This window comes from Lupinus angustifolius, chromosome LG01 (assembly GCF_001865875.1).
Source record: "Lupinus angustifolius cultivar Tanjil chromosome LG01, LupAngTanjil_v1.0, whole genome shotgun sequence".
NCBI classification, from domain to species: Eukaryota; Viridiplantae; Streptophyta; class Magnoliopsida; order Fabales; family Fabaceae; genus Lupinus; species Lupinus angustifolius.
Window position 1 is genome coordinate 23,643,902 of NC_032009.1, and position 51,271 is coordinate 23,695,172.

General features: G+C 32.3%; 4 protein-coding genes across 5 annotated transcripts; 3 read left to right on the forward strand and 1 right to left on the reverse strand.

The window, feature by feature from the left end:
* On the forward strand, positions 10,854-12,456 carry LOC109357214. Its single transcript, XM_019601010.1, has 3 exons — positions 10,854-11,053; positions 11,130-11,196; positions 11,378-12,456. The coding sequence occupies exons 1-3, from the start codon at positions 10,976-10,978 to the stop codon at positions 12,199-12,201; spliced, it is 969 nt and encodes a 322-aa protein (XP_019456555.1). The 5' UTR covers positions 10,854-10,975; the 3' UTR covers positions 12,202-12,456.
* LOC109357223 (two-component response regulator ARR5-like) lies at positions 15,631-18,018 on the reverse strand. Of its 2 annotated transcripts, none has more exons than XM_019601023.1 (5): positions 17,624-18,018; positions 17,455-17,531; positions 17,301-17,378; positions 16,995-17,068; positions 15,631-16,202 (listed from the first exon to the last, which is right to left on the reverse strand). In XM_019601023.1, the coding sequence occupies exons 1-5, from the start codon at positions 17,775-17,777 to the stop codon at positions 15,935-15,937; spliced, it is 651 nt and encodes a 216-aa protein (XP_019456568.1). In that variant the 5' UTR covers positions 17,778-18,018; the 3' UTR covers positions 15,631-15,934. The 2 variants fall into 2 exon arrangements, with proteins under 2 accessions (XP_019456568.1, XP_019456576.1); XM_019601031.1 differs by having other exon boundaries at positions 16,995-17,065; positions 17,624-17,777.
* LOC109362497 (E2F transcription factor-like E2FE) lies at positions 26,328-27,719 on the forward strand. The gene is made up of 4 exons (XM_019608366.1): positions 26,328-26,331; positions 26,890-27,096; positions 27,166-27,201; positions 27,443-27,719. Exons 1-4 carry the CDS (start codon positions 26,328-26,330, stop codon positions 27,493-27,495), a joined length of 300 nt encoding a protein of 99 aa, XP_019463911.1. The 3' UTR covers positions 27,496-27,719.
* Positions 45,958-47,409, forward strand: LOC109357233 (uncharacterized WD repeat-containing protein all2124-like). The gene has a single exon (XM_019601044.1). The coding sequence runs from the start codon at positions 46,074-46,076 to the stop codon at positions 47,268-47,270; it is 1,197 nt and encodes a 398-aa protein (XP_019456589.1). The 5' UTR covers positions 45,958-46,073; the 3' UTR covers positions 47,271-47,409.

Below are 51,271 nucleotides of genomic sequence, written 5' to 3' on the forward strand. Positions count from 1 at the left end.
AGAAAAGGAGAGTGTCAAGGGTGATTATTGGTACCTTGACACTGGTTGCTCAAATCACATGACTGGACACAAAGAATGGTTTGTAAAGCTTGATGAATCTGCTAAAAGTAAAGTGAAATTTGCAGACCACAGTGCCATTGATGCTGAAGGGATTGGTGATATCTCCATACAAAGGAAGGATGGCAAGTCTTCTTGTATCAGCAGTGTGTTGTATGTGCCCAAGATGAAGAGTAATTTGCTTAGCCTTGGTCAATTACTTGAAAAAGGGTACACAATGATAATGGAGAATAAGGTGCTAAGAGTGTTTGATGGCACAAAGAGACTGCTTTTGAAGGCTCCTTTATCCAACAACAGAACCTTCAAAATTGGCATTCAGATCAACAATCACAATTGCCTTCTATCCAGTCATATGCAAGAAAATTGGGTGTGGCATCAAAGGTATGGTCATCTGAACTTCAAAGGGCTTGAACTTCTGAGCAGAGTTGGTATTGTTTCAGGTCTGCCTTCTATTACTATCCCTGGTGAACTATGTGATGAGTGTCTCACAAGCAAGCAGACAAGAAACACTTTTGGTGCACACATACCTACTAGATCCTCTAGGCCTTTGTCACTGGTTTACTCAGATGTGTGTGGACCATTTGAGGAAGAATCATTGGGGGAGAACAAGTACTTTGTGACATTCATAGATGACTTCACAAGGAAGGTATGGATACATCTCATTAGAGCTAAGTGTGATGTATTTCCTACTTTTCTCAAGTTTAAGGCTCAAGCAGAAAAACAGAAGGAGTTGAAGCTGCAAATTCTGAGAACTGATGGTGGTGGAGAATACACCTCAACTGAATGGAGAGACTTCTGTGACAAGGAAGGGTTAATTCATGAAGTCATAGCCCCCTATACTCCACAGCACAATGGAACTGCAGAAAGGATGAATAGGACAGTCCTAAACATGGCTAGGAGTATGATGAAAACAAAGAAGATGCCAAAGAAATTTTGGGGAGAAGCAGTCTCAACCTCTGCATACATCTTGAATAGATGTCCATCTAGTAGACTTGAGAATATCACCCCTGAGGAAGCTTGGACAGGCAAGAAACCAAGTATAAGTCATCTCAGGATTTTTGGTTCTATATGTTACAAACATATACCTGATGTGCAGAGAAGAAAACTTGATGACAAGGGTGAGAAATTGATTATGCTTGGCTATCACAACACAGGTGCTTACAGGTTGTTTAATCCCTTGAATCAGAAGATTGTTGTGAGCAGAGATGTGAAGTTTGATGAGACACAATGTTGGGATTGGACTAAACAGAATACTGCTCAAGAAAGAGGTGCTACAATGCATATAGATGATGAAGTCCAACAACAACCAGTTTTAGCAGATGTAGGTGCTCAACCAGAAAGAAGATCCCATAGATCAAGACAACCACCAACAAGGTTGAGTGATTATGAGGTCTTCTCTGACTCAGGCATCACTGCAGAAGGGGAATTGGTGCACATGGCTCTTCTAGCTGAAATGGAACCAGTAAGTTTTCATGAGGCAGTGAAATCAAGCCAGTGGATGCAAGCTATGAGAGAAGAACTCAGCTCAATTGAAAGGAATCACACCTGGTATCTAACTAATCTACCAGAAAATAAGAAAGCTATTGATGTTAGATGGGTATACAAGATCAAGGTGAATCCAAAGGGTGAAGTTGTGAAGCACAAGGCAAGATTAGTTGCAAAGGGGTTTCTGCAAAAGGAAGGACTTGACTATAGTGAAGTCTTTGCACCTGTTGCAAGATTGGAGACAATTAGATTGGTAGTTTCCTTGGCAAGCTACCATAATTGGCACATACACCAAATGGATGTTAAGTCTGCATTCTTAAATGGACCATTAGATGAGGTGGTTTTTGTCAAACAACCACCTGGTTTTGAGGTAATTGGCAAAGAGCATCAAGTGTACAAGTTGCACAAAGCTCTTTATGGTCTCAAGCAGGCTCCAAGGGCTTGGAACAAGAGAATAGATGGCTTCCTATTGAAGCTTGGCTTTCTGAAATGCAGATCAGAGTATGGTGTATATGCAAGAGGCTCAACTATCCAGAATCTTCTAGTAATTTGCCTCTATGTGGATGACTTATTAGTAACTGGAACCAAGCTTGAGGAGATTTGTGAGTTCAAAGCAGAAATGAAGGCTGAGTTTGAAATGAGTGACTTGGGAGAGTTATCCTACTTCCTTGGGATAGAATTCTCAAGAGTCAAAGAGGGAATCCTAATGCATCAACAGAAGTACATCAAAGATGTTTTAAAGAGGTTCAATATGGAAGAATGCAGTGCAGTCCCTACACCTATTGAAGCTGACATTGATTGTGAAAAACCAGAAGGAAATCCTGCAATTGATAACACCCTCTATAGGCAAATAGTTGGCTGCCTAAGATACATATGCAACACAAGGCCTGATATTACATATGGTGTAGGTGTTATAAGTAGACACATGGAGTCACCAAAGAAATCCAACTTAATGCAGGCTAAACGAATACTCAGATATGTGAAGGGGACATTGGAGTTTGGCTTGATACTTCCTATCAAAAACAGAGATAGAAATCACAGAATGCTTGGTTTTAGTGATGCAGACTGGTGTGGAGATAAATGTGACAGGAAAAGCACAAGTGGCTACATGTTCTTTCTTGGTGAGGCACCAATCTCTTGGTCTTCAAAGAAACAAGATGTCGTGGCACTCTCTTCTTGTGAAGAAGAGTACATCTCTGCTTGTACTGCTGCTCAACAAGCCTCCTGGTTAGGGAAACTTCTCAGTGAGTTGAAACTGAAAAAAGAAGGGGAAGGCATGCTCTTAATGGTTGATAACAAGTCAGCCATAAACCTAGCTAAGAATCCTATTGCACATGGGAGAAGCAAGCATATAGAGACAAGGTTTCACTTTCTTAGAGACCAAGTTAGCAAGGAACAACTCAAACTTGAATTCTGCAAATCAGAAGAACAAATTGCAGATGTGTTTACAAAAGCTTTGAAGAGGAAAAGATTTGAAGAACTTAGATATAAGCTTGGTCTAAGATGTTTAAAACCAAATCTGAATTAAGGGGAAGTGTTAGAAATAGTAATTCAGCTTTTTAGTTAGTTTCCAGTTTTAAAAACTTCATTTAGTTTAGTTAGTTGACTGGTTTTTCTGTTTTACTATTTTTAGCAATGTGTGTATAAATGCTTTTGTAATTCCTTGAGTAATAACAAGTTGTTCATTCATTGAATCCTTTCTTCTTCTCCACTTTCACACTTCTATTTCTTTTCTCCTTACAACAAATATCTTCTTTCTCTTCTCCTCTGTAAACACAGAACCGTGTGTTCTGATTCTTCTTCTTTTCTTCTTCTGGTTGTAACAAATATAAGCTTTAGATTATGATATCTTCTACATTAAATCAGCTGTTCATATTTTAAAATGAAATTTGATTTAATATTTTTATTAAATAAAAAATATGAAAACAGGAACAAAAGAGACAACAGAAAACGAAAACCTCATCTTGCTCTATTAGGACGCTGCTGCCTCTTTTCATATCACTGCACTTTCCCATCTTCACCCTTTTCTTCAATGCTTAGATAAGTCACTTTCATCATATTTATAAATTAACAAGTAGGGTTATATGTTCTATCTCTTTGAGAAAATACCTAAAAGTGTGTAATGTGTGGTGTCTTTGAGAAAATGCCTACTAGTAATCTCACAATTGGAATCTTCTTGAGAAAATATGACACACCCACTAAACAATGTTAATCTTTTTACGCATACACAACTTTCAGGCAATAATTATTTAATTAATTTACTTTTTTTGCTTTATCAAGATACATAAAAACAACAAAAAGAAGAAGCAACGAAAATGGGCTAGAATACTTGTTGATCCTAGTGACTAGAGAGGATCTAGCCATTGAGGTATCAAAAAAATTGGTTTATGTGTTCAATAAAATACATAAAAGTGTGTAATAACAAATATGTGCACACAAATATGAGCAAAAATAAAAATAGCAATAAAAATCAGAGTAAATTACACTGACACCTCATGAGTTTTAGTGAAATTACACAAATCACCACTCATTTTTCTACACCTACACAAACCTCTCCTAGTTTTTATACCTTCATTACACTGACCAAAAAATGTGATAAATGCAATTAAGTTAAACAAAACATGATATATTGTATAGACAAGTCTAAATAATATACAAATCAATGTATCTTTATTATTTTTTGTTACAAAATGCATAAACAATTCTAAAGAAATATTGTTTAAATCGCTCTTATAATATAGTGTAACGAACCAAAAATAATAAATAAATATTGACTTATATATTATTTGGACGTGTCTCCACAATATATCATGTTTTGTTTAACTTAATTGTGTTTATCACATTTTTTGTTTAAAATATTACACTTATTTCTTATGCACGAGTAATTAGTGTAATGAAAGTATAAAAATTAAGGGAGGTTTGTGTACGTGTAAAAAAATGAGAGGTAGTTTGTATAATTTCACTAAAACTCAGGGGTGTCAGTGTAATTACTCTAAAAATTATACAATCTTGATTTTCATCCACAATTTTTTTAAAATTGTAACATGCCATTAATAACTCAAAAGATACACTAAATACTTAAATTTTCTGTCAATCTAGATATAACTGGCCAATGTAGTCCCTCTTGTTTATTTGGTCATTAAGGGTTAGTTTATGAGTTAAACTTTGAAGGGAAATGAAAGGAAATTGAAGACTTAAGAATTATGTTATAATGTATTTCATGACTCCTAAATCTATTATTTTTTTTCATTCTCTATCAAAATTCAACTCTGAAATAAGTCTAACGGGTTAAATGGATCAAGTTGTCCCACCTAGGTAATAGATACAAATGAGTTTCTAAGTGGAGGCCGTAGAAAGTTGAAGCTGCAAATTCTGAGAACTGATGGTGGTGGAGAATACACCTCAACTGAATGGAGAGACTTCTGTGACAAGGAAGGGTTAATTCATGAAGTCATAGCCCCCTATACTCCACAGCACAATGGAACTGCAGAAAGGATGAATAGGACAGTCCTAAACATGGCTAGGAGTATGATGAAAACAAAGAAGATGCCAAAGAAATTTTGGGGAGAAGCAGTCTCAACCTCTGCATACATCTTGAATAGATGTCCATCTAGTAGACTTGAGAATATCACCCCTGAGGAAGCTTGGACAGGCAAGAAACCAAGTATAAGTCATCTCAGGATTTTTGGTTCTATATGTTACAAACATATACCTGATGTGCAGAGAAGAAAACTTGATGACAAGGGTGAGAAATTGATTATGCTTGGCTATCACAACACAGGTGCTTACAGGTTGTTTAATCCCTTGAATCAGAAGATTGTTGTGAGCAGAGATGTGAAGTTTGATGAGACACAATGCTGGGATTGGACTAAACAGAATACTGCTCAAGAAAGAAGTGCTACAATGCATATAGATGATGAAGTCCAACAACAACCAGTTTTAGCAGATGTAGGTGCTCAACCAGAAAGAAGATCCCATAGATCAAGACAACCACCAACAAGGTTGAGTGATTATGAGGTCTTCTCTGACTCAGGCATCACTGCAGAAGGGGAATTGGTGCATATGGCTCTTCTAGCTGAAATGGAACCAGTAAGTTTTCATGAGGCAGTGAAATCAAGCCAGTGGATGCAAGCTATGAGAGAAGAACTCAGCTCAATTGAAAGGAATCACACCTGGTATCTAACTAATCTACCAGAAAATAAGAAAGCTATTGATGTTAGATGGGTATACAAGATCAAGGTGAATCCAAAGGGTGAAGTTGTGAAGCACAAGGCAAGATTAGTTGCAAAGGGGTTTCTGCAAAAGGAAGGACTTGACTATAGTGAAGTCTTTGCACCTGTTGCAAGATTGGAGACAATTAGATTGGTAGTTTCCTTGGCAAGCTACCATAATTGGCACATACACCAAATGGATGTTAAGTCTGCATTCTTAAATGGACCATTAGATGAGGTGGTTTTTGTCAAACAACCACCTGGTTTTGAGGTAATTGGCAAAGAGCATCAAGTGTACAAGTTGCACAAAGCTCTTTATGGTCTCAAGCAGGCTCCAAGGGCTTGGAACAAGAGAATAGATGGCTTCCTATTGAAGCTTGGCTTTCTGAAATGTAGATCAGAGTATGGTGTATATGCAAGAGGCTCAACTATCCAGAATCTTCTAGTAATTTGCCTCTATGTGGATGACTTATTAGTAACTGGAACCAAGCTTGAGGAGATTTGTGAGTTCAAAGCAGAAATGAAGGCTGAGTTTGAAATGAGTGACTTGGGAGAGTTATCCTACTTCCTTGGGATAGAATTCTCAAGAGTCAAAGAGGGAATCCTAATGCATCAACAGAAGTACATCAAAGATGTTTTAAAGAGGTTCAATATGGAAGAATGCAGTGCAGTCCCTACACCTATTGAAGCTGACATTGATTGTGAAAAACCAGAAGGAAATCCTGCAATTGATAACACCCTCTATAGGCAAATAGTTGGCTGCCTAAGATACATATGCAACACAAGGCCTGATATTACATATGGTGTAGGTGTTATAAGTAGACACATGGAGTCACCAAAGAAATCCAACTTAATGCAGGCTAAACGAATACTCAGATATGTGAAGGGGACATTGGAGTTTGGCTTGATACTTCCTATCAAAAACAGAGATAGAAATCACAGAATGCTTGGTTTTAGTGATGCAGACTGGTGTGGAGATAAATGTGACAGGAAAAGCACAAGTGGCTACATGTTCTTTCTTGGTGAGGCACCAATCTCTTGGTCTTCAAAGAAACAAGATGTCGTGGCACTCTCTTCTTGTGAAGAAGAGTACATCTCTGCTTGTACTGCTGCTCAACAAGCCTCCTGGTTAGGGAAACTTCTCAGTGAGTTGAAACTGAAAAAAGAAGGGGAAGGCATGCTCTTAATGGTTGATAACAAGTCAGCCATAAACCTAGCTAAGAATCCTATTGCACATGGGAGAAGCAAGCATATAGAGACAAGGTTTCACTTTCTTAGAGACCAAGTTAGCAAGGAACAACTCAAACTTGAATTCTGCAAATCAGAAGAACAAATTGCAGATGTGTTTACAAAAGCTTTGAAGAGGAAAAGATTTGAAGAACTTAGATATAAGCTTGGTCTAAGATGTTTAAAACCAAATCTGAATTAAGGGGAAGTGTTAGAAATAGTAATTCAGCTTTTTAGTTAGTTTCCAGTTTTAAAAACTTCATTTAGTTTAGTTAGTTGACTGGTTTTTCTGTTTTACTATTTTTAGCAATGTGTGTATAAATGCTTTTGTAATTCCTTGAGTAATAACAAGTTGTTCATTCATTGAATCCTTTCTTCTTCTCCACTTTCACACTTCTATTTCTTTTCTCCTTACAACAAATATCTTCTTTCTCTTCTCCTCTGTAAACACAGAACCGTGTGTTCTGATTCTTCTTCTTTTCTTCTTCTGGTTGTAACAAATATAAGCTTTAGATTATGATATCTTCTACATTAAATCAGCTGTTCATATTTTAAAATGAAATTTGATTTAATATTTTTATTAAATAAAAAATATGAAAACAGGAACAAAAGAGACAACAGAAAACGAAAACCTCATCTTGCTCTATTAGGACGCTGCTGCCTCTTTTCATATCACTGCACTTTCCCATCTTCACCCTTTTCTTCAATGCTTAGATAAGTCACTTTCATCATATTTATAAATTAACAAGTAGGGTTATATGTTCTATCTCTTTGAGAAAATACCTAAAAGTGTGTAATGTGTGGTGTCTTTGAGAAAATGCCTACTAGTAATCTCACAATTGGAATCTTCTTGAGAAAATATGACACACCCACTAAACAATGTTAATCTTTTTACGCATACACAACTTTCAGGCAATAATTATTTAATTAATTTACTTTTTTTGCTTTATCAAGATACATAAAAACAACAAAAAGAAGAAGCAACGAAAATGGGCTAGAATACTTGTTGATCCTAGTGACTAGAGAGGATCTAGCCATTGAGGTATCAAAAAAATTGGTTTATGTGTTCAATAAAATACATAAAAGTGTGTAATAACAAATATGTGCACACAAATATGAGCAAAAATAAAAATAGCAATAAAAATCAGAGTAAATTACACTGACACCTCATGAGTTTTAGTGAAATTACACAAATCACCACTCATTTTTCTACACCTACACAAACCTCTCCTAGTTTTTATACCTTCATTACACTGACCAAAAAATGTGATAAATGCAATTAAGTTAAACAAAACATGATATATTGTATAGACAAGTCTAAATAATATACAAATCAATGTATCTTTATTATTTTTTGTTACAAAATGCATAAACAATTCTAAAGAAATATTGTTTAAATCGCTCTTATAATATAGTGTAACGAACCAAAAATAATAAATAAATATTGACTTATATATTATTTGGACGTGTCTCCACAATATATCATGTTTTGTTTAACTTAATTGTGTTTATCACATTTTTTGTTTAAAATATTACACTTATTTCTTATGCACGAGTAATTAGTGTAATGAAAGTATAAAAATTAAGGGAGGTTTGTGTACGTGTAAAAAAATGAGAGGTAGTTTGTATAATTTCACTAAAACTCAGGGGTGTCAGTGTAATTACTCTAAAAATTATACAATCTTGATTTTCATCCACAATTTTTTTAAAATTGTAACATGCCATTAATAACTCAAAAGATACACTAAATACTTAAATTTTCTGTCAATCTAGATATAACTGGCCAATGTAGTCCCTCTTGTTTATTTGGTCATTAAGGGTTAGTTTATGAGTTAAACTTTGAAGGGAAATGAAAGGAAATTGAAGACTTAAGAATTATGTTATAATGTATTTCATGACTCCTAAATCTATTATTTTTTTTCATTCTCTATCAAAATTCAACTCTGAAATAAGTCTAACGGGTTAAATGGATCAAGTTGTCCCACCTAGGTAATAGATACAAATGAGTTTCTAAGTGGAGGCCGTAGAAACTGTTAGAATCAGAGTGAAAAACAGAGAAGGTATGGCAGAGAAGAAGAAGAAAGAACAGAATGAAATTTAGGAGAGATTGAGAAGTAATTTCAATGAATAATAGTGCTGTATATTGATCAAAGAGAGGAGAAGAATTCTTAGTTTTTACAATGCAAGTGCCTTACTATTTATAGCAATGATTAACTAACTAACAACCTAAAAATAGTAAGTTCCATTAACCAACAAAACTGAATTACAAATTCACCAAGAATTAACAGAAACTAGAAACTAAGGGTTCACTATAATAGGCCATTTTCTAACATTCTGCCAAATGTTCACTTTCCCATTTAGGAATGAACAGACTTGCTAAAGGACTAGCCCATTTTAATCCAGGCCTAAATTTTCCTGTGACCTGTTTCAGTGTTGTGTGGAGTGTTTAGGTTTCCAAAGTGCTGATTTGAATAAGATTGTTGTTCTTTATAACATGGTAAATTACATTGATACCAAAGTTTTAATAATATTACATAAATTAATTTTTTATATTATTTACACATAAAATATGATGATAAATGTAATTAAGTTAAATAAAATATGATATATTACAGAAACAAGTTTAAATAGTATATGAGTCAATATCTTTTCATTATTTTTGGTACAAAATGCATCAATAATTGTAATGAGATATTGTTTAAATCACTATTTACTATATTATAACAGACAAAAAAATAGTGAAAATATATTGACTTGTATATTATTTAGATTTGTTTCAACAATATACCATATTTTATTTAACGTAATTATATTTATCAATTTTTTTCGTTTAAAATGTCACACTTATTTATCATTCAGAGGGTAGTGAGTAATATATGTATACAAATTAAAGGATTTCTCTAGGTGTAAGAAATGAAGGATAATTTATATAAGTTCACTAAAATTCAGGAGCGTAAGTTTAATTTACTCCAAACTTTTTTTATGAATTTAAGTTTTTTTAGTAATAAAGGGTAATTTATAAAAAACTATAGAACAATAAAAAAGAAGAAAATGTAAGATTATGATAAATACATCTCAATAATCTAAGTTCACTTGTTTTCAAAATCATGTTTAACATGTTCCTTTTTTTAGTAAAATACAATATTTTTATAGTCTTTTATGGCGCTGCTAACAAAAAATTACATTTGAAAATCATCCCTTATATTTAAATACCTTTTCTATGTTAATTTTCCTTTATAAGAGCTCTTAACCTTCCCCAATATCTTGACATGATTCTCTTATCTTCATTCAGAAACAAAAAAACAAATAGTACTATTCTTATCTTGATAGTCACAAAACTTAAATATAGTTATTGTTGTAATTAATTAAAGCAACAAATCTAATCACCTACAATAGCAATAACTTCATTTCTCCTTTTTGGAGTGAAATATCATATCTTATTTTATTTTGAGTGTAACCAAAAATAGACATTCACCTATATGATGAATAACTAATATGTGAGTCATTTCCCTTCACAATAAATATCATTTTCACATTGAATATTTGATATCTTTAATTTAGAATGGTACTTGTGAATAAAATGAAACTTTATATTGTTAAATCAATTTCTAGTTGATAGAAGTGGAATATCATATGTCCATATATATTAATAATTTAAGTAAGAATAAATATCATATAAAAATTGTGAAAAATTTATATTTATTTTTAAATAATTAAATCTTACATGCATTAGTCTATTTAAATAAGATTCCGCTCACGGGCTAAAATGTTCATTTCCACGTACCATGACATTGATTTCCTCTAAATTTTGAGAAAAAGGAGGGCGAATCAGTAATTATGGCAGGTATAAAATAAAATCTGGACCCTTCCCTCTTCTGTTGCATAAAAGGCGAAAGGATCGAAGATTTCTCTCTAAAATTTTATATCCTTCTTCTTCTCCTTCACAAATTAGGGTTTTTTCCTCATTCTTTGAATTCGAATCCAATATTTCAGACATGGATTCTGATTCAATCACCACCACTACTCCCATTTCTTCTGAAACAGGAGCTAAAAGTCCTTGTAAGAAGAAAAAGGTAACATTTTAATTTCAATTTCAATGCTTTCAATTGTGTTCCCATTTAGCTTAGTTCTAATCCTTGCTGATTTCAGCTCAGCAGGTCCGCCAAATTAAAGCAGAATAAGATTGATGCGCGTCGTGAGCAGTGGTTATCTCAAGGTATTAAATTGTAATATTAAATTAAAACAGAATAATATATGTTAATAATGTTATTTGTATTGTAATTATTCTTTTAACGTGGATATCCAACGTTTGAATTTATTTATTTATGCATTTTACTTTTTTTTGTTTTTTTGCTAAAAAAATTATCTATGTATTTTGGATTGGTGGGTTTGATCAGGTACGATGAAGAATAAGGGGTGCAAGGATGGAGTGGATGGTGATAGCCATGCGCCACCACTGCCGGCCGGGAAACACGGCAAACATTTATTGAAGCAATTGGAGACAGGGCGGGATAGAGATGGATCGATGATTTGTCAAGACAGCGATTTGGAATCACTATCCAACAGCCCCAATAGTGATGTTTCTGGGACGAATTTCACCGGAAGTAGTAGCAGTGGTAGCAGCAGAAGCAGTAGTTCTAGCAGTGCAGGGTGCTGCTCTGGGAATATCACAGAAGACGAGGACGAAGATGAATGCTTGGATGATTGGGAGGCTGTGGCAGATGCTTTAGTGGCCGATGAAAATCATCAGCATCAAAACCCTTGTTATGATTCACCCCCTCAACCTATTGTGCAAACGGTATTGCCTGATGGATTGAATTTAGGAGCTACAAAACTGGATTGTGCTGGATTGGTTCCTTTAGCATCTGGCAATAACCGAGCTTGGAGGGCTGATGATGCTTTTCGCCCTCAGACTTTGCCTAATTTGTCAAAACAGCTCAGTATGCCAAACCCGGATCTATATTGTGGAGGAGGGTCTCCCTGGTCTCGCCCTACAATGCCATCTTCATGTCCAATATGTTGTGAGGATCTTGATTTGACAGACTCAAGTTTTTTGCCTTGCCTGTGTGGGTTTCGGCTTTGTCTCTTTTGCCACAAGCGGATTCTTGAGGAGGATGGTCGCTGTCCTGGGTGTAGGAAGCCCTATGAGTGTGAACCTGCTGAGATGGAGACAGAAGTGGTTGGGGGCAGCCTCACTCTTCGCTTGATCGAGAGGTCTTGAGAGAGTCTCTGTTTACATGATGTTGCAGTCTCTCCTCTTGTCTTCCTGCATCGTCTGTATTTTAGATTTAAATATGTGATTTTTCATAGGTATAGTTGGTGTAGGATGATGATTGAATTTTGAGCAACATGGAATTTAGTTTTTTCTGGTGCATGTGTTGATACTCTTGTTGGTATGTGAATATGTAAGGTGGTATATAAATTCAAAATTCAATAAATGAAAATGGTTATATGTCGTTGTGGTTTGTTTACATTATGACTATACCTCCACTTCATTTTGTGTAAAATTTGTACTTCTATGTTGAACACCATTGTGTTTAATTGAACATACTCATATTTCTGATTGTACAGGTTTGATGTTCACTTCTGTTGCAGTGATGTTCATGGCTTCTCTCTATTACATTTGCGGCTACGCATCTTGGGAATACTTATGCTGTCTTGCTTCCTTATATCTCTTCTTCTTTTCTCTTCATTTCAGATATCTGTAGCCATGTATTATGTACTCAGAATACATGCTAATGATCATTAGCCAACATGTATAAGATTTTCCTCTGGCCATTAACTGTTATTAGATGGTCTTTTAAGCTAAGTACTTAAAGTTTTACTCTACCCTGATGGTTGGCTTCTTCTATTCTTTGGAAATAATATTATTAGGCAAATTATGCATCATTCCATTAAAATTGGTTACTAATTTATTTAAGAATTGTGTTGTCACTCGGCAGTGTTAGCAAAGCTCTTAAGACTTAATGTATACATGTGATTAAGATTCTTAGAATGTCAGTAAATCTTTAATCCTTCAATAAAAGAGGCTTGAGTTGTTTTTTACCATCAAGAGTGGTGCAAAAATACTCTGTCATGTTTCCTTTTAGCCATTCTTTATATCTGACTAAATTTCTGTAATGCAAAATCTGAGGTAGATTGATACAGACATCTTTCTATTGCTGGACCGCTTGCACAAATCAGCTACATGCCAGTGTCAAAGCCTGGCCTTTCTTTGCTCTATATCCTCTTAGTTAAAAAGGATTCCTGTGATATTTATATATTTCTTTCTGAATGAGTTGACAATATAAATGCATCTAGTTTTAATTATTTGACATACCCATGACATTTTGGACATTATTTTTTGTTCCCTGTTGGTTATATTCTAGGAACCAGGATACTTGTGGTAAGTATGAATTTGAAGGCTGGTCAATTGGGTTTTCAAGCTGTTCAAGGTATGGGAATATCTTTATGGCATTTACGCACATACATATACATATATTTATTGATATATCCTTCTTTTAATTTTGGTTTGGAGTCAGCCAATGAATAATTTGTCCTTGCCTCCTTGGGTTCTGATACATGGTGCTTTTCTAATCAGTAATCATTGATTTCAATCAACCACCTTCACATAATTGCCCTGAATCCTACCACATTAGTACCTTTTTAAAGTTTCCTATGCTTGATATTAGTTCCATGGCGGAACAGTCATTATGTAACCAATAAACTTTTGATGCTTTCTACATTAATATAATGGCTTTATCCCACCTTTTGAGACTCACAAAATAAGGACAATCATGATCTTGATGTATAATTATATAGTTAGGCAAACATTTATAGAAGTGGCATGTTGTCATATTTATCTCTACATGGGAAGAAACCCACTGTAAAGTTTTTTTTACTATATATTGCTACTATATATTACTGATATTATCGACTATCTACTTGTTTGGCTTATCTGGGTGGCCACAAGACCATTTGCAAACTGTTGTCTGAGACAGCTATTAATGCAATTTGTATTTGGAAAACTAGGTTCAGAAGGCTGTTATTGGATAAGAGGCTGGTCCTGCAAGTTAAGTAACTCTAAAGTGGCTTATCAAAAGTTGATTTTCTTGATGTTATCACACATTGCGTGAAAAGTGAGCCTTGTGATATTTAATGACTTTTGTTTCTCTTTTGATATATGGGGTGTATTTTTTAAGCCCCCTCTGATATATTAAGTTTCAAAGTTTACTGTTCTTGGTTATAGAGGGACAATCTTTACTATTTAATTATGTGTTTTCTGTGGGGGACTTTAAAAATTCTTCCTTTATTTCCTGGTTAATTATCTGTTGGGCTATTCCCCATTCTTCCTTTATCAAAAGAAAAGGAGAAAAAGGGAACGTATCACACTGCAATAACATTGTATAAATGCCTTGCAACATTCTACCTCGATATAATATTAGAATTTTAGTTGAGTAACTAACTATAAATGCCTTGCAACTTTATATACATTAATTAATTTTATTATAAAATAACATCATTAATTGAGGCACACATAACTTGGTTCAAAGTAGTGGATGAAGGGGGCTAATCAGATTAAGAGGATACCACTTGCAAAAGTCACTTTGAGCCTCAAGTTAGTGGATTACTTAGTGTATGTGTCATTACAAAAGTTGCATCAACCAAATTGATATGAATGTATAAAATCTAACTTCAGAAATTATCATCTGATTGGCTATAGGATGTTGCTTCTTGCATACTTTGACAGAAAATGTAAATTAAGTTTGGAAATCTGAGTGGCACCCAGTTTAATGGTGAAAGAGGATACTGCTTCTCCTTCTACATTCTTCTTTTCTAGCTTACTTTTAAGTTCCATGCAAACCTCATCTAACATGTCAACAAAATCTTTGACAATAACAGTTGAAAGGGGCTTAACATATTGTCTTTGGACCCTCCTGAAAGATAATACTTGTTGCTTTTTCTTAGCAAGCTATTTTGCTCCTATGGTGGTATCTAGCAAGAGCAAATTTTTGGAGGCAGTAAAAGAAAATTTCAGCAATAAGTAATACAACCCTTGCAACTGCATGATTAGGGGCTGACATTGAGGTGAGAAGATTCAACTGTTATTTTGGAGATATTCTGACCGACCATTACATCGCAGGTAAGAGATATACCAATAAACTAAGGACAACAGGTTGAAGGACTGTAGAGAAAGGACCAAGGAGAACAAAAACAGAACAAGAACAATGATATGGCAAGAAATGTCTTCTATAGTTCTATTTCAATGTGCCAAGCTACTAACATTTTCAATGAGATAGTTATATCAGTCAGCAGAAGAATAGATTGCCCTAAACTGTGACTTCCCAATTGATGCTCAATGGAGCAGAAAATTTAAGGATTGTGAATCATAATTGTCCCCTTTGTTGTCCTAAACGATGCTGTTTCTCCAGATTGTAATTTTGAAGGCCAAAATTATACTCCAGTTGCTGCATTGGATAAAATTGGCTGGCCTTTGAATCTTGGAGGGCATTGTCTTATTTTAAATTTGCATCAGAATATTAGACCTTTGGTTTTTGCCTTAAGCCTAGGAGAGAAATGGAAACTTGTTTGACTCTTGTCTTTAACTCTGCCTAATGCCTTGACTTATTCCTTTAATTCTTTGTATGATCCTGGCATAGGAGGCTTTTGATTATTCATAGTCACAAGATTGAGATCATATTTGGAAAAGGTACAATTAGGCCAAAGACTGAAGAATCATAAGTATGAGAGATTTACATAGTTGCAATAAAAAAATGTTGGTCAAAATATTGCCTGTTCATTTTTTATAAATGTCTTCTGTACAGATGCAAAATCAGCAAACATGGGGCCAAAAAACAGGAGTCTGAATTGTTAACTGTCAACAATATGTATATAGCATTGAACATGTGAACACACTATAGAGGTTTCAGTATAAGAACATTGGTATAGCAAAATTGGAGGCATGAAGGGCACTACTAAATCTCTGAACACAATCTAGACTTCTTGGAGGACAATGAGGATGGTGATAGTGGTGAAAGTCCTGACAATGATGGATCTCTTGGTTGAGAAACTGACGAGAACGTAGTTGATAGAGATGGACTGCAACCATCGGATAGCTTTCTTTTCTTTGATGTTTTAACTTCTTCCTTCACCTCACCTCTCGTGATGAAATCTGTTAAGCGTCTTACATCTGCCAACTTGACAGGCTTCAACAGAAACTCCTCTGCTCCTTCCTCCAAGCACCTGATAATTAGTAGGGAAGAACTATTAAGAAACAGGGCATAAATTTCATACATTGGTTTTCACTAATACTAGGCATAGAATATGATCTAATATTGTTCTGAACTGTAGTAAGATCAGTATTAGGCAAATAAGAATCTGGATTTCATCAAGCTTCAATCATTGTGGTCCGAATTGTAATGTTTCCCTATCCTTGAAGTCCAAGCATCTATAACTATGAGATATGTTTAATGCTTTTATATATTGTTTGTTCAAATGTCAAAAGGTGTTGCCAGCCTAGGCCCATGTGACAATCTACAATCATTGGGATCTTGCACGATCTTGTCTCGCTGATCCCGACTATCATTAATTATTATTGTGTTAATCATTGCCCATCAAATTGCCAGCCTGCACCTAAATGTCTATCACAGATCCACTGGGAAGTCTAATACTCTTGTTTTCTCCATATTATTATTAATCCTACATTTGGGATCCAGATAAGTAGTTATTTTCTGATCTGGATTATGTACAACTTTACAGGAGAACATTTTTTCCAGAACTAATTTGGAATTAAGAAACCATCAGTTAAAATTGAAGTTTAGATCAGATTCATTATTCATGTCAAAATTTGCATGTGTATCGAAGGAAAAAAAATCAGACTGCAGATGCAATACAAAGGCAATCCTCAAGTTTCTGGAGATATTTAACACTCTATCTTATCAAAGCAAAGGCACAATCAACAATTTCCAAAATTTAAATGTTTAACCACAAAATTAATTATTTCCATAGAGAGTTGAGCAAAAGCAATTCAATTACCTATCAATTCGAGTTATGATATTCTCCGAAGACATGATCACCACCGGTATCTCTCTAAAAACAGATGACTCCTGCTGGAATTTACATAAGGTAGTAAAAGGTTAAGATTCAACTTCCTCATATACCTAATCATATTACTCAACGATTTCTCCCAAAAAATCAGAGAAATAGAGTGTTCAATATTCAATTCAATAAGCACAACAACACATAACAACATCAATTATCTATGTTGATCCAAGCATCTCTTAAGAGAAATGAATCTCATAATAAAATTAAAAACTCTCGAAAAGAAGAAACAAAACCCACCTTGATTTTCTTGAGTAATTCATATCCTGTCATCCCAGGCATGGAATAATCGGTCATTATCATATTAACCTTCACACTCTGTAAATCAAACAACAACATAAGCACCAACTCCATAAAATGTAACAAGTATTAAAAAAAGTGAAAAATTGCTTACATCAAAACCAAATGAGTTTTTGTCTCCATCTAACCCTAAATATTGAAGAGCTCTGGTTCCACTTTCTACAACTGTTACTGCAAAACAGAACAACCCTAGATTCAGAATAATTCACAATCCAATCCAAACAAAAAACTACAAATACTCATTATTTGTTAGTTATTGTTACCTTTGCAAGATGAAACCTTAAGCAATCGTTCAATAACCTTGCGATCGACGAAGCTATCATCAACAGCAAGAACATGAAGCTCCCCTGCACCAGAAGGTGACTCCTCTAAATATTCCGGCAAATTCTGCCTGAAAACTTCGCCGGCGATAACCATAACTGATGTAAATGTCTTAAACTGAATTATGAAAAAAGTGAGTGTTTGTGAGAGAAGTGAGAGGAGAATAAATGGGTAGAGAATAGAGAAGAAGAAATGAAAAGATTGGGTTTTTATTGAAGAAGAGAAAGAGGAGAGAGAAAAAGAAATGAATAAAGGTGAAAGATTCGGAAGAGGATCCAAATCCTGAGGAGATTTGGAAATCAAGGAGATTATAGTGTCCCACCTTTACTTGTCGCTTCTTCTGTCACTTTCCGTATCTTTCATTTTATTTATCCGATCAGTGTAAAAATTTATACCTAATCAACAATTTATTTTTATTTTTAAATTAATAATAATTAAAAATAAATATTAATTAATATAATGACATTGTATTAAATTCATATACTCGAATTTATTGCATTTATTTTCATTTATTATATCTGGTAATATCAGACCCCAACATGGATAGATCCTGATTTTCTAACGTACAAAGAAATTTTCCTTCCGATTATTCTACTCTAATCAGGTACTTTGTATGTATTTTATAGGGGGGAATCAAATCTTCTCTATTTCATTATATTTGTATCAGTGAGAAACTTATATATGATTATGTAACTTATTTTCTTGATTTAGGATTTAATGATTTGATTGTTTCTGGTGATAGAAATGATAATATAAACTAATAAGCATAGAAGTATAAAAGATTTATTTTCCCACTTCTAGTAATTTTAAAACCCGTGTTATTTTTCTTTTATATAAATCATTTAATACTTCTATTGTGGGTTTGTGTACCTCACACTTTTTATATTTTAGCAATTGTGTCTCTCTTGTTCCTTTTATAAGTTGTGTCCTACTAGGAAATAAGAATCAAGAAAATAGCACTAAACCAACCAAAAAAATTTGGGTGATATTTCATCACATTTTGGATAAAGAATTAATTTTTTCAATGTTCATGGTAGTCCCTCTCAATAAGTGACGTTCACATGAATTAAATTATTGACCTTTTAAATATTCTAGGAATCTAGCAGAATTTTATACCACTAAATGAACCTCTTATTGATAACAATCAAAATTATTAAAAAATAAACATCAGAATATTCTTATTTATATAAAAATGGCACAAGCACACTGATTGTGCTTGCTTTTAACAATTTATATCTCCCACAACTTAGTTATATCCTCAGCCATTGGATCAATCAAAGGGCTTAGAGAATGAGAGATGTCCTATTATTGAGATGTTGAAAATAAATTATGTGGGGAAGTGAATGTTATATATTAAACTTAAGTTATAGTATGTTCAACTCACAAAAGTTGATGAGCAAATTAAGTTATGGGTTGACATAAAATAATTTATAGTATATTTTTTATATTACTAAGGTATTTATTTTTGTACCCTTTGAGTAAGCAGTTAATCTTTTGGGGTGTGTGGATATCTTTCATAATAAGTGTTGTTCCTAAGAAATGAACTATAAACCTTTTAGTTATCCGAGGATTTAACAATGTTTTATACTATTAGACCAACATCTTATTGGTAAAAAAAAATTAATATAAGAGAGTTGTAATAACTTTTTATAAATATATTGATTACTAATGATAGTTAAGCACTCTTCAATTTTTACAAAATGTAAATAAAATCTACAATAATATCACTACCATAGTAATGAATGGACTAAAAGTCATTGCTTTGTACTTGTCTTCCCAATGATTGTATAGTTTTTTAATCTTTGAATACATTTTATAAGTACTTTATTGTTATAAGTTTCTTAATCTTTGTATTATGAGTGTTTATTGAGAGTTTGTGGGGCACATGCCCTTAATGGTAACTAATGGACTTTTTAGTAACGGAGAGGATTCAAATTCATATAAATTTGAATTATCTCCATGGTAGTTTTTGTTGTTATGTATATCCTAAACTTTGTTTGTGTATTCATTTACGTTCCTTAAATTTTGTTGTTTTTCACATTGTTAGTTGTTTAGAACTTTCATACTAATCTCTTTATTATTCAAAGTACTCACATGTAATAAATTACAAACAATTATGTAGAAACCAAAATTTAGAAATGAAATTTAATTTATTGAGATTCAACATAAAAAATGTTAGTTATATCGTTAAGACTTATTACTTTAAATTGTTCATTCACATTTATTTTTGCTTTGATGTTGATGCTTCACTATTTGTTGTAGACCTTTGTACTTCTTTGGCTCCATGTATCCTTTCTAGAGTGTCCCAAATTTCTTTCGATATTTTGCAACTTGACACTCTAAGGAATTCTTTTTCTTCTAGAGCCGACAAAAGAATGTTTTTGGCTTTGAGGTCGTATTGCACTTTCTTTTTGTCTTCAGCGTTCCATGAAAATTTTGGCTTTATTTCCCTTATACTGTTGACAACAGTAAAGAGTATATATGGTCATTCTTCAATGACATTCCATATGTCCAAGTCTTGAGATTCAATAAAGATCCTCATTCTAATTTTGCAAAAATCATAGCACTCTCCAACAAAGCTTGGAGGGTGGTTGATGTTAGAACCTTCTCCTATGAATGATGTTGAGGTCATCTTGTTATAGGATCAAACTTGAGAATATCTTACTCAAATATAGCTCTGATGCCAATTGTAAGAACGAGGTTGCAACTAAAAGGGGTGAATTAGTTGACTTAAAAATTATGGCCACTTTTTCTACAAAATCAAGAGTTAACGTGCAGTAGAAAATATATGCAGAAAAATAATCAAGATAAAATGAAAGAGATAAGGGAGAAGAGAATACACAGTGATTTTTATACTGGTTCACCTTCTAGTCCACCGAAGGCTACATCCAGTACTCTTGCAGACTCCCTAAGAATTATGAGTTGTAATTACAATATGTCACCCCGAGATTTCTATGTACCTTACACACTCCCTAATCCTTATTTACTCTTGGAAAACACATTTCCAAGTGATTCTAATCTCTTTTCTTTTCACACCCCGTAAAAGAAAGTATTCTGCAACAATATTGAAGAATGTACAATAATGACATATTGCCTTTACAAGTATGAAAGTAGTATAACTTGCAATCCAATCAACTCTTTATGTATACCAAGTAATAATGCTCTTTGGAAAACTTTGAAACACTTTTAAGCAACTTCAGAAAAACAACTTTGAAGGTTAAGGACAAGTTGCAAAAAGTGTAGAGAAATAACTTCAGAATTAGTTTAAGAGCTTTTGGAAATTGTATAAGAGTTGTGTGTTGTTGTATATTGTTGTGTGTTTGTGTTGTGAGAGTTAAAGCCTTTATATAGACTTTTCAAACACTCATACCTTTCTGAAAGTGTAGGAATTGTTTGAAGTGAAGAGATTTCGTTTAGAGTGAAAACATTTCATTTTAAATATGAAATCTGATGCAACATCTCTCAGTAATCGATTACCCAAACTCTCTGTCCACTTAAAATTAAATTAGAGTAATCGATTACAGCAATCTAGGTAATCGGTTACTCAACTTTTCAAAACTGGTAATTTGTTACTCAAAGACAGTAATGGATTACTCTGAACAGTTTTAAGTTGGATAACTCTTTTCTCACACACGTAATCTTTTACTTAAAACAATTTTACTAAGTTGAAACACTCTTTTCTTGATTGTTCTCTTGCACCTTCCTCTCCTATCTATGTCTACTACAAGATAACAGTGTTGTTTGACAAATTATAAGAGGCACACTGGAAAAGTGAGCTATAAATAAATTAATAAGAGAACAATAGTGTATAATGACTCATTTCTCATTTTTTCTTATTTCATCAAGATTGTTCATGACTCCTACCATTTTAACTTGATGTTAAAGTATAATTATTCATTTATTAACTTCCATTATTTATATGTTATTCTAAGATTAACAAAGAATCATCATGATTTTTATTACAATAAATAATATGATGATTTTTCTTCCTCATCTCAATATCCAAGGCAGAAAAGAAACCTGAGGCTGGAAAGAAGTGAAAAATGCTTCAGCTATTATTGAAAGATCATTGATGAAAAACACTTGAGAAAAACGCCTACTACTATGGTCAAGAAGTCTTGGGCTGAAGGAAAACTAAACCAGGTAGATTATGATTATCTAAATTGGTTGCTCATTAGGTGACTAGTTTAGGATTCTTTTCCCCCTTCAACACTTGAAGATGTTTGGCTTGTAAATTTCTATAAGTCTCTAAGTCCATCTATGCAACTCTGGGAAAGTGATAAGTATATGTACTTGATGAAGTTTTTAGAAGCATGAGGGATTAATTCTTTGTGGCTCCAGAGAAGGTGGCATAAGCTTTTTGTTACTTTAGAAAAGTTCAAATATGGAGGAGATAATTTTTATGCTAAAATTCAGAAATAATTGAAAATAGTTGTTGCAAGTGGAGATGGTAGTGCATATGGCTTCTTGTGGATATCTTATATAAATTATTTTTTTGAGAAGTTCTCTTACATCAATGACAACAATAATTCATAGTATTAAAATTACAAGAATCTTTACATTATTTTCCTATTCTTTATCATCTACCCCTAATTATCTCTTTTATTTTCTACTTTATTTTCTTTACTTCTTTCTCTCATTAAACACAAAACATTGTTATAGTATGTAATTTCTTTTTCTTTCATCGAAGCATCATGTAAGGATCAAGATTAAGGTCAATTTATTTTCTCTCTTTCATCCATTATGGTTGGTTTTGTTGGTTAAGCTTATGTCAAAATAAATGGTTAAGCTTTGAATGAAATTGTTTCTGCCTATGGTGGTTAAGCTTATGATTTCAAGACTAAGAGATGAAGATTCGCTCACCAGCAAGAGGAGGTATTAGAGTATATATGGTGTTCAATACAATCATTTCAAACTTGAAATGCTTGATACACTCTAGCTTGTAGGGATATTAGAATATGTGAAATTCTGTAAGAGTTAATTGATTAACATTGTAGTTAATCGATTAACTAAGTTAGTTAGTTTAGTTTGTTAAAATGAATTTTGTATGCGATAATTGATTAATCAACATAATTAATCGATTATGTGGTTAACTGATACTATTTTATGTTTTACTAGTTGTTGTATATAAATGATATTCCTCTATTCATTGTAATTCAATTCAATTCAATTCAGTAATGAGAATATTATGATTCATTTATCATTCTTTCTTGTTTCGTCAAGGTTGTTCATGACTCCTACCATTTTAACAGTGTAACAATCACCCTCCTCTTATGTTGTAACACTATTTATTAAAAATAACACAAATGAATCCCAAAAAGATATTATTCCCGCATAGAGTTGTTGATCTATTTGTGTAAAGTCTCGTTAAATCCCAATAAAATCAAAATGTCAATAGTTCGATTTCTGATAACAACACTTATTATAAAAAAAACAAACACATTCAAAAAACAGTTAGTTACTATTAAAATGGTAGGAGACATTGACTAATTTCTTGATGAAACAAGAAAGATGAGAAAATTGAATCTCATTCATTGAATATTGAATTGATGATTTACAAAGTTACAATGAATCTTGTATATAAAGGAAAGGAAAAATTAACTAACGTAACACCAAAACTAACTAACCAACTAACCTCATTTATTCTTAGAAACTAATAACTTGAGCTACAACCAGCACAATAATATAATCTCCCATATTCACATACACTATTATTTTTATGATACAATATAACCAAAGTAATGAAAATGAATGTTTGTCTTATAAATATGGGTTATGGTCTCCAATTGCAGACTACATCACAACACATAACACAACAAGAATCACAACATACATGCAAACATGTCATTCTCTTCATCCCATTAGAGGAGAAACTCAGGCTAAGAGTGGTATACAATTGGAAGACCAAAAAACGTACATGTTCTATATGAGCATGCATTTGCATACAATGACAATAAACATGAAGCTGAGTGATAAATGACAAATGATGCTAAGATTAGTATAAGGTTCACTCACCATATTCTATATGAATATATTAAGGTACACTTTCGCTCTAGTTTTATCTATATTCATCTTGATAATTTGATATGAAAGATTTTGGCCATATATAATGATAATGTTCGTCATCTTTAATATGTATTATGTATATTTAAGTATATAAAGTATCTCCTACTACCATTAAAGTCTATATTAAATATTATTATAACATTTTTTTCATATTTTACTTCTACACACATCTCAAAAAACTCATCTATAAATCAAAGGATAAAAGAAAGTTATCACAGAATTGTAAAAATAAAAAAACCATTTGTCATCACCAACCTCATGTGACAAGTTCAATTGAACTAAGTAACCCATTGCCTCTAAGTTACATACAATGATCTTGAGCATCATCTTGTGCATTTAAGAAGTGATAGAGACATTGAGTATGACATAATATGTTTAATGATTTTAATAAAATAAATGACATTATTCATTAACAATTGCACCATATTTAACTTGAAATGAATGATAAAGCTGGAAGAAAGAATAGAACTTTAATTGAATTAGTTGTAGCTATTATGTTAAGTTATGGTACAACATCATGTTGGTGGGGTGAAATTTTATTAACTGTATGCTATGTGCTAAATATAGTCCCCAAGGCTAAAAGCAAAATTTTCCCATATGAAATTATTAAAAATAGACAACCAAACTTATCTTATTTGAGAACTTGGAGTTGTTTGGTCTATGTCCGGATACCAGACCCCAAGAGAGTTAAACTCGCAAGTAGAGCCTATGAATATGTATTCATTTAGTATGTTATATACAGTAAGGCGTACATGTTTTATGACATTAACACGAAAATGATCATTGAGTCTAACAATGCAGACTTCAATGAAATGAAATTCCATTTTAAATTGAGGAATAGTGGGGGCACAACAACTAGTAACATACTTGTAATTAGCAATAATGATAATAACGACGAGTTAGAAATAGAACCTAAAAGAAGTAAGAGAATAAGGACTACTAGAGACTATGAACCTGATTATATGGTCTATATATTGGAAGATGATCCATCAACTCTCCAAGAAGCTTTGACTTCTTTAGATGCTGATTTGTGGCAAGAGGCCATAAATGATAAAATGGATTCTCTAGCATCTAACAAGACCTGCCATTTAGCTGACTTGCTTCCTAGTTACAAACCGATTGGTTGTAAGTGGATATTAAAAAAGAAACTGAAACCTGATGACACAATGCATAAATACAAGGCTCACCTTGTAGCTAAGGGTTTCAGGCAAAGAGATAATGTAGATTTGTTCGACACCTTTTCACCTGTTACAAGAATAATATTCATTGGAGTACTAATTTCGCTCGCTACAATACATAATTTATTAGTACATCAAATAGATATTAAGACTGCTTTCTTAAATGATGATTTTGAAGAAGAAATCTATATGGAACAACCTGAAAGTTTTGTAATACATGGGCAAAAAAATATGGTTTGTAAGTTAGATAAGTTATTGTATGGTCTTAAGCAAGCACCTAAGCAATGACATGAAAAGTTTAACGAATCCATGATATCGAATGAGTATAAGGTGAATGAAAGTGACAAATGTATTTATTACAAATCAGGAAATGACATTTGCACTATCATATGTCTCTATGTAGGCGACCTACTCATTTTTGGTTCCAACATTCATGTTGTGAATAATATGAAATCAATGTTGTGTAACAACTTTGATATGAAAGACCTTGGAAAGACAAGTGTAATCTTTAGTATAAAAATTACTAGGTCAAAAGAATGAATTTCTTTGATCAATCTCACTATGTGGAAAATATGTTAAAGAAATATAAATACTTTGACCGTAAACCTGCTAGCAAACCATATGATCCAAGTGTAAAACTTTTTAAGAACACTAGTGAATGTGTAAGCCAAGCTGAGTATGCTAGCATCATTGGTAACCTTTGGTATGCCACTAATTGCACTAAACCCGACATTGTCTATGTCGTGGGATTATTATGCAGGTTTATCAGTAGACCTAGTATGGAGCATTGACATGCTATAGAAAGCGTAATGAGATACCTTAAGAAAACAATGAACCTTGGATTACATTACAAAAGGTTTCCAGCTGTCTTAGAAGGATTCAATGATGTTGATTGGAACACACTTTCAAATGATTCTAAAGCAACTAGTGGCTATATATTAACATAGCTAGTGGGGCTGTTTCTTTGAAGTAAAAGAAATAGAATATTTTGGCTAATCCACTATGGAAGTTGAGATGATAGCACTAGCAACAACTAGTGAAGAAGCAAGTTGACTGAGAAGCTTGCTTGGAGAGATTCGCCTATGAGAAAAACTGATTCCAGTTGTGTTGATCCATTGTGATAGTACCGCGACTATTGCAAAAATTAAGAACCGCTTTTATAACGATAAGAAATGACAAATTCATTGTAAGCACAACACCATTAGAGATTTACTCTCTACATGAGCTGTTAGAGTGGAGCATATACGCATTGAGAATAACTTAGCAGATCATTTGACGAAAGGACTAGCTATAGAGAAAGTCCATAATACTTCTCATAATATGAGACTATTTCCCTTAGAACGAAGATCACTCACGATAGTAACCCGACCTAACTCACTTGAGATCCCAAGAAATATGTTCAATGGGTAATAACAAGTCGTGAAGTGCTATGAGAATGAACATGCCATACAATTATGAGAAACATGATTCGTGTAGCATATGTAAGGATGTGTTAAACTCTTAATGAGATCTATACTCTAATTGGAGTAGAGTACCTAGGCTACAGGAGTACACTCGATAGACACCTGTGTGAATGTGGAATTGGAGGCCGCTTCCTATGAAATTGTGGGGCATAAATTTGTAGAGCATACACACACTATACTAGGATAGACGTGCATCATCTTTAACGCAGAGCTTTATAGATTACACCTTTGAAAATGTTGTGTATTATTTGATGTTGGAGATAGAGTTCAAGACTACGAGTCACTCTAGTAAAACCTGGATCTTATTCATTATCAGATCGCATGACACCTTTATTTATGCACAATCTTATTGAGAGTATAGAAATTCCCAGAAATTGCTTTTTAATGTCAAGTGCGGTATTGTTGGAATTTGTTGAAAGAATGATGTTTTAAAGTAAAATGAAAAAACTCACTAGTAATTTGTTTGGAGGAGGAAAGTTGAAAGACTTTATAAACCTTAAGTTCGTGCGGAATTCAGCCAGAATCCTAAGAAGCAAAAGGCACCGGAACATGTTAGTGGCCTAAGAAAAGTAGATAGGAGCAATTTAAAACAATGCACAAAACATAGTTCAAGCAGCTACCACTTTGGTCCTTTGGCTCCAACCAATGTGCACAAAGTTGAAGCTTCTTCCGAGAATAATAATGTGAACCAGGTTCAAGATTGGGACAGTGATATATAAATATTTTCAGGTGATATATAAAGTTGAACCAGGTTCCGAGAATAATAATGTGAACCAGGTGCAACTGCCCACCGTCCACATTATCAAAATGAAGGTAATAAATATTTTCATCTTTGCATAACAGTGATATATAAAATTTTGTTTTGTAATGCTTATTCATCAGTTGTTCTATTTTGTTTAAAGTGATTGTTAGATAGTTGTTTGATGTTGGTTCATCAGTTAGGTGTTGGGAGATTGATTATAAGCCTTGTTTAAACTTCACAGTGGAGTGGCTTGAATATTGGTATGTTGCTGAAAATTAAACTTATATGATATTCTACTTACTTTTGATGTAGTTTTGAAGGAACTCTTCACCCATTACATGGAAGCATGGAAATCGTGGTACTAGGAAATTGCTAGAAAGAGGCAAGTACAAATTTTGTAACTCATGTTTGGAAATTCAAGTAGATAGAATAATAGCTTTCTTTCTCTTAATAATCCATTGTTGGATGCATGTTCTCCAATGTGCCAGCTTATTAGAGTCCTTGCAAATTCCTTATCACTTATTAAGTTATTATACAGCCTCAACCCTCTAATGTTAAGGAAAATATGCGCCCATTACCACAAAATAGAGTTCAAGTGATAATAGGGTGAGTGTGCCTTTCACTTGAGTGTCCTGCGAATAATATTGTACTTAGATTGTTTGGTTAAAGGAGGAGAGGGAAAAAAAATAATCTTCTATTTGATTTGTTAAAAAGAAAGGGAAATATGATTACTTTTTTTCTCCTTACGTGATTTGAAAGGAATGGTAATATGGTATGGAGAGTAAAGCTTTTAGAATGAAGTATTAGTCATATTCAATTCACTGCATGATCCTTTATCATTTTTAGTTCTTTCTTTAATAAAAATAATATATGAATGCTAGATAATGTATTATAGGGTTTCTTTATATATATTGAACTTAATCATTAAAATAATAAATATAATGTTGATAATAGGTTTGTGGTGTGGACAGTTAAGACACAAAATGGTACTCAATAACGGTGATGTTGTTCTTTTAAAATTATTATTCTAATGACTTCAAGGTATTTGACAGGTTGTTCTTAATAGGCACATGCCTCGACCGAATAAACTTTCACGCCAACTTTGGAGTTATATTATATCAAGTCTTCACAAATGTCATATGAAATCACTATCATGATTTGGTATGATCCACACCTTATTCGATGTCAATTATTAAAACATTTGCTTATCATCAATTTACTTATCACAGTTTTGAAGGTGGTTGGTACCAGCCCCAAGGTTCATCAGAGATATACTGAGTCACTAAATAACAAATAAAATTAGACAAGGATACATATTAAGGTGTGTTTTCTCAATTGCAATTTTGCAAGAATTTGTTGTATTGTCTCCCAGACACAATTCTTTCTTTATGCCAGCTTCAAACCAAATAAACATACAAATTTGGATATACTCACACAGTCAGCAAGACACTATATGGGAAACTAGCATGACATTTTGTTCTTGTTCAGCATACATTAGGACTAGCATTATTTAATTAATTTTAAAAATGGGCCAAAGCATCACAAATCGATGATTTTTAATTACTTCAATTCTAAAGTGTCAGGGCATTATGTAAACAACTTTATTGACTAGTGCATTCAACAATCGATAGGGATCATTTCACAATTACATGTTTCTTTTGCATGGTAAGATATTTAGTTTGTCTTTTATCCAGGGGAAAAAAGATAGACACTCAAGGTTAATTTCGCATTCACTGATTTTAGGATATAAGAGTCATATCATTCTCGTAAGTTACGACCAAAACCGCTATGTTTGTTGCCACCCCATGGGGCTTGAGTGAAGCATGGTTGAGAGCAATTGACCCATACAATTCTGGCCTTAACAGCCTGCAATGAAGCAATATAAACTCCGCAATTTCACAAACAATCTGGCTATCTTGTTGTTTCCTATCATAACTTAGGATCGGTCTCACCTTAGTTATGCGCTCACATCTTTCTAGTTCATTTGGTATTACATGCCATTAGGTGCCATAATTAGGTAAAAGAAAACCACTCTTCAGTGTGGGGTTGGGCTTCTTACTAATTTTTGGGAGGATCACTGAGTGATATAGGTGCCTTGAAGGATTCATTCTCAAAGCTTTTTAGTATGTGTTATGATAAGAGGGCTCAGGTGAAGCAATTAGGTGTGCGGAGGAAGGAGGTGTGGAACTGACAATTATCGTGGAGAAGAGAGCCTTTTAAGTGAGAAAGATATGTAATAGATGGGTTGATGGAGGTTCTGAGCAGGATACAATTAAAATAAGATGGTATTCATAAATGGATTTGGAACTATAACGTTTCTTATTGCTGTTCAGTTAAGTTTGCTTACAAAGCGATTTGGCAAGCGGAAGAGGTCAGTGTTGAGGATCACGTGTTGTGAGATACAATTTGAAAATCTCGAGCTCCTCTCTAAACCTGGGTGCTTGCTTGGAGAATTATCTCATATATGATTCCTAGTAAGTGGAACATAACACAAAAATGTGGTAACTTTACTGGTAATAAGAGTGGAAACAGACCAGGCCGCCTATCATGAGACTATAATAGGCTATGATAGGTCAGACTTTTTTCATTAACATATCATCTTCAGGCTTTCTAAAAAGCTTATTTAACTTAACAATTCAGACTTTAGGTCATCTAAAAGGCCTATTAAGCCTATTAGCCTATCGTCCTATTTAGTTATATTATATAAGAATATTGAAATCATACTATTTTAATATAAGTAATGTCAATATAAAAATGTATACAAAATTATAATTTAATTATTAGAATTAGATAAGTCTAACTAAAAGTAAGCATATAATCCCATTACAATATAGACATGATAGTCTATTTCATGACTATATAATATAATATGCCTTTAAACAGACTAACAAGTTAGACCAGACTATTAAACATGTCATGCATATGTTTTGAATTTTTTTAAATAGACTAACAAGTTAGGCCCAAACTCCTTTATGTTATAATGGTTGGGTCTAGTTAGATGACCTGTCTTGTTTCCACCCTTAACTGTAGTATGATGTTCTTTGTGTTTGGTGTCAGAATCATACGAAAACTACAAATAACCTTTTCTTCTCTTGTCGTTTCTCTTACCGAGTTTGACAACTTCTTTATGGGTGGTTGAGGCTTACGAGGGGTGTTACCATCTTCTGCTAAATTTCATTGGTTTCAACATCTTAACTCTATTAAGGGATACCAAGCGGAAGATGTTGATTCTTTGTTTGGATGACTGGAATTTGATCCTTGTGGAAATGTAGAAATGACATTATCTTTAACAACAAGAGCAAGTGTATAGAGGAGTTGCTAGACGAGATAAAGTTTAAGTCTTGACTTTGGATCAAAAGTAAAATCAAAGACTCTTCTATGTCTTGGTTTGAATGAGTTTCTAACCCAATTGTTTGCTTGGATTGTTATTGCTAATTGTCTCCTTAGGCTCCAGGTGTTCGTAGTTTGTTGTTGTTCTTCTTGTGGGAATGTTTAAGTCTTGGAGTTGTTTTTTCTATTTCTTTTCTTGTACATGTTCTATTTTTATTAAAATTTTCACGTTAAAAAAAACTCTTCAAAGTTTGGCTACTCCAAACTTCAAACACCAAACCTTGGGCTGGGAAAGTTCTCACTTGGGACACCACTTCAATTGGGTATGGGTGATATGTTAAACGGTTAAGTTATGTTTATTGTGATATAAATTGATAAGTGTAAAATTAGATATCATGAAGTTTTATAAATATATATAACCTAGACAAATGGTTACAACTCAACTTGTAATTGTTCAATCGCATATTATTAATTTATTGCTATACGTGTATGACCAACTTACTAGAGAAGAAAGAACTTTGAAGATTTCAAACCTTTTCATCGTCAAGCACGATGCTTGGTAAGACTCAACAGAAACGCAATCTCTTGCACTGAAAGATGAACGGACTTGTGTCCACAACTCCACACATATAACGGTGTAATAATTAACATAACAAACAGAACAAAAATTAATTAGATACTACTAACAATCTAACATATACATAAGCTTGTAAATGATATACATAACATCTGAAATATGAAATGTATAGACGAATCCCAATAATTAACATAACAAAGATGAAAAATCGTACATACACACCAAGAATGAATGAATTCAAAGGCCAAACTGAACATGTAGATATCAGCATATACCAACCATCAAGTAAAAAGAAATGAAAACTAAAATAAAATAAAAACGTATATATATACTAAAACAATATTTGGATATAACTAGGTTTAATTCTTCTGTTTGATATTGGAACACTTGGTCTTGATCCAGTTAAAACCAACAGAGGTACCATCTTTCAACTTCTTCACCCCAGTGGAAGCCACTGATTTGGTCTTGTCAAAACCCTCTCCAATTTTCTGCTTGTATTTGTTGTTGTTGTTCTTATCATGACCAACCATCCTAGGATCTGGACCATTGTCCCATTGATCTGCCCATGATGTTCCATAAGAGTTGTTCCCTTTATCCATTTCTTCTCAGTTATGATCACTATTCCAAAATTGCTTTATATTGTGGAATTGATAATTTGAGGGATTATAAATACAAGGTGATAAATATATAGGTGTTTTCAGCAAGGGACCGATTCAATGTTTTTCTTTATAATTATAAATGCTTTTGCTAGTAGTTGATCTACAAAATCAACTATATCGAAATGCGTGTGCATGTGGAATAATTGCGTTCATGTGTTGTTATTATCAGGAGAAAAAATATTAGGTTGAACGAATTTTATACATTATTAATATATTATTCATCATTTATATTTAATTATTATTAATTCTTGAAATAAAAGTAATTAAAATAAATGATAAATAATATAGTGATTATATATAAATTACAATACATAAATTTACACTATATTATTATTATTATAGTTTATAGCTCATGTTCAACAAAGAAGTCTACAAATGGAAGCTTCTTCTACTCTTAGAGAAGTTACCTTATTTGAATATAAATTTAATTTAATCAAATTAATTTCTGAAAGGTTTGGACCAACAGAACCAATCCCATGGCTTGGTGGCTCCTAGAAGCTTCGAGGGCCCATCTTGGTGATTTGTATAGTCAAAGTCAAAATAAAAAAGTCAAAAATGAGATAACACCAAAGCCCTTACGTAGTATTATCTAATTCATTTCTCGGTTATAGCTGGATCCATTAGTGGACCTTATACTTTATTATATAATAACCGTTAGATAAGAAGAAATTTATGTTATTTGGTTGTTAAACTTCTATGAATAGAATTATTAACCGTTCACCATCTTTTTAAATTCAAGAAAATTATACAATAATTGTATAACGACATTTATACAGATACCAAATATGTAATATGTGTAAATGTAAAAAGTAATATACATAGTTTCAATCAATATGGAGGGTGTTCATATAATTTACACTTAAATTCCTTACTCATTGGTATGATTTACTGGGAAATAATTTATAAATGTCAAAATACAAATAATTATAAGTTGTCTTTATTTTGGTGATTGGGATATATAATATCGGTTTTGATTGGCTATTTGGGTAAGGTAGAAATTTGCAATGGAATGATTTTTAAACTTTCAAATTTTGAAAGCAGTTTGTGTGATCCAGAAGAAACTTGTTACAGGGTTATTCATTGTTTTTGTAAGACTGCATGACATGGTTAGAGGATGGTTAAGGAATGGAGACCTTGTTGCATGGTTAAGCAATGGAATATGTAAATTATAAAGTAAGATGTGATATAAAAGAAGAGTAGCATATGAACCCAGATGAGTTATGTGTGATTACAAATTAGCAATAGTGTGTTAAATAACACAAGTTATTCACTTCAATGGTTGCATTCATAATTACTGTTAGGAAGTAGCAAAATATATCATGAATTATGGTATTCTTAGAGATAATGGTGTTATGGAACATCAGAATCACAATTGATACTTAGAAGATCTAACTAGTGCTACTCACGTGATACTTGATATCTTATTCATATTATTCATGTTTATGTAAAGGAAAAGATAAATGAATATATAATATTCCAAACACGTGGTTAGAAATTTAGAATCCAACTTCGAATCAGATATCAAGATTGAAAAACAAGCCTTGTTGATAAAATTATATTGATATAGAGAAAACAAATGTCAGGCCTAGCATTTTCATAGTTTTTTCTAAGCAGCCCAAACATAGGAGCAAAATTGAGGAAGGCCCAAGCATGCATGAACTAAGGCATAAGGGAATTTAGTTTTGCCCACACTTAGATTTATAACGTATATTTTATGTGAAAATGAATTTTTCAAAAGTGTAATATCTATACACTATCACAGTAAAAATTTATACATATGTAGTATACTATAATATTTCATTTGTATTATTTTTATTTAAGAATCAACGATGAATAAAAATGAATAATGTAATAATAGTAGTATAAAAAAATGTTAAAAAACTATTGCATACATCTTTTTCTCTTTTACTATTTCTCTTTTCTCTTATTTTATTTTCTCCTCTACCTTTCACACCTCCTTCTTCTCCCTTTATCTCCCATTTCAAACCAACTTTACTCTCCGCATATATTGTTATTGTTTTTTTTTTCTTTTCCCTTTGTTCTTTGCATTGAAATTATTGAGTTTGATGATATTTTTTATGATTATTAATTCTTTTTCACAACTTATATAAACTAAAAAGAATATTATATTAAAATTAAAAGTAATGGAGAAAAGGTAGTGGGGAACTTGGAAAAACGGGTTCATGAAAGTTTGAGATGAATCCATGGAAAGAAACTTGTGGTGGATCCCAAAAACTTTTCTAGTAGAGATGTGGTTCGGACGACAAATGTTGAAAGGTGTATTTTCAAGATTATTCATGTTAGCAATGAACAAACAAGTTTTTTAGTCATAGATTGTGGTTCTTGGACCAATGGAGAGTGGACTAGGAAGACGCATTAGAGGAGAAACCAATTTGATTGGGAGGAAGCTTTGGTTAGAAAATTGTATGATGATTCAATACCATACATGCACAAGGGATAACATTAATACGTGGCAGTGGAGCATGGATGCATCACTGAGTTATGATGTCAAAACCATGTACTCAACTCATCTGAACACAAATCAAACATACATAAGTAATTTGCTTAAAAGGAGTTGGATAAGTTGTGCTCTTCCGAAGATGTATTGTTTTTTTGGAAAGTTGTTAGAGAAAGATTGATCACAAAGAATGAGCTTCACAAATCACAAAACAAACATTATTCATTGAGACGAAGAGCTGAATTGCTTCATCTACATGGAGCATGCTGGATCAATAGACCAATTTTTTATATCTTGTATCTTTGCATCAAAAATTTCAAAAGGTTTTTATTTGACTTCAGATTTCGGTTCATATCCCATACACTTGTACAGAGTTGTTCAAGCGTCGTGATTATGCAAAAATGCAAAAGGATGAAATTCATGAAGAATGTTAAGGTTTGCAACTCTATGGTTTATTTCACTAATACGGAATGATGAAGTCTTCATAGAGAAAGAAGTTAACTATATGCATATTATGAATTTAATTCAAATTAGATCATGATTTTGATAATCTTAAACAAATTTGCCTGTATTTGCAAAATGGTACATAAATCATTGGTCTTGTGTCATTCCTTTTGTAGGGAATGTCATATTCGAATGCAATATTTTTTTATATATTTGGACAAACACTCGTTATGATGATTTAATATATGCTTTTGCTTAGCAAAAATAGTCAATATTCTCTTAAGTTTTTAAATGAGACAAATAACTATGACTAGCTTTTTCTATTTATTTGGAATAATATAAATAAATAGAAATGGAGAAAGTACTTTTGTTGAGAACTAGGGGTCAAATTGTACCAATAGAAGTGAAATGAAATTACCGTAGGTTGCTAGATAAATTTAAGAACCCCGGAAATATATGAATCAAGATTATATGAACGAAGTGACATATTTCTCCGGTAACTTATATTATAGAGAAGAGTATGAAAAAATGTAAAAAAAAAAATTGTGAAGAAGATCTCTACTCCTGACTTTGATACAGTTTTGATGAAGACATCAACATTATTAAAAAGAAGAAAATGAAGAATACTTATGAAGACAATGAAGATTCAAGTTTCAAGATATTCAAGACTTTTAGTCTAAGTCTAAAATATGTACTTCTATCTTGTACTCTTTATTATACAATAGTAGTAATGCTCAAATTATTTTTAAAAGAAAATTGAAACACTTTAAAATACTTATTTTTTTTTCAAAAATAGTGTGTAACAGGTAACTTCATCTAAGTAACAGGTTAGAGTGTGAGAAAAGAGTTATCCAACTTAAAACTAGTCAGAGTAAACCATTACTGTCTTTGAGTAACAAATTACCAGTGTTATTAAATTTGACTATTTGATTACTCAACTTGCAGTAATCGATTACTCTAATTCGAAAATAAATGATTAGTGGACAGAACATTTGAGTAATCAATTACTCAATTGATGTCATCGATTACTGAGAGCTGTTGCATCAGATTTTCAAATTCAAAGTGAATGAGTTTCAACCCAAAAGACATGTTTTCATTCCAATCAATTCCTACCATTTCAAAGAGATATTTTGGCTGATTGGAAAACCTATATAAAGACATTGAAACTCACAATCACAACATACAATATATACACAACTCTCATACAAATTTCAAAAGTTCTTACACATATTCTGAAATTATTTTCTGCACTTTTGGGAACAAGTTCTTAAACTTTCAAAGTTGGTTTTTCTGATGTTGCTTAAAATGAAAGTGTTTCAAATTTACAAACTTATAAAGAGCATTATTATTAAGTATATAAAAGAGTTGATTGGATTGCAAGTTACATCACTTTCATACTTGTAAAGGCAATTCCGCCATTGTTGAACATTCTTCATTATTATTGCAGAATACTTTCTTATAAAGAACATTATTACTAAGTATACAAAAGAGTTGATTGAATTACAAGTTACATCACTTTCATACTTAGAGGTAATTCTGCCATTGTTGAACATTCTTCATTATTATTGCATAATACTTTCTTTCACAATGTGTGATAAGAAAGGGGATTAGAATCACTTGGAAATGTATTTTCCAAAAGTGACTAAGGATTAAGGAGTGTGTAAGGTACATAGAGATCTCGGGGTGAGATATTGTAATTGCAACTCATAATATTTTGTAGAAAAATCTCTTGTGCTGCAAGAGTACTGGATGTAGCCTTTGGTGGACAAGAAATTGAACCAATATAAAAATTCGTGTGTATTCTCTTCTCTATTATCTCTTTGATTTTACTTATTAATTTTCTGCATATATTTTCCGCTGTATCTTAACTCTTGATATTGCAGAAAAAGTGGCCATAATTTTTAAGTCAACTAATTCACCCCCTTAGTTGAAATATCAAAGTATCGAGGTATGATCGGATCTCTTTTATATTTAACTGCTAGTAGACTTGATATCATGTTTAGTGTATATTTGTGTGCACGCTATCAATCTAAACCAAAGGAATCACACTTAGTTGACATTAAGAGAATCATGAAATATCTTAAGGGTACATCTCACATTGGGTTGTGGTATCCAAAATGAAGTATATGTGATTTGATTGGATATTCAGATTCAGATTTTGCTGGGTGCAAATCTGAGAGGAAGAGTACAAGTGGTACTTGCCATACTTTAGGAAATGCTTTAGTCTCTTGGTCTTGCAAGAAACAAGCATGTGTTGTCTTAAGCATTGTTGTTGTGCCCAAGTGTTGTGGCTCAAACAACAATTACGAGATTATGGCTTAGACTTGGGGTGTATTCCTTTAAAATGTGACAATACAAGTGCTATAAATCTCACAAAGAATCCTGTTATGCATTCTAGAACCAAACACATTGATATAAGACATCACTTCCTTAAGGATCATGTCCAAAAGAAGGACGTGTATGCAGAATTTGTTGATACTCACAACCAACTAGCAGTTATATTCACTAAACCATTGGCAAAAGAACCTTTTTATAAAATAAGACGAGAATTAGGCATTCTTGATGAAGCATACTTATCTTAAATGATTATATGTGTGCTTCATTATATCTATTTCAATTTTTGGGTAAAAATCATTTTCATAGCTTAATTTTGCCTAAAAATAAGTTTTTCTGGGGGTCAGTAATCGATTAAACTAGAGAGTAGCCGATTACAGGGTTGAACATCGTGTTTCAATAATCGATTACTCAAAATGAGTAACCGATTACTCTATGTTGCTGTTTGAAAAAATTTAAAATTTTATTTTGAGTAACTGATTACTCTATGCTGTTATATATGTATTTTTTCTGAATTTTTAAACTTTTTCAAACTCATCTTCTTCCTCATTTCAAACTCTCTTCGTGGCCACCTTTCTCTCTCTAAAATCTTCGTTTTTGATCCGTTTTGAGTGATTTTTGTGTGCTTTCATATCACATTTTCACTTCTAAACCATCATTTTCATGTTTAGTGACCTAAATCAAAAAACCTCAAATCTCCAAAACCCAAAAACCTAACTTTTCAAAAACTCATTTCAATGGTTTCCTCATATAGAACCAAGAAGCAACGCACCAATCCTACTCAAAGAAACTAAGGAACTTCATCTTTGGAGTCCAACCCTCTTGACTTAACGCGACTTCTAGCAAATGATGAGCAACGCAAAATCTTTGAGGAGCACTTCCGTAATCGCATTATCTTCACTCCCAAATACGGTAATCTCGGGAACGTTGAGTTTGAAGATTTTATATTTTCTTATCTCTTGAGACAATAAAACCTTTTCGATTTTTGTTGTGAATCAAATGAATTTTATCTTGAACTGATTAGAGTATTTTACTGTAACATGAACTTTAGGAAAAACCATCTTACTTCTTATGTAAAAGGAAAAGACATTACTTTGGATATGAAAACCATTAGTTCATTGTGCTGTAACATACCCTATCAGGGGAGAATGGTAGGTTTCGGCCTTGTATGCGAATGGGAACATTATGATCGATTTTTTTTATTCTCTGTGTAGAATAACCAAAGAGGAAATAGAAACGCTTAAGCAACATGATTATGGTGAAACTGTTAAAAATAGAGATATCCTTTCTACTCGACATCTCAAACTAGAAGACTGTTTGCTTCATTATTTTCTGAGCTATGTCACCTTACCAACATTTTCAAATCACTCTCAAATAAGTGACATAGAACTCCAATTGATGTATGCTATGAAATTTAATCTGAAAATCAATTGGACTATGATGATAATGAGACAAATGTGGTCTGTAAGAGGAACACAAAGCTTTTTTCCATATGCAATCTTCATAACAAAAATCCTTGAGCATTTCAGTATTTCTACAGATGGAGAAACTAAGGTCTCGCTTAACCCTCGTGAAAGCCATATTGATGTATATGTAATCCACAAAATGAGCTTCACATTTGATCTTCGTGACCAGACCTACAAGTATAAGAAAGATAGACTTCCTACTCTTGAACCAGAACCTACCCCTACTAATCCTTCTGAACCTCAACCTTCTGAGTTTTATGCTCAATCTTCATCATTTGCTGTCATGCCAACCAATCAGATGATAATGGATGAGTTACTCTTTGATACACATAATCAACAAATCCAGTTTGAACTTCATCGTCTCTCTTCTAAGTTGAGTATCATGGACATTGATGAAGACAATTATGAGCCCGAGTCTTAGACTTTATCTGTTGTTAGGATTTTCTGGTTGTAATGTTAATTTCTCCTGGTTTTGGACAAATTTCTATTACGTTGTTTGTATTGCTGTTTGCATTGTTAATGCTTGAACATCTTTTTACTTTTATGATATTGCTCAAATTCCGTTATGTCTTGATATCCATATTATTATATGTTATATATATCCTATTGCATGTATGCTATATATATTGTGTTGGACTCTTGACTTTTCTACTTTTTGATGAAGTCAAAAGATGGAGAAAAGTTGAGAGAGTGTATTTTCTGTTTAAAATCTTCCAAGCACATAACTCCTAATGAAAGGGGGCATAAAAAATAGGGGGATCATACTCAAGACAAGTAAAGAATATCACAAAGTATGTTGCTATCAGAAAACTACATTGTTAAGAAGATATTTGTTTGTCATCATCAAAACGAGGGAGATTATGAAGAAGAACTCTGCTCCTGACCTTGGCACGGTTTTGATGAAGACACAAACATCACCAAAAAGAAGAAAATGAAGAATAATTAAGAAGACAATGAAGATTCAAGCTTCAAGATATTCAAGACTTTTAGTCTAAGTCTAAATATGTACTTCTATCATATACTCTTGATTATACAATAGTAATAATGTTCAAACTAATTTTAAAAGAAAATTGAAACACTTCAAAATACTTAAAACAATTTTCAAAAATAGTGTGTAACAGATTACTTCATCTAAGTAAGAGGTTACGAGTGTGAGAAAAGAGTTATCCAACTTAAAACTGGTTAGAGTAATTCATTAGTGTCTTTGAGTAACAGATTACCAGTGTTATTAAAGTTGAGTAAACGATTACTCAACTTGGTGTAATCGATTACTCTAATTCGAAAATAAATGATCAGTGGACAGAACATTTGAGTAATCGATTAGTCAATTGATGTAATCAATTACTGAGAGTGGTTGCATCAGATTTTCAAATTCAAAGTGAATGAGTTTCAACCCAAAATACATGTTTTCATTCCAGTCAATTCTTACCCTTTCAACGAGACATTTTGGCTGGTTGGAAAGCCTATATAAAGGCATTGAAACTCACAATCACACATACAACATATACACAACTCTCATACAAATTTCAAAAGCTCTTATACATATTCTGAAATTATTTTCTGCACTTTTGGCAACAAGTTCTTAAACTCTCAAAGTTGATTTTCTGAAGTTGCTTAAAGTGAAAGTGTTTAAAGTTTACAAACTTATAAAGAACATTATTACTAAGTATACAAAAGAGTTAATTGGATTGCAAGTTACATCACTTTCATACTTTTAAAGACAATTCCACCATTTGAACATTCTTCATTATTATTGCAGAATACTTTCTTTCACGAGGTGTGATAAGAAAGGGGATTAGAATCACTTGAAAATGTGTTTTCCAAAAGTGAATAAGGATTAAGGAGTGTGTAAGGTACATAAAGATCTCGGGGTGAAATATTGTAATTGCAACTCATAATCTTTAGTGGAAAAATCTCTTGTGCTGCAAGAGTACTTGGTGTAGTCTTCAGTGGACAAGAAGGTGAACCAGTATAAAAATCCTTGTGTATTTTATTCTCCTTTATCTCTTTGATTTTACTTATTAATTTTCTGCATATATTTTCCGTTGCATCTTAACTCTTGATATTGCAGAAAAAATAACCAAATTTTTTAAGTCAACTAATTCACCTCCTCTTAGTTGCAATCTCATTCTTACGAAACTAACCAAGACCAATTAAAAGTTTAAAACCTTGTAGATTGGTTAATTGTAATAGAAACCATAAAACCTTTATTAAGCTGAGTTCAATTCCTATAAATATTTTTCTTTTTATCATACTTTTTTTATTAAAAAATAACTTCAAATCACATCAATTAAAACTTAATTTATGCAGTATATCACTGTCTTAATCTAATATTGTATTCTCTAATGTTAAATAGAATCTCAAATCAATTAACTTCTTCTCTTCTTTTTGGGTACCGGTGCACATCATATTCTCAAGTGTAGGGTATGAGTAAAAATTGGTACGAAAAATGGACAAATGTGAATAAGATAACTCACATATATCATAGTCATGCGCCTACACAATAAAATGAATTTTAGATTTTATGGTTAGCCACTTATCAAGATATATTACTTTTTGATGTATAGAATGAGGATACCCTAGGTTAAAACCAAAATACAATCTTATTATTAATATTTTACCAGTAATCAAGAAATATTAGTATGGAGCTAGTTGATCAGTTTTCTTGTTGAACATTTTAGTATAACATGATTTTAATAACTTAGCCAAAATGAATGGTTTAAATTTTAGGGTTATGCTATATTTGGGGTTTAATTAGAGTTGGATTCAACTAAAACATCATATTAATTTGTGAATGGTCCACCTCTCTTCCTCATTGTCGTCTTATCGAAGCTCATTGGACCCAACATGAGTAGAGCAATGCGATTAAAGCAAATCTCTCTCACAAGTGTTTTTAGGGGTTGGATGGAAGATGTAACAGGCGAAATGGACCTTCCCTTATTAATGGTGGGACATGGAAATTGAATGGAGGGTACATATCAAATGGACGACTCAAATCACTATTGGAGATGTTCCATTGGGAACCAAAGAGCATGAAAAATGGAAACTCATAAGAGGGTCCAAATTAAATGAGTGTTGGGTGGTTATGAAGAAATTGATTTTCAACTTCAAGATCAAGAATGAATAAGATAACATAATGAAGGAAGGAAATAAATGGCTCTTGTCATTTGCTCAATATGCCAAAAAGTCACAGTGTGAAACAAAAACTAATAGATAATATTTGTATCATTTTATTTATAATGAAATTATATTTTTACTTTTTCACATACAAACAAAAATAGAATTTCTTTATCCAGTACTCAAAGAGGATTATGGAAACGGATCAACTAGATCCATTGGTTCCAAATTCCAATAGGTGGTCCCTAATATCTTATTAGAGTGAGACATAAAACTAGACAAGCAGTGCATGCATGGATGGATATGCTCCAAGCCAATAAGATCGAGTTAGTTGAGCTGTCATTGATAAATATAAATGTTTCTTTCGTTCATATATATCTTATATGATGACTAATCTGGGTAATTGATTACAGGATTATTGCTGGCTAGCACAAACAGCTGCCTAGGAAAGATGATGATAGTAACGAATACCTGATACTGGTACGCTTCTACGCAATTAATCTATCCATGAACTATCATTACACAGTTTTTATTTTCTGTTCGTTCCCATCCATGCAGAATTTCACAATTCACAACCTTGCTAAATTATATGATCTAATATAACTTCTAGGAGGCAACTGTCAGAAGAAACAAAAACACAGAATGTATAATATATATGAACTATTCTTGTAAAATTAATTTATATATACTTAATACAACTTCAATTGTGTATTTGCATTACTTATTTTTAAAAGTTAATATTATCAAATATAAATAATAAATAATATAATGATAATGTATAATTCTTTTATGTTACTAGTGCATACATTTTTTTCTTAAAAACAAATATGAAATACATTATACATCCCATATCAAATAGCAAAATGACAAATGCATCACTGAAAGATACTGTTGAGAGTAAGTGTAAATTAGAAAGTAAATTACCATCTTTTTAATATATTAAAGATGTTATCTTTTTTGCGTATATGATTGACAATGAACCGAACCAATTTGATATTCGTTCGACACTCGAATTGTTATTTAACTCGACAAATTTGTTAATGAACCAAATAAGCCGAGCTTGAGTTGTAAATTGATATCGTTAAATAAACAAGCAGAACTTGAGCTAAATATAGATCGATTCGTTAGGTTTATGGGTTAACTCTATATATTTGTATATATATAAACTGTTTTTATGTTTCTTGTGACTCATACATTATTTTTATATTTATTGTTAACATGTATAGAAACAAGGTTTTATATATATATATATATATCATTTTGAAGTATTTTTTTTAAAAATGAATTAATTATTTTAGTTATCCAAATGAATCGATTCGAACTGAGTCTAACAGTTCACGAACTTTAACTGAGCCGAACTCAAGGTAAAAAAGTAACTCATATCGATCTCGAATTGAGTTTCAAGCTGAACAAATCTTTATCGAGTCGAGCTCTAGTTCGACTCAATTCGGCTCATTTATAGGGATCTATTGGTGGTGCCTTACACCATTAGACTGACGACTTATTATCTTTAATATAACATTTTTTAATTATTTATCCTATATTGTTATACTTGACGTTAACAAAACTCATTTGGTTAAGATAGCGTGATAGGCTTTTAAGATGCTATCTAAATATTGTGAAGAGAGCCGAGACTAACAATATTATTTGGTCCGGCAATAAGTATTTTTTATTGAATGCAATCTCTTTTGAGCTGGGATTATCTACAATTGAATGAGGTGTGTATTTTTTATAGTAAATCTTAAATATCTCTCAATAAAAATAGCTCTAATTTAAATCTATAAAAAATATTATAATTGGTTATCATTGTTTTTGAAGATTGGAATGAGAGAGTAGGCTATATTACGTGCATCTGAATCTGCTCTTGCATGGTTGACAGAGTTAGATTTCATGACTCGTTGTGGAAAGTGGACGAATTTGTTCGAGTTTATTTTCTTACATAGAATTTGTTCTTCATATGAAATGAATTGATGAAGCTTGAATAAGAAGAGGGAGACAGAAGAAGGTGCAGAGGAAGATGTCCAAAACAAGGTGTCATTTTGAGGCCAACTAAGTAAACTAAGACATAGGATGTTTGGCGAAAATGTCAAAAAAGTTTATCAAGGAAGACTAATGTCATAGCATAATTAAAGTTCAGATTTAAGGGATTAAAATGAGAGAAATAAGTTGAAAATTCAAATTAATAAAATAAATTAAGTTGTGAGGGTAAATAACAATTTCGCCAAAAACAATTATGACTACTTTAAAATAATCCGCAAATAAAACATAATTGTGGTAGGAACGGTAAGGCAAATTCAGCTTCCACTCCTTTACGAAGGCCTATACATGTGCCCCAAGCTTTTAATGACGAAAGAAATGGCTCACTTACCAACCTATACGAGGCTGCATAGTCCTTAGGCTTTAATAGTTTCAAATCTCCACAAATAAAATGAATGATACATTAACTATATATAAAATAGCTCTTAGTCAGCAAATACAATTTTTCTCTAGTCTAAATTAATCCACATATTCACCTCCACTCCTTTACTAAGACCTACACATGTGCCCCAAGCTTTAATAACGAAAGAAATGGCTCACTTACCTATCTATACGAGGCTCCGTAGTCCTTAGGCTTTAATCATTCAACAAAAATGTATATATTAACAATATGAATTTTATATACTTTTATTATATATAATTCATCATTCATATTTTATCTGAATCAATAAATGTTTTATCATCAATAATCATCAACAAATGTTTTATCATCAATAATCATTCATGTTTCAAAGCTCCTCTCATGTTTCAAATTGAAAAATATTCTTATGCATTCTCGTGTAGGTACTATATACACCATAGACAGAACTTAATTTATATTGTCATTATTTAATCACAGGCTATCTTGATTCCTGAGGTAATTGTAATTTCAAAAGTCAAATATTTCTTATCATATATATAATAAGACATCAATGGTTGATTATGTAAAATATATTTACCTCTAAAATACATTACAATTAAATATTTTTATTATATTTTATTGAGCTCTTTCTTTCTCAAAAGTAGTAAAATAATTTGTACAAAAAAAGTAGTAAAATAATGTGTATATTTTAAATACATAAACAAGCAACAATGTTATTATAAAAATTTAGTTATATTACAGTTTTTAGTTGTTTTTTTTTGTTTTTGATGTGCTTTTTGAGATTGTATAAAGATAAAAAGTAAATAAAAGATAGGGATAGTTTTATTTATTTAAAAGAATTTGTTAAACTTAAAATAAATAAAAAACAACGGTGGAACATTTATCTCTATCATAAATTCATGTTTATTAACAAAGTAGAATAAGTTTGATACAATGTTTAATGACCATGAGCTCGCGAGTTTAAATTCTAAAAAGAACATTTCCAACTTGGGTTAAGGTCTACCATCCTTATATTCTATTAAATAGAAGCCTTGTGTATTTATATGGGACAGAGTTCAAGTGACATATTGAGATGACACATTTTGAGATAATAAATATTCTCAATTTTTAATTTACTTATGTGTGCTTAATGTTATACATAATTGATCTTAAGCTCAAACAAAAGTAAAAATCACTCAACAATTATTATAAAATATTGTCAAATATCTGCCTGGAATAAAAAAAAACACTACTCGAAAGTAATAGTGAATGCTAATTTTGATGAAGATGACTTATCAACTAAGTAGTGGAGCAAATCAAAATCAAAACCCGTGATAGTGCCCCTTAACACACTGAGTTTGATTTATGGCACATGGTACTGTTATCCTAAAATGGGATGGGACATTATCTTCTACCGAAGATTTCATTTTTGTTTCCGGGTTTATCTCCTATCTGAGTTTTAGAGAAATGAAAGATAATAGGAGGCTTCAAAACCATTTTATAAGAATATTTTATGGTCTAAATATTTTATTTGCTTTTATTACCTTCTAAAAACTAAATCATGTAATGGTATTGTGTTAGGTGGAAGTAATCCTATGGTTTGTCTGATCAGTGTTTTAATTTTGTGTCTACTCCAATCTCACTAGAACAAATTTTGTATTTAGCGAAAGATTTTGTATATGATTATTGGAAGTTTTTAACCTCCATAATATAAATAGCTGAAGTTTCAAAAATTGTTACAATTGTGATCGTTAGAAGTCCTAATTGATTTATTTATGGAGATTTCTATAACCTTCACACAAAAACCTTCACAAAATGCAAAATTTGGTAAAGTGGTTGAAGTAATTCACATGCTTCAATTTTAATTAAAATTGAGTTATAAAAAAATATAAAATATTTCTCCGCGTTCAATCCATCAGGAGTTACGATCCCGTAATGGAGAGACAAATATAATATGATTTAGCACTTTTATTCTTAGTAAGTGTATAAGTGATAATTAGTATCCATTACTAGGAGGATCACTTCCCATCCATCATGTAATTGCAGGGCCCTACATTATACCCCAAATCATTTTCCAAATTTCTTCTGCTCCATGTATATACTATGCAGTATATAGTATATCAGTTCAACTCGCTTTCTGCTATATATACCATTTCTGCTCATCTGTACGTGTGAATAATCATGGAATTCCACAGATTCAATAGCAGTAGTGGTTCTTCATCTGACTCTAACCACCACCTTCAACCATGTTCATCTTCACTTTCTTCACAACGCAGCATGGCATCAATTCCTTCCCTTAACTCAATTCATCACCCTTCCACCGCCACTCACAATCTTATCACAACTCTCACATCCCACACTTCCTACACTTCCTCTCTAACCCTTTCTGGAGAGTTTCTCTTCACAGGTTCATCTGATAGAGAAATCAAATCATGGAACCGAACCCCTTTGGGATTTTCCAATTATAACATGGTAGTTTCTGCTGGAAAGGGTGCTATCAAGTCCCTAGTACTTCACTCCAACAAACTTTTCAGTGCTCACCAAGACCAAAAAATCCGTGTTTGGAAAATTAGTGATAACCAAAACCATGAACAAAAGTATACCCTTTTAGCAACGCTTCCAACATTTAGTGACCGTATCTCAAAGGGTTTAATCCCAAAGAACCATGTTAAGATTAGAAGGCACAAAAAATGCACATGGGTTCACCATGTTGACACAGTTTCTGCCCTAGCCTTATCCAAAGATGGAACCTTGCTCTATTCGGTTTCATGGGACCGGACGATCAAGATTTGGAGAACAAAAGATTTCAAGTGTTTGGAATCATTAATCAATGCACATGATGATGCAATAAATGCTGTAGCAGTTTCAGATGATGGACATGTATACACTGGATCAGCAGATAAGAGAATCAAAGTTTGGAAGAGAAACCAAGATGAAAAAACACACACCCTTTTGGAATCATTAGAGAAACATAACTCTGGGATTAATGCATTAGCTCTTACCAATAGTAATGGCACGAATTTATTGTTATACTCTGGTGCATGTGATAGATCAATATTGGTTTGGGAGAAGGGACATGATGGTAAAATGGTAGTGGTGGGTGCACTGAGGGGGCACACTAAGTCAATTTTGTGTTTGGCTGTGGTGGTGGATTTAATATGCAGTGGTTCTGAGGATAAAACTATTCGAATTTGGAGAAGTATTGATCATAAAGAGTATTATTGTTTAGCTGTTTTAGAAGGGCATAGAGGTCCAATTAAGAGCCTAACTATGGTTGAATATCATTGTGACCCTTCTGAAGAAGCCTCTTTCATTGTCTATAGTGGCAGTTTGGACTGTGACATTAAGGTTTGGCAGATTTTTGTTCCTCTCATCTAAACTTTAGGACCTTGCTTCCTTTTTTTACCTTTCTATTTTTAGTACAACAAGGAATAGATTTTTAACATTTCCCTTTTCTTTTCTCTCTAGTATATACATGATTTGGATTCTTTTTACCTCATCGGATCAATTTGTTATATGAAGTGATACTCAGATTTTTCTATTTCTCTTTTTAATTTTTGGGTTTAAGGTATTTTTTAGGCCAATTTGTATGAATGGGGATTAGTTGTCCCCATTCATGTCTCCATCTCTATCTAATCATAAAATAGTACTTAAAAGTTATAAAAACAAAAACTATTACTTTTATATTATTCACTACAATTTTATTAGTTAATGACAGAGAAATACCATTATTTTGGGACAAAGTATCTGTATTCAATTTGTATGTTGCCTAAGTTACGTTTCCTAAGGTTCAAGTTTAAGCTCCCAAAAAATAATTGATTGTGTGGTATGTCAGCAAGAATATAGTAGAACCATGCATTACCATCTTCTCTCCTTTTTATTATGGGGATTCGTTTCTGTCCTAAATTAAAATTTTAATACAGTACGTATGACTTTTTTTGGGAGTAATATAGAACATATGTAAATTTATTTGGCTGGTGCACTTTGACCAAAATATTATGGTTTTAGTGTACCTTTTAAAAAATTACCAAATTGATGCACTTTTTGCAAACTCGGTAATAGCATAGTCGAGTTTCTTATTTTTTTCCTGGTCCCATATTGAAATCTGCAATCACAATGCCAACTTTTATAAATATTGGATTTTAGTAACTCGGCAACAAAGTTGCCGAGTATTGTTTAAATTTTTTTCAATTATGTATTGTATACATTTTAAAAGTCAGAAAACCATTTATTTCAACTTTTTCTAGTACCATTTACATGTGTGCAAAATCTATGTTTCTGTACATAATATTATCATTTATAAAAGAAGAATATAGGGTCCATGTCTCACATCATTAGATATCATTATTGAATTTTTACTTAATCTAAATATCAATAAAATATTTTAAAGATCAACTAATCAATTTTTAAGTTAAGTTTTTTATGCTTTGTTTCCATTTGAGATACTTTAAGGCTTTCCTTGATAATGATACTTTAATCATATTTGAAAACTCATTTTTTATAATGAATTTAAGACATTAATAAATACTTAAATTTAAGTTTTTCTCAAATGGAAACAAAGCATAAAAAACCTAACTTAAAAATTGATTAGTTGATCTTTAAAATATTTTATTGATATTTAGATTAAGTAAAAATTCAATAATGATATCTAATGATGTGAGACATGGACCCTATATTCTTCTTTTATAAATGATAATAATATGTATAGAAACATAGACTTTGCACATGTAAATGGTACTAGAAAAAGTTGGAATAAATGGTTTTCTGACTTTTAAAATGTATACAATACATAATTAAAAAAAAAATTAAACAATACTCGGCAACAAAGTTGCCAAGTTACTAAAATCCAATATTTATAAAAGTTGGCATTGTGATTGCCGATTTCAATATGGGACCAGGAAAAAAAATAAGAAACTCGTAAAATCATAATATTTTGGTCAAAGTGCACTAGCCAAGTAAATTTGCCATAAAACATACCACTGTATTTACATTTGATTGAACATATCAAATTTTCAATAATTTTTTTTGGTACTGTCAATAATATTTTTTTATTTTTTGGGTAAATAACTAATCTCTTTCAAGGTATGTGACTATACTTTCCAGTAAATATAACTCACAGGAATCAAATCATTTTGGTCATCCTAAGAATCTAACGAAACCTTATATTACTAGATCAATATATTGTTGGTAAATTCTGAAGAACGATATTCTCTCCCTTGTAAACTGAAAACGATATAAAATCATTTATAATTAGATAACATTTTTAGGACTTAGTAAAAACATCATTTTACTAAAATAATATAAGCTTTTATCCTATAATTATATTTCACATAAAAATGCTTTTAGGAGGAAATATATCTGAATGTAATCGGTCGAGGTTGATTTAGTTCGTCGGAAAATAATCCATAGTGTTTTTCTGATTTATGTATACTTTAGAGAGTCTAATAAATTCTTCATGTAATTCACAAAAAGCATTATGTAACTCATTATATAAAAATGTATCATTTGGTTCAGAGTTACTAACCTCATAATCGTCATTTGAATTGTGTGAAGTCATCAATGAAATATGTGTTTGCTCCTTAATTTTGAGTTTTGCATTTGAACCATCATCTTTATCTTATGATTTAACATTTGTTCTTCTATGCTTCTTGTCCTTTTTTCTTTTGAAAGTTGTTAAGTGCCAAATTGTAGTAAAATTGTACATGATTTGTGGGGCACTTAGTATGCATTTATGTTATAATTGTATACAATTCCTGATAACTTAGTTAATTTTACTCTATCTAGGAATTTATTGCGTTTTTGTTGTTTCAGGTTAATAAATAAAGAAAAGAGGAGAAAAAGAAGAAGGGTGAAGATTCTGAATATTGCAAGTCTCGCCTAAGCGAGGAAAGAGTCGCTCAAGCGACAAATAAGAGAAAAGGCACCAAAATATCTGATGTCTCTCGCTCAAGCGAAGGACCCTCGCCCAAGCGAGGGGTCCTGGCTCAAGCGAGGTAATGGGCGACAATTCACCAATTGCTTCTGTTGTTCTTCGGTCAAGCGAAGGACACCTCGCCCAAGCGAGGTGCTCAAGCCTGAGAATCTCTTGGATCCTCGCCAAAGCGAGAATCTTTAGCTTGGGCGAGAGCATGGAAGTTGGAAGTAGAAGTAGCAGTTTCAGAATGGAAGAGGGCACTCACTCATTTTTAGAAAAGAAATCTGGCACGAAAATAGAGAAGGAAGAAGATAGAAATCGTGGAAACGATTCTATTACACACTTTCTTTGTATTAGTTCATGATTTAGGCGTTGTAATAGCGAGAATGAGTGGCTAGTTCTTCGTAGTTGGGAATCGAAATGTAATCTTCTTAAACTTTTGTACTCCTGGATTCAATTCTATCTTAATGTTATTTGATTTTGGAAAGTTGTTCCATATTTATTGCATGATTTGAATTAACTACTGAATTCATGATTAAAGGTTCAAGTTTAACTGGGATACTGGATCTGAATTGTCTTTCTTCCTACATAATTGATCTAGGGATGGACAATGATGTAGGAACTGCTTTTACATTTGAGTTTAATGTTAGTTAGTCCTCCAATTATCTAAGGAATTGAAAGTTGGGTGATTACTTAGGAATGTTACATTCAGGGGACTGGTGTAATTGATTTATGAAAATGTACGGCAAATTCAGTAACTTCACAAGTTATTAAGAATTGAATCCATGGATGTATAAAGGGAAAGAATGATGAGTTTCGATCCCGACCATTTTGTTTTATTATCTAAAATCGTTTATTCAAGTTATTATTATTCAAAACCAATGCAAATTTATCAACCAAATATTGTACATAGTTGCTCAATTGATTCTCGTAGGAATTAGTATAAATTCACTCCGCTCCCTGAGGACGATAACCCGGTACCTTACCGGATTTTATTACTTGTGAGATACGATACACTTGCCGTTATAAAAATAGCTAACAAAAGTATGATGCTTTTGTAGGGCTGGACAATCATATTTTAGATGATATGGTTTTCTGCATATTGAGTATGTAGATTTTTACTTTGATGTTGATGCTTCACTATTTGTCATAGACCTTTGTACTTCTTTGGCTTCATGTATCCTTTCTAGAGTGTCCCAAATTTCTTTTGATGATTTGCAACTTGACACTCTAAGGAATTCCTTTTCTTCATGAGCCGACATAAGAATGTTTTTGGCTTTTAGGTCGTACTGGACTTTATTTTTATCTTCGACGGTCCATGAACATTTTGGTTTTGGTTGTTTAACCCCATTAACAACCATGTATGGTATGAATGTACCTTCTTCTATTAAGTCCCATATATCTAAGTCTTGAGATTCTATAAAGATTCTTATTCTGATTTTCTAGAAATCATAGCACTCTCCAA

Bases quoted from the DNA above. Each gene is read 5' to 3' on its own strand.
- LOC109357214 (XM_019601010.1), top strand. From the start codon at position 10,976: ATGGATTCTGATTCAATCACCACCACTACTCCCATTTCTTCTGAAACA. The intron at 11,054-11,129 runs GTAACATTTTAA...TGCTGATTTCAG, and splicing joins GTCCTTGTAAGAAGAAAAAG to CTCAGCAGGTCCGCCAAATT. The intron at 11,197-11,377 runs GTATTAAATTGT...GGGTTTGATCAG, and splicing joins TGAGCAGTGGTTATCTCAAG to GTACGATGAAGAATAAGGGG.
- LOC109357223 (XM_019601023.1), bottom strand. From the start codon at position 17,777: ATGGTTATCGCCGGCGAAGTTTTCAGGCAGAATTTGCCGGAATATTTA. The intron at 17,379-17,454 runs GTAAGCAATTTT...TTTGATTTACAG, and splicing joins AAAACTCATTTGGTTTTGAT to AGTGTGAAGGTTAATATGAT. The intron at 16,203-16,994 runs GTAATTGAATTG...ACTAATTATCAG, and splicing joins ATCATAACTCGAATTGATAG to GTGCTTGGAGGAAGGAGCAG.
- LOC109362497 (XM_019608366.1), top strand. The intron at 27,097-27,165 runs GTGATATATAAA...AATGTGAACCAG, and splicing joins CCAGGTTCAAGATTGGGACA to GTGCAACTGCCCACCGTCCA. The intron at 27,202-27,442 runs GTAATAAATATT...CTTTTGATGTAG, and splicing joins TCCACATTATCAAAATGAAG to TTTTGAAGGAACTCTTCACC.
- LOC109357233 (XM_019601044.1), top strand. From the start codon at position 46,074: ATGGAATTCCACAGATTCAATAGCAGTAGTGGTTCTTCATCTGACTCT.